A 72,089-nucleotide genomic window follows, 5' to 3' on the forward strand; every position below is an offset into this window, starting at 1 on the left:
GTTTTATGACAATTCCAACCTGCTTGTTGTCTATTTGTTTATACTTGATGATTGCTGCAACATTACATCATTCATGATAAAAATTTACATTATGCGTGATGTTTTTTCTAACATGCTTCATGAGAGTTCCAACATGCTTGTTCTCTATCGGTTATACTTGATGATTGTTGCAACATGCTTGGTGACTATCCAATGTTTGTGTGTTCATTGTTCCTGAAACCAGTCATAATCGGTTTTGCCACTAAGCGTCATTAACAACGGCAATTAGCAACAGGCAGTAAGCAGAATGCAACTATGCAGAATACAAGTAACTAAATTATGACAACAGTTGGCGCGCATTTTTTTTTACCGTATGTTGAATAAATTACTTTTCAGAAAAAAGCGAAAACATTTGAATCACTTTAATTTGTAAACTGAATAAGCTGAATTAGTTCCGTTTGTTATATAATCTCCATTAAACTAAATACGTTTACTATTGCCATGAAGACCAGTAGGCTTACACAAACGAATTGACTGCCGTGAATGTTTTTGATATGTGTAAGATGCAATTGGCACTCAAGAAATTATACATGTAATTTATTCAGGACATAACGGGGCTGATGTGTTGGAAGTGTGGCACTTCCCTAGTCGGAATTTTCTCTTAACTTTGGAATTATTATCGTAACACGGCGACGCTTTCATTCAGCAAGCGCACGGATAACGGAGCAGTCAAAATTATTAAAACGCTCTGCGGACTAGATTTCACAGTTAAATAAAGAGTCTGACCATATAATTGACGAAGACATACATGCGTTTTCAATCTGACATAATTCGTCGCTCATTGTGCATGTATTTGTAAAGCGTCTGTACTTTCAGTTTCTATTAGGAACAGAACAGAACAGAACATAAGTTTTATTTTGACTTGCACAATGTACATCGTCAGTATAACAAAAAAAAATCATGATTTAGATTCATGTCACGTTACTCATATAATACATAGTTTTAGTACATACGGTATACAATAAAGTACATTACTTCATATAATATATTATTTCAGCACATACGGTGTGTAGCAAAGTACATACGGTATACCTGGTCTTTACTATAAAAATATAACATTTGAATATTTTAATCAAATAAATTGTGTTAGTTCAGAATTTTTAAGTTTCATTATTTAAGAGGATGAACTTACATTTAACAATGTGTTTCTTTTATTTAATGCGTATTTAATAAAAATAGAAATTTTAATTAATTTAGTCTTGTTATCAATGCCCAACATTTCCGAAAATTTAAACATCCATGGGCGTTTGTAATAGTACTTTGGTACATATTTTTTGCGAATCTCATCTAAGAATGGACATATAAGCATGAAATGATATTCACCTTCAATATCTTGTGAATTTCAAAATAAACAGTAACGCTGATCCCTATCAATTCTATTTCTACCATATCTACTCGTTTGTATTCTCAAAGACCTATAGATAACACAAATTGGAAACTGTCCTCTTCGCGATAGCGATATGCGATAATATCTAACGGCGGACGCGGGTCACGTGACATTGATTTTGGAGATGCCGGTGTACCTGTAGATTCTTCCCTGTTCCAGCTACTGTCTGCCATTTTGTTATACAGCAATCAATTATTCTTCGTAATTAGTCGTTAATCTTTGTTGTCGTAGGGTATTCTGAGCATGATCTGGTAGTTTATATTATATTGATATTGTTATTAACAATCTTAATGTGTTAATTAGTGTTTTAGCGCTCGGTTGTCAGTTTGCAGAGCAATGAATGTCTGAAAGCGCAACGTTACGAACTTCACGTAGTGAGCAAAGCCGGTCGCCGAAAAAAGACATATTGAATATTTTGTGTGTGAATAAATATAAGTATTTATTTTCTGTGTTGATAATTCTTTAGGTTTTGGTAGTTATTATTCTAATTAATTATTAATTTATCGGAATTCGAAATGTAACACTGGATTCGTTCATTTTCGATAATTTTTGAAAAATTGAAAGGCCCGAAGCATTTTTTTTTAAAACATCTTCATTAAGCATCACATATTGATAACGTAAGATTTGTATGCCGGGTGAGATGTTCATCTATGTATGATTTATAAAAAGTAGACGAAAATGAGGTATTTTAAATGATTTTGCCTTTGTACAATTTGTACTATTTTATACTGTTATTCCATTCAATCATTTTTCACACCTGTCGCCAAAGTGGGTTGTTTCTTTTTGACAAACTTTTCTACAAAGATGGTACAATTCTAAGCTCTTTTACCCTATTATACACACATGTCGTCAAAGGTGCTTTGGTTCATTGTGAAAAACTTTGGTTCATTGTGAAAAACTTCGTCATTATTCACCTCAAATCGAAGAAATAAGATTTTTATTCTGGGTAATATGTTTATCTTGGTATGAATAAAAAACAAGATGAAAGTACAATGTATGGGTTTAAATTCTCATTTAATATCTTTTATTTGTATTACCAGTTTTCCTGTCAATGTTACACATGCAAGTTAATACACAAACATATTTTAACAGATAGCAGTGAGATTACTAGTAAAACACAAACAAAAGCTGTGAGATGACTATAATTCGCCGGCCGCGGCCACTGATCACACAATTAAAATCAATCAACAGCGCAAACTGATAATTGAAATTAGGATCCCTTCTTTTAATTAATTCTCAAGAATAAAGAAAAAACACACACAGCATCTTCTTCGCTAATTGATCCGACGATTAACACGCGCGTGAAATGTTGTTGTTTTTTCTTTTCGAGAAATCCTAGCCCACGATACTGAAAGCTTAATTTAATTACCAAAAGAAAAAAAACTGGATTACAAACAAAACTTTAATAACCTATAACTCATGAATAAGATCTAAATAAAAAGAGAATTAAACAATTGAAAAAATATACACAATCAATATTGAAATAAGTCTAACTGAAACCGTTTTTGGATCGAACGATCATAGCATTTATTATACTTTAATGTTGTTTTAATCAGAGACCTCGATCTATGTGTCCACATATATCTATCCGTTTTGAAATAATAATATTTTATAAGGTTTTAACTGTTTGAATATACCAAATTATACAAGAATATTTTATCAGTTAAAGCCTTTCAAATAAACTATTCAACAGCATTCTCGCCGCGATTTAGAAGTTCTTAGCGCTTTTTCTTCAACGATCGCGGCATTATAAATTCTTATTGTAGGTAAATAAAATCGAGATTTAAAAAAAACAAACATAATTACTCATGTCTCTATGAAACTTTATTTTATAAAAATCGGATCATTATTGACCAAGTTACAACCGCCTTTCATAGCGCCGTAACATTTTCGCATAACTTTGCTCGATAATCGTAGCCGTTGCTACTGACGCGTCGCTATCTTATCGCAATCGTTATACACCGGCTATCTCCGGACTACTCCGATTGATTCGTGGAATAAATCGTCTGCTGATCCTCAGTGTACTTATCGGTTTCTCGACCACGTGACCCCGCCGAGAGATAGCCCGATAAGGCGCGAAGTTTCCAATCTGTGTTATCTATAGGTCTTTTGTATTCTGAGGGGTGGACCGACAGTCTTAGTCTACAAAAGAACATTCTAAGGCTGCTTGGTAGTAAATCTAGGTATGATTCGTAGTTGAAAATGTTTTTAAAGAGGACATAATTAGTAAGAACATGTTTGTCTGCATGTTCTGGGACCATTTCTGAATGAAATTGTCTATGACACGTTGTTTGAAAATGATGATAAAAGATTTAAAATCGACATTGTCAGCATCTTCGAAGATCTAAGAGAAACCATAATTATTCAGCAATAACTTTACATTAGAAACCCAATTTGTAAAACCATTGTTACAATCTTCCTTGGCTTGCTCATAAACCTTTTTAATAATAATATTATCCGTATGTATAATTTTACTCCAGTATTTAATAATTTTTAGATACCTAGAAATGAACAGAGGGTACCGACCTAATTCCCCATATACGCCCGCATTAGATGTATTAGTTTTAAGTTTTAAAATACGTTTGCAAAATTTAAGGTGAATTCTCTCTAGTTCTTTTGATTGTTTAAATCCCCATACCTCTGCTGAATAGTTAAGTATAGAACCAACAAATGAATCAAAGAGTTGGCACAATATCTTTGGCATCAGTTCGTACTTTTTACAATGTTGCAGTAGTATATTCAATGCCTTAATAGCTTTAACTGCTAGATATTCTTGATTCAGCTTAAAATTCCCAGTGTAGTTGAAAACAGTACCAAGATAATTAAAATCGTCTACAACCACCAATTCTTTCCCATCGAAGCTCCATTTTTCATTTGCTAACAGTCTGCCCAAAGACATCAATATCTTTGGTCTGCCCCTCTTTCTGAAAACCATAATTTTTGTTTTGTCTGTGTTTACAATAAGTCCCCATGTTTTACAATATGAGTGCAAAAGATTTATATTGGTTTGTAATTCCTCAGGCGATTTTGCAAAAATTGCCATATCATCTGCAAAAAGTAAAACATTAACACAATATCGTCTATTAATACACCTGAATTAGGTTCATTTTGTAAATAAAGTTCAAGGTCATTAACAAAGAATGAAAACAAAATCGACGAGAGTACCTCACCTTGCCTCAGGCCAACTGCATATTCAAAAAAATCGGAATAGGTGCTACATGATTTTACACAAGATTTTACTTTCTGATACATATCTGGTATGATTCTTAACAATTTACCTTGAATTCCGGATTTGTACATTTTTAACCAAACGGCATTCCGGTAGATTGAGTCAAAGCATTTAAACATATCGACAAAAATAACATAAAGACGTTTATTTTGGTTAAGATATTTTTGAATGACCGACAAGAGTATAAAAACGGCATCAACTGTTGATCTTCCCTTCCGAAATCCGAACTGAGCGTCCGAAATACTATTATTTTCGTTACAAAAAGATTCAACGCGCTTGTTTATTACAGTTGTAAATAATTTAGCCAAACAGCTTACAAGTGTTACACCTCGGTAGTTACTAGCATTTTCCGTATCCCCCTTTTTTATGTATAGGTACAATTACCCCCTCGGTCCACTTATCGGGAAAATACCCAGAGTTTATAAAAGCATTAAATATATCACACAAATGTGATCCTATGATATCAACGCTTTCCATGAAATACTCGTTAAGCAAATTATCATATCCACATGATTTGCGCGATTTCAAAAACATAACGGCATTTACAATTTCGTCAGTGGTGATTGGTTTATCAAGTTCCGGAAACGGGACATCACAGTTATTAAAATCATTTGTGCGACAAAATTGCTCAGTCTCGTCATTTGAGCATTGCGAAATATCATTACTTAGTGTAGAGAAATATTTGAAGAAATCATCATTAGAAATGTTGTTACTCTTTCTACTCTTATTGTTTTTAAAATGCTTCCAAAACTCTCGAGGTTTAGCGTGCTTTAATTTCTCTAACTCGCAAAGCTTATTATTTTAAACAACCGTTTCTTTTTATTTATTAAAGATTTATAATTTGCTTTTTGTGCGCAAAGTAAATGCCTACTCTCTGTTGTTTTGCAGACATTAAAATTTCGCAGCGCTTGTAAATATATATTTTTAGCTTGAACACATTCATTATCGAACCAGTCAACATGCTTAACATGTGCTGCATCATTATAAGAAACATTTTTATGCGAGGAATGGTTTAAAAACAACGGATCGGCTACTTCACGTATAATTATTGTAAAAGAGTTATGCATGGTATTTATATACTACCTGTTTTGTAGATTACTACTATGACTACATGTCAAGTTATTAAGTTCGGTTAGTCGACTAATTATAGCACTTCTGAATTTATCCCGTTAAGATACATCCCATTGTATTTTCACATAATTTTCACTTATCCCTTCCGGATAATCAAAATTGGCATGTAGCGAAAAACTAATTGGTGTATGGTCGCTATAAACGTTAAGATCTTCAACCGTAAAACTATTGATTCATGAAAAATTGCTTTCTTTTGTGAGCAGATAATCAATTAGCGACGCGCCTTTTTGCGTTATAAATGTAAACTTGTCAGTGTCGGGCAATCTTCCGTTAAGAATGCGTAAATTGACAAAGATCAATAAGTTTAACACCATGACTGTTTACAATATTATATCGGGTGAGCCCCGGTACAGTGGTTCATCTGGAATATAATCGTAATCATCAATGCAATCAGTCATTCTATCATGCATAATATAATCACATTTAGAGCCTACACGACTATTAAAATCTCCAACTATATAAACATATCCCAATGAGTCGTATAAATTAATATCTGATTCTAAAACGTCAAATATATCAACATAAAAAATATTGTACGCTGGGGAATCTTCACCCCATACGTAAACACCACAAACATAAGCATCTTTGTCCATATGAAAAACATTTTTATCCAATTTAATCCATATAACAGTGTCCAAATAGTTACGAATAATTTCCACTCCATTAGAAATAGATCCTTTTATATAGATAACAGTTCCACCACTCGCGCGCTTCGCGTTTCGATGCTAGAATTTTCTGTAGAAATTAAAAGATTTAAAGCCGGGTATATCAACGACACTAGAGTCGGTAGTCCACGTTTCGTATAGAAAAATTATGTCATGCTTAGCAACAATATTAATAAAATCAACGCTGTCTCGTTTCAAAGCAGTAAGTCCATGTACGTTCCATGATAGTACGCGCAGCTCATCCCCGACGCACTCCTAGTCCCGAACTGGTTTCCCGTCGACAAACAGTGTGTCGTACGCAATCCATGCCTTTTTACCTTGGCTGCGGGCTTCCTTCATTCGTGGCACCAACTTTCTGCGTTTGTCGGACACTTCCTTTGGGAACTGCTCGTTCACGTAGAACGGGGTACCCTTGAGCTCGCTCCCCTGGTGTCGTACAAGCTCTCTCTCCTTAAACAGAGTAAACTTTGCCACAATACTCCTGGGTCTACTTTCACCTTCACCCTTAGGCCCCATTCTGTGCACTCTCTCCAATATTAGGTCACAGTGACCAATTTCTGGTCACAAGTGGAACGCCGCGGCTATATAAAGTGACCAAATTTTGGTCTAAAAAAGTAAGATTAACATTAACAATAGTAACTTTGGTATTGAACCATTGAATTTTGAGACATAAGTAATAGCTTATACTAAGTTCTTTTAAATATGGAGTAATTGAACTATTAAATCTAACGTTAACTACCGTATTACGTTTAGAGGAGCATCATTGAATTTTTAACATCCATTGTTTTCTGTTATTTGACTACGCTACTTTGTCAAGACTGTTAAATCCGATGAATATTAAGTTTTATTTAATGTATCGGAAGTATGCATTTTGTTTATCAGTACCCAGTTATAACCGTTTATTGTGAATAAACCCGTTGAACATTTCGTATCGGAATTGCGTTGTGAATTTATAGTACCACGGAACGCACAATACTACAAAAACGAAAGAAGAGCTAAATGTCTAAAAAAAACTAAATTAATTAATTGCGGAAATTATTTGTGGATGCGGTGCCGTTTGATATAAAAATACACGGTTAACTAGAAGCCGATTCTTATCATCCAGGGATGACTAGAATCCGATTCATGTCACCCTGGGGTGACATAAACTTGATAAAGCCGATTCTAGTCACAAAGGGTGACTACCGTCGGCTTGAAGTCACCGCAGGGTGACATGAATCGGCTTTTAGTCACCCCCGGTTGTCTTGTGGGCCTTTTCAGGTCGACAATGACACAATGAGCTCTAATTACATACATTCAATAACTGATACATGGGTTTCGCTGTTTTGATATATTCTGTTCTAAAATTTTGATACTTCACTGTCAATGGAAAACATCTTTTTGTGTACATCATTGATTGGTTGTGAAATCATCAATTTTTTCTTCCTTTTTCACCAGTAAACAATCTAGTTTATATCAATGTGGTACGTCGGCATTATTATTTATAAATCCGCAGTGAAATCTTTGTTTGATATATGATACATATGCCATTATTATTTGTGACCGGGTCGACTTTCTCCCGATTTGTTTAGTGCTTTATAACCCGTACTTATTATTTTAACATGATATTTTTGTGAGTGTAGTAACATGATCAAGGTCATAATAGGGCTCGCCGTCATAATACACCAAATAGTTTTCCTATATAATTCAATGTAAAAGCGACAACTTTGAGCGAAAATAAATGCAACATTTTGCACATAGAGACCCCCATAACCATACCTTTTCTTAAAGGCCATTCTAAGCGGAATCGATTTATGCAATAAAAAGATATGTCATGTACAATGCAAGAAAGAACTTGACACAAATCAAAATCGACTGTTTTTGCAACTTTTTTTTTCGGCCGTTTCTTAGTGGAATGTAACCTTTTCTAGTGCAATGGTTTACTATAGTCTTCAAGTGTATCATATTTCAGAGATTCAGTAGTGAACACCTATTCATGCCCTACCATTATCTCCGCAAGATAACACCCGAATGATGGTAAAAAGTGTAAAACATGCCTTCCTGTCAACTATGATATTTTTTTAGAGAGTACAGCCCTACATGAAGCGATCATTTAGTGTATTGTAACCTCAAATCGGAGGGAAAAGCTGGCAGCCATTTGCCTGTTCTCTAAAAAAAACGAGTCCAAGTTCACTCTAGTGGTCAGTATTGGTTCTTGTGTTTGGATTTTATTGTATGTAATTGAAAACGGTTGCAATGCATTGTCTTCTTTGTATATCGTTTGAGGTTTGAACCATAGGCGCTCGATGTCAATGACAATGTTTTGTTAAGGTTCATGTAAACAGTAAAGTGTAAAGGGTGCTGGAGGTTTCGGTAAATGACAAGTTCGGTAAATTGATTTATATAGTAAAAGCCGTGGAGGTTTCGGTAAATTGATTTTATAGAGGAGGTATACCTACAACGAGGTGTTAATGACACCTATTATCGGCTTACAATAACATTAGAGGCATTTATTTGCAAACTGTGGATTAATTTTGAGTTGAGTAATTAATGCTATGCCTAAGGTAAAGAATTAAGGGAAATGAATGAGCTACCTCTGAAAAACGAATTCTGTTAGGAAATTTTTGGTTTATTTTACGATTTAAATAACGCAATACTGTTGTTTTTTTAATTGGTGCTTTTATTTAAATAACATAATAGTAACATAATAGTAATAAGAAGTAATGATTTATGGCGGAATCAATGTAAGCTCTTCAATTAAGTTTAATGCTATTTTAAAAAGTTTCTTGTAAAATATGATTTAATAAAAATGATTTCATGTTGAATTTTATATTTATTTATATGTTTTATTATTTCTTTCTGGTTGAGAAAAACACAAGAAAAAAAAACAATATATAAAATTTAATACGTGTACGTAATTAATAAAAAGTAATATAATGATACGCGTTATGTTTTATAATTATGTTAAGTGCGCGTGCCATTGAACGTTGAGTTAAGCGAAGAGATACACATAATTGAAAACTGATAAAAATGACATCTAACACAACGCCAGCAGAATGAATACACTGTGTAATAGCAAGCTGCTGTGATGATCATTATCTTATCAACTTAATACACAGGCACCTGGCTACTGTACTGGAACAATGGGTTTTACGGCCAAAATAACTGATATCATTTTTTGCCTAAACAAATCGGTTCAATAAAAAATAATAACTGATTTACTTTGTAAACCGTTTTATTTAGCAACAAGTATAACATGGATGCAATATATATATTTGAATATTTCATGTCATTTAAAACAATAATGAGGGAGTAATCACATATTAATAAGATACATTTTTGACACACTACAATATTAATACGACACATTATTATCATTCAGATTTTCCGCATGCTGATTTAATTTAATTACATTTCTAATACAAATGAGATACATGTACGACACAATTCAATTTAATGTTACATTTCAACCATATCAGTCGTTCATCGTTCAAGACTCGTCGTCGTCGAGCATGTGGTGGACCGCTGTGGATGGTCCCAGGGCATTGATGTGGCTGATGATCATTTCTTATTTGACAATGACCATTATAATTTTATAATTACCCAATTACATAATAATGTTATTTTTACCACAAATAAACATCCTTTGATGTCACCACCAGTATTTTTGGTAAACATGATTAAAGAAGGAAAACGTTTGTTTATTTCACAGTTTGAAAGTTACTGGTCGTGTATGTAAAAACTCGGCCACCAGTGTTAAAGCATGTTCACGATCTAAACATACATATCTAGATTATTTTAAGAATAATACCTTATGTGCTGACCTGATTGTAGGAAAAAGAAGCAACAAATTTATTTATATAAGAAACAAACATATTTGATCTTAGTATTTTAAACCACCGAAACTTAACCATTATATAAACATGAGGTAGTTTGCTAACATAATGAATATGTTGCCCAGCTCTTGCCAAGTGGAGGCCACCTCTTGTAAGAGCCACATTATTATATTTTTTTTAACTGACACGCTTTAATTAAGGTTTTTATCAACTAATTGTTTAAAAACATATATAAAATGCAAAACGATCATGACCTAAAGATAAACTTTTAATATATAATTTACCTCCATCGATTAGAATATCAATAGGTTGCAAGCCTGGATAATTAATAATAACACTTTGCAAACATAAAATCAAGTCCGTACATTTAAACAGATAAATTAATTAGTGCCAAAGAACTCAATTAATGTACATCAAAATTAATCCACAGTTTGCAAATAAATGCCCCTAATGTTATTGTAAGCCGATAATAGGTGTCATTAACACCTCGTTGTAGGTATACCTCCTCTATAAAATCAATTTACCGAAACCTCCACGGCTTTTACTATATAAATCAATTTACCGAACTTGTCATTTACCGAAACCTCCATAACCCAGTGTAAAAAGGCTCATTTTTCACATAGGAATATTTCAATAAATATTATGGCAAATACTTCAATTTATATGTCAATAGGGTTGTAAATACTTGTAGAACAGATCAGTAAATGCTAATAAAAAAATATTATGCAAAATGTTGCTTTTGAAGAAATATACAGCGCATGCATGAAATTATCAAAATAACAAACGGAGTTAAATTGAACAAATTCCTTTGGTCAAAATATTGTATACACTTAATGTTAGGTACTTCAAATGAAAAGTCCACACAACACACACCAACAATCCCAAAATATCCAAAAGAAAAACATCAAAGAATGTAAAAAGTTAACAAAATAATTGGGAAACTACTTTTAGTATGGTGGACTTTCCAGTGAACCTTTATTGTCAAATTTACTTATTTACTCGCAATACAGTACTCATTATAGTGACGAAATGACACTAATACAAAAAATAAACTGTATTACCAAAAGGCATAAGCGTGTATTGTTAATTTGAAATATATAAGACTCGGAAAGACCATTCCATACAATAACCGAAAAGCACCGAATAGCACCGAAAAGCACTCAATTTCTCTCTCTATATATATATGCAATATATCGTTTTTAGTGTGTGTTAACGAGTTTAATTAGTAATAAATGGTTATTTGATTGTATGTTTATACTACATTGTGCCCAAAATGGTAAATATTGGCAATTACCAACCGAAAAGCACTTTATGTGAAGACCAAAAGGCACTCAATTTCTCGCTATATATATATGAATATTTGCGTTTCTATTGTGTCAGGGGTTTTTTTTACTAAGAAAGTGACGCCGATATTCGGCGTCTTCCCCTACCAGAATTTTTCCCCTCAAAATACAATTTTCCCCTCAAAAATATCATTTTTCACCAAAATATAATATTTTCTCTCAAAGAAATGTTTATTTTTCCTTTGGGCATTCGACAATTATCCAATTTGCACCATGAACAACGATCTCGCTCTCTCTCCAGACGAAAGCAAAAAATCTGAGAATCCCAGTTATTCTAAATATAGCTCTTATATTACGTCATGTAAACTGGGCAACTAATCATAATAATCATGTGACTGTTTTAATGGATACCGGTCTTGCGAGAGAAGGGTGTTTCGTCAATTAATTACCAGAAACCAGTCGAATTTTCATCCGGGCTATATGCAAGCCAAGATATAAACGTGAAAACAGAAAAAAATGTCTCACAATTGGCGTTCATACACAAACAAAATAAAACATTCGGACTCAGAAGATACTGAACGCATCGAGGCATTTTTTAAGAAAGAATCATCGAAAACTGTTATAACCCAGCAGGATTCTGAGGTAATCAACATCGAACATTGTGAAAGTGAAAGTAGACAAGCGGCAGCTGCCGCTCCTTTCCCTTCCAATACTGTAGCAGATCAAGATCGTCAACCCATTCATCATGAAATTGAAATCACAAAATTGACATCGTCCCCCGGCCCCAGTACAGAAATATAGTTAAAACATTTCCCATTATTAGAATCTAATTTAGATCTACACCTGCAACTTTAATAAGGACTTTGACATTAATACGTGTTAAATGTGTTTATGAACAAAAAGGACAGAGACAAGCCTCTTTTGATGAGTTATAGACATTGAAATGAACAGTTTTTATTTTTTCCCCTAATATGTCTCTTTCGCACTCTTTTTTCCCCTTTCACCCAGCGTCCAGAGTCTTCCCCTTTCTCTAGAAAAAAACCCCTGTGTGTGTAAACGGATTAAATTAGTTATAAATGGTTATATTTCATGCATATTTATACTACCTTGGGTTTATTATGAGGTATTAATGCCCAAAATTGGATAAATATCGGCAGGACCCATGTGCGGTCCATACAATAACCGAAAAGCACCGAATAGCACCGAAAAGCACTCAATTTCTCTATATATATATGCAATATATCGTTTTTAGTGTGTGTTAACGAGTTATTTAGTAATAAATGGTTATATGATTGTATGTTTATACTACATTGTGCCCAAAATGGTAAATATCGGCAATTACCGACCGAAAAGCACTTTATGTGAAGACCGAAAAGCACTCGATTTCTCGCTATATATATGAATATTTGCGTTTCTATTGTGTGTAAACGGATTAAATTAGTTATAAATGGTTATATTTCATGCATATTTATACTACCTTGGGTTTATTATGAGGTATTAATGCCCAAAATTGGATAAATATCGGCAATATACCGACCGAAAAGCACTTCATGTGAAGACCGAAAAGCACTCAATTTCTCGCTATATATATAATTTTTGCGTTCCTATTGTGTGTTAACGGTTAAAATTAGTTATAAATGGTCATATTTCATGCATATTTATGCTACCTTGTGTTTATAATGAGGTATTAATGCCCAAAATTGTTTAAATATCGGCAATATACCGACCGAAAAGCACTTCATTTGAAGACCGAAAAGCACTCAATTTCTCGCTATATATATAATATTTGCGTTCCTATTGTGTGTAAACGGTTTAAATTAGTTATAAATGGTCATATTTAATGCATATTTATACTACCTTGTGTTTATAATGAGGTATTAATGCCCAAAATTGGATAAATATCGTCAATATACCGACCGAAAAGCACTTCATGTGAAGACCGAAAAGCACTCAATTTCTCGCTATATATATATGAATATTTGCGTTTCTATTGTGTGTAAACGGATTAAATTAGTTATAAATGGTTATATTTCATGCATATTTATACAACCTTGTGTTCATTATGAGGTATTAATGCCCAAAATTGGATAAATATCGGTAAAGTACCGACTGTAAAGCACTTCATGTGAAGACCGAAAAGCACTCAATTTCTCGCTATATATATATAATATTTGCGTTCCTATGTGTGTAAACGGATTAAATTAGTTATAAATGTTTATATTTCATGCATATTTATACTACCTTGTGTTTATTATGAGGTATTAATGCCCAAAATTGGATAAATATCGGTAATATACCGACCGAAAAGCACTCACGCGACAGCAGAGAATCACCGAAAAGCACTCAAGTTCTCTATATATACATGAAAGTTAACTATAAGGGCCGATTTTAATGGATTGAAAAGATGTACATATTTATTTAGTCAATGTCTGTTCATATTAAAACTTAATTTTAAGGTCTGAAGTCATCATTAACAACTTGTGAACGAACGGCCGGTATGCTTCTTTAATCAGCACAAAGCAGTTTGGAAATAGATTTTCGCACCTTCAATTAATTATATTCCAGATAATTATGACAAGTTGTGTTATGATCGGCGCCTTTCATACATGTCCGAACAGTGCGGCTCGTGTAAATTAATGTACAGTTTTGTTGAATTACATGTTCTCAATTAATTATTCGATGTACGATGTGAATCTAATCTTAGTTTTTAGTTCAGATTCGTTCATACGACACAAAGACACTATTTTATTTTACAGATCATTTCGGTTTAGAGGACTGAGACAGTCATGTTAAATATCGAATATAATATATATTTTTTATAAAAAACTGGTAGCAAGTTATAAATATATCCGCAATGTACCAACCGAAAAGCACTTTATGGTGTTTATCATCTTATACGTAAATTGATGTATATGTTTTAAGTATTTTTAATTGACATGAAACTCTTAAATAGAAATTGCAGCATGACTTTTAGTTAATGTGCTTTGTATTAATAATAGAGATTGTAATCGTTCCATTAAAACCATTCATTGCGCGAGTATCGAGTGTGCGCTGGTAACTTAACACGCATTTTATTATGACTATTAATTTACAGCTCAAACACAAATTTAAAAAGGCGCGTGTGCGTTAAATCAATTACAATGGATTATTGAAGATACAAAAAAAATCAACATGTACACTTGAAACTCAATAGTGCAGAAAAAACAACGTGTCAACGTGAAACCCGTATATTTCCCCTCCCTTACCTACCTGAATTAATATTGCAAAAAACAACGTGTCAGCAATGCTTCTCGTATAACAATCCTCCCCCAATTAATGCAATAAAAACAACGTGTCAATATGGGACCCCAAAAACGCACATGGTTGCCGGGTTATGACCCCCTTTTCTCGCAGAAATGCAGGAAGAACCAAGTGTAAGCGTATAACACACAAGTTCCCCCAATTATTGCAGCAAAAACAACATGTCAACGCGTTCACATCTGGTCGGCGCCTGAGTATGGGGCCAGACCCTTATACGCAATGTATATATATATACCCATTTTTTAACATGTCTTCACCACTTGATATTGTAAATTGTGTTGTTTCGGTCAGGATAGCTTACAAAATGTCAGAATTTCCGTGCATTGAATGCACGTTAGAGTGCAATGAGGATACTATTCAGTGTAGTAATTGCAAAAATTGGCTTCATCGCCAGTGTACTAATTTAAATACTGAAGAATATAAATCTTGGTCAGACAGAAATTTGAATTATTTGTGTAAATGTTGTGCATTCAGAGGAACAGATTATGATGCAGAAGGGTCGCTGACAAGGTAAGTGCATTAGAACGATAAGTTGTAAATTCCTATTATTGTTTTCAAAAAACAAAAAATAAAATAAGACAATGTGTTAGATCCAAGATTTATTACATGTTATAATAAAAAAATAATAATACATTTATCACCAATATATCATAAACAAAATTGTAATGGAATTTAGCGTTTGACACTACATATGAGTCTTTGTAGTCGACACTGATACTTGCGCATGCCGTTGTTTCCCGGGGTACGGCTCTCCAAATGAACCAGATCTTTGGCATAGTCGGCAGAGAATTTCATTATTCAAAATTATAAAATCAGGAAATTTTAGAAAATTGTTCTTAAATGTTTTGGCTAGGCACTTGTTTATTTTCATTCTCTGTCTATCGAAGACTATTTTCTGCAAGCCCGGACATTTTGAGAAATTTCCACGTGTCAGTATTTCTGTGATGTACACGTGCTCACATCCATTTCGTGATATGTCATTAACGATTTCGGTGATTCTTCTCACAATCTCTTTGGGTTGTGATGTAGGGGTAATGTCATTACCGCCGACAGCTACGATGACGATGTCCCCTCAGGGGACAAAAATATTTATAAATGGCACTCGACCTGCAGGATAAGTGCATTAAAATGTTCACTCGTCCTGCAAACACATGCACTTGTCCTTCAAATATGTGTGAAAGAAAGATTGCAAAGGACTGATATGACTAACAATGTTTCCTAAATCACTGCTAAAATGCTGCTTACTAAGTTATTCATGCCAGCTGATCACAGAAGAAATGTTAACTTACTTTATTTATGAGGAACACAAAATAAATAAATGAAGACAAATTTGTTTTTTCCTTTTTCTAATGCTTGCGTGCTTTCCATTTAGGATAGTTGAACATCGCTCCTGCCCCCTTTAAAGAGCGCTCGTATGTCAGACATTTTTCAGATGAAATTCAGACTGGTTTAAAACCGTACTTCGCAGTAAAATAATTCTTTAAAAAAATCAATACGTACAGTGAATGAAGGCAGATGGTTCCCTGTCAACATAGACGCGCAAAGTTTACACCAAAAAGCCAATATTTACTCTGGACACAGTCTCGCATAACAACGCGCACCTGCTGTATGAAATTTACAATTACGATTTCCGGTTCATTCGCGTTCTACTTTCGGAATAGATATGCTTAAAGAAATGATATTATTTAATGAAAAAGAGTCCTACTGGTCAGAAAATACATATTTTAACATCAGTTTTTTTTCACTCGTCCTGTAGGACGAGAGCTTTAGGGAAATTCACTCGTCCTTTCAAGATTTCACTCGTCAATACGAGCGGACGAGTGGAATTTTTGTCCCCTGCCCCTTTTTCCTTTAACATCTTGCCGTACAGATCTGTGTTCATTCTGTCTGTTCTCAAACCGCATTGGCCGTACCATTTTACACTATAAGGCACGTGTAGTCCTTTTCTCTCGTCGCAAAAGAAACACAGACGTTTGATGTAACTATCGCCGAACAATACTACTTTAGCCATTGTAGAAAAATTTTCTGCCAGTTAGATTGTGCTGTTCTTATTTATATTAGTTGATACTGTTGAGTTAAAGATGTCAGCACAATTCAAGCTGACATAATAATATCAGTTTGTAAGATTTAATTCACACCTCTCGCTTATGCAGTTTTCACTCAACGTGCTGGCACAATAGTATCTGTTTTTATTTATGTGTAATTGCATTCGCACCTCTCGCTTAACTCAACGTTCAAAGGCACGGGCACATTCACACTTTATTAGCGCCGTCTTTAAACCCTTTTAATCTCTAAAGAACAGATTAATTTGAACTTAATTAACAAAATTATTTTAACTAATGCAAGTTAGAATTAATATGTGACTAAAATGGATCTTATTTAATTGTGGTTCTTTCTTTGAACTTATGTTGTCCGCCGACTTTTAGAATAGCTAGTGCCAGTAATAAATGTATTGCTTTAGATTCACATGTTGTTGTTTTTTAAGATAATTATGAAAGATGCAAATGTGTCTTACTTATATTGTTTTCTGGTCTTTAATCTATCTTATATATATATGTGACTACGTGCTAATTTTTTGGAGAAATTAAAGATTCAAATGTGTCTTATTGATATTTTATTGATATTTTATCCATGTATCATGTGTATTCAGTGTCATGCGAAAATAGATCTTATTTCTTAATTTCCACATTCACACTTGATTAGCGCCGACTCAGTAAATTAATTAATTTAATAAAAAAAGTGCAACGGTGAGGTGGATCAATCGTTAGTGCACACCACTTCAGCAATAAATGAAAGTTATTTTGGCTGTAAATCCGATATTTCCAGTACAGTAGCCATGTTCCTGTGTATTGAGATGATAAGATAAGATCACCACAGCAGGTTGCTAATACACAGTGTAGACTGAAATGAAAACAGTTATTTTGGCTGTAAATCCAATTCCAGTACAGTAGCCATGTTCCTGAGTATTGAACTGATAAGATCACCACAGCAGGTTGCTAATACACAGTGTAGACTTTCCCTGTTTTATTAAAGTAATTGTTATTTACCTGCTTGGAATAAATGGTGTATTCATTCGGGTCTGATGGCGATACAATTTCATGAAACAATGGATATATTGGCGTGATGGAACATGATTTATAAATCAAGCTGACAGAATAGTATCAGCTTTTAATTATGTGTAATTTAATACGCATCTCCCCCGTAACTCAACGTTCAATGGCACGCGCACTTAACAAAATTATAAAATATCATGTGCATCATTATTTTTCTTTTTTATAAATTATGTACAAATATTATATGTTATACATGTTGTTTCGTGGTTTTTTTTTACTCGACCAGAAAGAAGTAATATAACATTGTTATATTTAAGTCTCGTTAATTTTGCAAAATTCTACATTAAATAAAGAAATATCTTTTTTTTTTTTAAGTGTACGTGCTTGATTTATTTATATAAAATAACATTTTTTTCTAATACACTCGGAATTTGACATTCAATTTGATGCATTCCACATTTTTTTTAAAGCGGCCAATTCTGCGCTCGGCCGCTGATGGTGTATTGTAATACATATAATTCTGATAAGAAACAGTAGCACACAACAGGAATTTGGTTGATTAAAAGAACTGATGTATTTATTGAAAGTGAATAACAACACCAACTAAAAATGTTTTGAAAATATAAATTTGCCCAGAATAGTGTATAAAAATTATTCATCTAGCGGCCAAGTGCATTAATCCCGATCGCTGTTGGGTATTTTACTGTTTAGTAACACCTTTATACCATCATTTTTAAACTGATAGCGGAAATAAAGAAATATCTTTTTATTTTTTTTTGTTAAGTATACGTGCTTGAATTAATGTTGCATCTTTTATTGGAGATACATTGCGGCAGAGTTCTAGTTCGCAGCGTAATCAAGCTCCGTGTAATCGGTATCCTACTTAAAATAAGTTTTTAATTATGTGTAATTTAACTTGCTTAACTCAACGTTCAATGGCACGCGCACTTCACAAAATTTTAAAACATCATTATTGTTAAGTGTACATGCTTGATATATTCATAAAATATCAGTTTTTTAAAAAACAATCAGACTTAAACCTTTAATTTGATGCAAATGAAAATAAGAACTGATGTATTTATTTAACGTGAATATTTCTAGGTGTTGATAAAACTTACAATTTATGTGACATGCATATCACGGTTACCTGTTACAAGCAACTAAGTGTCACCCGACAACAGACAGACGTTCATCCAATATTCATAGGTCCAATCTATATTCATGATAATAGTGACTTTGAGTCGTACTGCCACTTCTTTAATACCCTGAAAATGAAATTATGCAGCTCATCTCTTAACTACCTCATGTATATATGAGTCGTGTTCTGGGAAGAAAAAGGGGCTTAATGCATGTTCGTAATATGTCATCCCAGATTAGCCTACGCAGTCCGCACAGGCTAATCAGGGACAACACTTTCCACTTTTATGGTATTTTTAGTTTCAAGGAAGTCACTCCTCACCGAAAATCATATTTGGGCGAAAAGTGTCGTCCCTGATTAGCAGTGCGAACTGCACAGGCTAATCAGTGACGACACTTTACGCACATGCATTAAGCCCATTTTCTCAGAACGCGCCTCATATATATAGTCATTATTGACTAAATAAATATGTACATCTTTTCAATCCATTATAAACGGCACTTATAGCTTAGTTTCGTTTATATATAGAGAACTTGAGTGCTTTTCGGTGATTCTCTGCTGTCGCGGGAGTGCTTTTCGGTCTTCACATGAAGTGCTTTTCGGTCTGTATATTGCCGATATTTATCCAATTTTGGGCATTAATACCTCATAATAAACCCAAGGTAGTATAAATATGCATGAAATATAACCATTTATAACTAATTTAAACCGTTTACACACAATAGGAATGCAAATGTAATATATATATATATAGCGAGAAATTGAGTGCTTTTCGGTCTTCACATTAAGTGCTTTTCGGTCGGTATATTGCCGATATTTATCCAATTTTGGGCATTAATACCTCATAATAAACCCAAGGTAGTATAAATATGCATGAAATATAACCATTTATAACTAATTTAATCCGTTTACACACAATAGAAACGCAAAAATTCATATATATAGCGAGACATGAGTGCTTTTCGGTCTTCACATGAAGTGCTTTTTGGTCGGTATTTTACCGATATTTATCCAATTTTGGGCATTAATACCTCATTATAAATACAAGGTAGTATAAATATGCATTAAATATGACCATTTATAACTAATTTAAACCGTTAACACACAATAGGAACGCAAATATTATATATATAGCGAGAAATTGAGTGCTTTTCGGTCTTCACATGAAGTGCTTTTAGGTTGGTATATTGCCGATATTTATCCAATTTTGGGCATTAATACCTCATAATAAACCCAAGGTAGTATAAATATGCATGAAATATAACCATTTATAACTAATTTAATCCGTTTACACACAATAGAAACGCAAATATTCATATATATATATAGCGAGAAATTGAGTGCTTTTCGGTCTTCACATAAAGTGCTTTTCGGTCGGTAAATGCCGATATTTACCATTTTGGGCACAATGTAGTATAAACATACAATCATATAACCATTTATTACTAATTAAACTGGTTAACACGCACTAAAAACGATATATTGCATATATATATATATAGAGAAATTGAGTGCTTTTCGGTGCTTTTCGGTTATTGTATGGACCCTGGAAAGACGACTAACTTGCTACCTTAAAACAAATTACTACATGTTTATGTCACTGCTCGAACACCATACCTGTTCGTCAAACATGTGGAGCATAAAACATCCGGTTTAAAGGAAGTCGACATAACAATATTTTAATTAACGATCTAGGCATAATATTTATGGGATCGAAAAATTAATTATACAAATGTTGGGCACACATTACTCCTATAATTATGAGGTTGATTTACATCGACCTCATATCGTTTAACGTTATTTTGCAATAGCATCGTTCCGACATGAATTCATGTCGGAAGCTTTAACGTCATCAAATTCATATAACAGCACAGAATAACAGTGCTCCAGCTAGGATTTGGAAAGGGCAGGGGGGCTTTTTTGTCAAAAGGGCACTTTGGACGCGCAGTATATTGTCAAAAGGGCACTTTCGACGCGCAGTATTTTGTGAAAAGGGCACGTTCGAGCGCGCGGGTGTTTCTGGAATGCTTCCTATTGCATGTTAATGTATATGTAATAAATAATTGTATTATTCCCATTATTATTAAACCATTCAAATATAATGTATACAATGGGGATTAAAATAATTACAATGAAATAAGAGATTTATGAATTATCATATGTAAAAAAAAAAAAAAAAAAAAATAGAGGGGGGGGGGGGGGCAGGGCGGGGGTTCGGGGGGGGGGGGGGGGGGGGGGGGGGGGGCAGGGCGGAGGTTCGGGAGGGCAGGGCGCGGCGCCCTTCGATTTAGGCCTAGCTGGAGCACTGGAATAATCATGCAATAAATTATTAAACATAAAATATAAACATTATTTTACTAATTGCATTAGAAGAATGTTTATACAAACTTACAAGTAATGATAGTTCAGACCTTAAAACACTACCACTGTTCTAATTCCAGGGATTTCAATAGACGCAGAATCCTGCGTTTTCGACGCGAGCAATTTGAAAATGACTCGTTTTTAACCCGACCATTTTTTCTGCCGTGCCTCATTTTGACGCACCGAAAATTTGACCCGTGCGTCAGTCAGTTTACATCTGACCATATTTCAATGATATAAATCCCGTTATGCTCCTAATTGACATTCATGCCCCATAATTGGAAACTCGGGTCAATACATAAAGTGGATACGGTCCAGTGTTCTCCGTAAAAAACGGAGTAGCCAGCGATAGTAACAGAGTAGCCGGCGATAATGCACACGGCATGCCGTGTTCACAAGCCGCGAAGCGGCGAGCGGGGTAGGTTCGGGAAGGGTATCCCCTCCGTTCAGGGGGGTATGGGGAAAAAATGAATTAATGGAGTGAAATGGCGATCTGGCGCATTTTAGGGTGTTTTTTTTATGAAAGTAATAAAGCATTTGTCATAGAAAATGAAATATTTATTTGAAATCTCTAAAATTTTAAAAATGCATTTTAATTGCAACTTTTTTTATTTCAACAATCTGAATCAGAGTTAAAGTCAGAGTCATGCGCTAGGTCAAGGGCTTGGTGTGCACGCTTATATTCAAATTCATAACTATTCTTTATACAAAGGCGTGTACAATTATCCATTGCTAATACACAGTATTAATTTGAAAAAAAAGCACGTTATATATCAAACGTGTCCGACACAAGTATCTCATACAATCATCTTTATAAATATGACCGATTTTGTACTGGTATAAACAAAGCAACTCCACGTAGCAGCCGTTAATAAATGCAGAAGAACATTACAAAGTCTACCGATTACATGCAAGGTGCTGAGTTATAAATGATTTCTGCTGAGTTATAAATGATTTCTCACATCAACTAATAAGTTTTGATTGTATATATAATGGGTCTATTTATGGATTTTTCATTCTACCTTGAATTCGCCTACAAAAATCTGCGAGGGTTCTTTGACTTGTGTCTACTTGGCACTGTGTAAGTCTTTTTTTAGGTGGAGGCATCGTGACGTCTGCTTCTAAACAACTATTTTTAACAAACGCTTTAAATACAGCGCATTAATTGGAAAATGACCGGTCGAAGGTTAAATTAGCCAGCCGTAAACTTACCGTAGTTAGCTAAAAATACCTCTGCGTTCGTAAATATCTGCCATAAACGAGCGTGCAATAAAGCGGTGAAAAACTGTTACTTAAAGATACGAACTATCGATCGTTTATCCGTGCTTGTCTCTGCGCGAAAATAATGTGCATTAGAATATTAACTTCGAGCTAGTTTGTTTAAACACAAAAGCGAAAGTATGGCGTCAAAATTTGTATAAACACAGGCGTTTTTGTGGCGTTTCGAATGTATATTTTTGAGAAAAGTAGCCGGCGCCTAGATTGTTAGTAACCGGCGAAATCGCCGGCCGCCGGTGCTTCCGGAGAACACTGGATTCATGTGAAAAGTGACAACTGATTTGGGAAAAACTAATTTAACTCTTTATGATAATTCAAAATCATTATAATATTATATTTATATACTTTGTAAGTTGTTTATGAAAAAAAATATGAGATATATGTATCATAAGACAGTTCTTTCTGAAAAAAAAATAATTTTTTTTTTGTTTTTTTAAAACTTCTGGAGGAGATTTTTTCTACAAAATAGGGGGAAAATATATAACTTTTTTAGCTCATCTATTTTTTGAAAAAAAATTATGAGCTATTGTCATCACCTTGGCGTCGGCGTCGGCGTCGGCGTTGGCGTTGGCGTTGGCGTCGGCGTCCGGTTAAGTTTTGCGTTTAGGTCCACTTTTCTCAGAAAGTATCAATGCTATTGCATTCAAACTTGGTACACTTACTTACTATCATGAGGGGACTGGGCAGGCAAAGTTAGATAACTCTGGCGTGCATTTTGACACAATTATGTGCCCTTTTTATACTTAAAAAATTGAAAATTTTGGTTAAGTTTTGCGTTTAGTTCCACTTTTCTCAGTGAGTATCAATGCTATTGCATTCAAACTTGGTACACTTACTTACTATCATGAGGGGACTGGGCAGGCAAAGTTAGATAACTCTGGCATGCATTTTGACAGAATTATGTGCCCTTTTTATACTTAGAAAATTGACAATTTTGGTTAAGTTTTGTGTTTAGGTCCATTTTATTCCTTAAGCATCAAAGCTATTGCTTTCATACTTGCAACACTTACTAACTATCATAAGGGGACTGTGCAGGCAAAGTAATGTAACTCTGACTGGCATTTTGACAGAATTATGTGCCCTTTTTATACTTAGAAAATTGAAAATTTGATTAAGTTTTGTGTTTAGGTCCACTTTATTCCTACAGTATCAAAGCTATTGCTTTCATACTTGCAAGATTTATGAACTATCATAAGGGGACGGTGCAGGCAAAGTTATGTAGCTCTGACTGGCATTTGGACGGAATTATGGGCCCTTTATACTTAGAAAATTTAAAATTTGGTTAAGATTTATGTTTTGGTCCACTTTACCCCTAAAGTATCATAGATATTGCTTTCATACTTGGAACACTCACAAACTATCATAAGGGTACAGTAAAAGGACAAGTTGCATAACTCTGGTTGTCATTGTTATGGAATTATGGCCCTTTTTTGACTTAGTAACTTTTAATATATGGTTAAATTTTGTGTTTCGATCCACTGGAAGTATCAAGGCTATTGCTTTCAAACTTCAAATACTTACATGCTATCATGAGGTTACTGTACCTGGCAACTTGAATTTTACTTTGACCTTTGAATGACCTTGACTCTCAAGGTCAAATTATTAAATTTTGCTAAAATTGCCATAACTTCTTTATTTATGATTAGATTTGATTGATACTTTGATGAAACTACTCTTACCTGACATACCACAATAGACTTCACCCAAACCATCCCCCGTGCCCTCCCCCCCCTCCCCCTCCCCCCCCTATTTTTTTTTTTTTTTTTTGTTTTTTTTTAAGATCATCTCACAAATGACCACCACACCCTCACACTATACCCCCCCCACCCCCCCCCCCCCACCCCCCCCCCCCAATTTTTTTTTTTGATTTTTTTTTTTTTTTTTTTTTTTTTTAAGATCATCTCACAAATTATCACCACACCCTCACACTATCCCCCCCCCATTTTTTTTTTAAAACGGTTATGTTTGAAATACCATCCAACCATCGCACCCAAAACCCCCCCCCCCCCCCCCCCCCGATTTTTTTTTTTTTTTTTTTTTTTCGCTTTTTTGGAAGATAATGTAATAAATGTCCACAACCCCACACTATACACCCTTCTTCACTCCACTCCTCCCTCCTTTGTGATTGAAAATGAGAGTCCCTTCACCTTTAAAAAGAAAATAGATGAGCGGTCTGCACCCGCAAGGCGGTGCTCTTGTTTTTTAGGGGAATGGGGCCGAATATCGGCCCCGAAATTGCCATAAAAAACACTGGCATTATATTAAACAACGGGTAGCTAAACAACAAATAAATTTAAAAAAACAAAAAACATTGTCATTGACATCCAGCGCCTATGGTTTGAAAATTTTTAATGTTCAAATCACGTGATTTCGCGAATGGCAGCAAATTAATAAATTCACGTTAAGAAAGCAACTTATACACTCAGTTGAAACTGTATCTGTTTGCATGCTCGAATTTACAGCACCGGCAGGTTAAAAGAGGAGAGACTGAAGTGAAAGAGACAGGGACTCGATTCCATAAATTGGTAAGAATTGTAGACATTGTATCAATGTGTTGAATGATATATTTTTATGCCCTCCTTCGAAGAAGAGGGGATATATTGCTTTGCACATGTCGGTCGGTCCGTCCACCAGGAGGTTTCCGGATGATAACTCAAGAACGCTTGGGCCTAGGATCATGAAACTTGATAGGTAGATTGATCATGACTTACAGATGACCCCTATAGATTTTCAGGTCACTAAGTCAAAGGTCAAGGTCACAGTGACAAAAAACATATTCACACAATGGCTGTCACTACAACGGAGAGCCCATATGGGGGGCATGCATGTTTTACAAACAGCCCTTGTTCTGATAGCGTTTGCTGTTGTGCGACATGGTGGAATAAGTACGGTTTGCGGTAGATGTCGTAAAGCGAAAGTCGTGATAGTTAACTACATACTGTTTGCGGTAAAGGAGTAAAGGCTAAAAGAAAGTAAACACGCGGATGTGGCAGTTCAGGAAAATTATAGTAAATAAATAAAATTCGTAACGAAAGACGTATTTAAATGAGGTAGTGATTAAATTTAATAACACTTCCGAGAGGGGAATTTTTCCAATATTTGGGGGAAAAATATATACTCTAGAGATGGGGGAATGGGGCCGAATAACGCCGAATATTTCATAAAAAAAAACACTGCCTAGGGTCATGAAACTTCATAGATACATTGATCATGACTCTTAAATGACCCCTATTGATTTTCAGGTCACTAGGTCAAAGGTCAAGGTGACAGTGCCAAAGAACGTATTCACACTATGGCTGCCACTACAACTGACAGCCCGTATAGGGGGAAATGCATGTTTTACAAACAGCCCTTGTTTTTAAGATTTTTTGATGCTGCGTTTTGTGTAATAATTCTTACACATGTATTGTTGTCATTGTTGTACCTAAATCTTATATGCGTGGTTGAGTCATATAAACAAATGTTAAGGCCACTTGAACAGAACTGTTGTTTTATTGTTTAGTATTTTATTGTTTTATATATTTCAGATCCTGATTTGTACTGAAGGATTAGCTGCTATTTGAATTCTCGTCTGTATGTACATTTTATTTCATTATGGACTGAAAAGCATTCCTACATTATTAAATGAAGTGAACTGTGAACTATCTTATTTATGATGTCTTGTTTATTGGGATACAACACAGCCGTAGCCATCCAGGTTACAGTATTATACATGTAGACTATTTTAACAGAATTATACTTTTACTACATGTACTTTAACATGTAAAACTTCATACACTAGAGTATCAAAATTGGCGACAGGTTCATTGTCTAATGTTGTGAAACGTTGGCCTTTGGTTGAAAAGTTTTATTGTACATCTTGTGTTTGAATTTATCCGTGTTTCAGTGTTAATTTTAACTTCTAAGGTTGATAAACTTTTGGAACTAGCTTTATTGTTTTCATATTTCACAAGAAATATACTTGAACGATATGAACAAATAGGTTTCAGCATTATAAACAGTAACAAAATGGCAACAGGTTCATTGTCTTCGGTTCCAAAACGTTTGCGTATGGTTGAAGACTTTTCTTGCACATGTTGTTTAGAGCAGAATCTTACGGAATCTGCAGACATTTATTGTGAACAATGTTTAAGGTTTTATTGTAAAAAATGTGTTATCCTGCATAGTCAGTTGTTTACAAAACATATGACATGTGGAAGGGAGGATATTAAGAAATGGCCAGTTTCTAAGGCGGTGGAAGATTTTCTCAGGAAGTGTGAGGTGCATGCGGATGAATCACTGACACAGTTTTGCCATGACCACGGTCAGCTGTGCTGCTCTGCATGTGTTGGAACAATTCACAGGTATCTCACACATTTATATTTCTTTAGTTATTAATAATTATGCCCCCCTTCGAAGAAGAGGGGGTATATTGCTTTGCTCATGTCGGTCGGTCGGTCCGTCCACCAGGTGGTTTCCGGATGATAACTCAAGAACGCATACGCCTAGGATCATGAAACTTCATAGGTAGATTGATCATGACTCGCAGATGACCCCTATTGATTTTAAGTTCACTAGGTCAAAGGTCAAGGTCACGGTGACCCGAAATAGTAAATTGGTTTCCGGATGATAACTCAAGAACGCATACGCCTAGGATCATGAAACTTCATGGGTAGATTGATCATGACTTGCAGATGACCCCTATTGATTTTGAGGTCACTAGGTCAAAGGTCAAGGTCACGGTGACCCGAAATAGTAAAATGGTTTCCGGATGATAACTCAAGAATGCATGAACTTCATGGGTAGATTGATCATGACTCGCAGATGACCCCAGATGACGCACTGTTTATTTGACGCTAGAATTTGTTAATGTAGCATTAGCATTAAAATTCAGAAGTGTGTTGCGGATTACAAATTTAAGAAAGCTCATTTCAGAATCAAACGAAACATTAACATTGTGCGTAATTTATTCAACGATAATTTGTTAAAGCGCACTTAGTGCCATATCGCTTATTAAAACGTGAAAATGATTAATATGAAAGTAGCATAAATCTAGGTTTCTAAGCTACACAAATGTACATGTAGGTGTATATCTTTTCTCTCAATCTGCCGCGTATGTATGCGGCGGATTTACTCCGTGAAAGTAGGCAAGGTTAAAACAGACTGCGTCATTGCGCAGATCGATGCCAAGTGCCTCAGCAATACGCCTGTGAACACTCGACACGCCCGCCGCAAACTAAATTTTGGGCCGTGGCGTACATGTAGCCGCGTATTATGTTTGTTCCGCGTTGGCTGTAATGTAGATCAAGCATCTAAAAAAAATGAAACCACTTCTGTCATATTAACATAGTATAATTTAAAAACTGTAAACTGTAAGGGGGTGCTCAACACTACACTTCTACAGACAAATATTGTATGAAATAAATATTATTTATGACCAAAATAGTTTTTTTTTAGAGTTGGTCAATGTTAATTTGGAGTAGACAGATAATACTAATAGTAGTACTATACACAAATTGGTTTCATACATTAAAACAATTGTTTCACAAAGTACATAGCATAAAGGGATATGCTATATGGTTTTCAACACATGTCAATTGTTTAAGGATAATATTTTTTCGGGTCAGGTAAAAAAAGCCTTCAAAGTGCTAACTGTAAAAGTTGTATGGCCATAATTGGTATATAAGTTGCGATTGAAATTTTGCTGATGACAAGTGTTATTGTGTATTATGTTTGAATGCTTTTACAAACATATTACACTACGCGTCCCGCGATTTTTGCCTAAATCACCAACACTCGGTGGTCATTATTTATTTTGGGTTAAAAATTATCGCGATCTCGCGCGTTTCATCACGCTAGGTCGAGCATGATCACCGTGTATGCATAAATATTTCCACGGTGATTCACCGCGATTCACCCCGTTCGCGGTCAACGCAGTGAAGAACGATTTTCCTACGTTACATGTACATGTCTAATCTTCACAAAGATTATAGCAATATGGGATTATTAGCATTGTTGGCAGATACAGTACACTCCACGCGTTTTCCCCAATTTCCCTCCATACTCCGCGGGTTTCGACCTGGAGGGAGATTAAGAAAATCCCGCTATACGCGGCGTTTGCATGATTTTGGACGCGGCGGTTAACGATCGGCAAAACTGATAAACCGACGCGGCGGCCCTCGGCGTTGGCAACGCGGGGGAAACTCCGCGTTTTACGAGATAACGATCAATTTAATTTTGTTTGACTGCCTGATTTTCAAATAAAATTACATTTATTACAAGTACATACATGTACATGTAGTATAATATTTACAATTAAAAAAAACAACCAAGATAGATCGATCCCGACGTGGTTGTAGAAGTAGTTGTGGTTGTATAGAAAACTCGTTGATTTACGACACACAAACGTCGTCTTTTAACTAATACTTACCAATTAATATAAACACAGTTTGCAACATTGTTTTTATTTTGATAATTTAATCCAAAGTTTTCATGTTAGCAGGTGATTTTCTATAATGAACATGTATACAAATGACCAAGGACCCTAAAAATCTCGCAAATCTGTGTGAATTGACAGTTTGACGTAATCAAAGAAAAGCCGCTTCCTGTCTAAAGGCATAACTTACTCAAGTAAACACGTTCAACGAATGCATAAGGAATGGTTTTAATTGTCGGAACAAAGTATATTCTCTGCTCGCTAATGCATTGATTTTCTCTTTGTTTGTAGGTTATTCCATTGATTGCTAAAAGGTGGTAACTATTGAGTTGATAATTGCATTTAATATTCACAGTTGTATTCTTGTTGCGTCGACATTCTAAACAATGTTTACCAGTAATTATGGACCAAATCGGCAGAGTGACATTCACACATGTTAATCCCTTTTGTCAAAACACCGAATACAGCAGTCTACACAATAGGTCAGTAGACAAGCTTTGCGTGTTTTCATAACGTCAAACACTTAAAATCCAGTTCCGCCCAGATGTCTTCTGTAATCAGTTTACAGTACAATTAGTGTTAAAATAATTACTCTACTAAAATACCGTAACGATAAAGATTCGGCGTGTTCGATTTGAAATTATTTTAGAGGAAATATCAACTTATTCGCGATATAATTTCGTTAATAAATACCAAAGAAACTTTTAACCGAAATCAACAATGTTCTCTGCGCTACAAAGTTTGTATAAAAAAAAATCAATACACGCACGCTTTGCAGGAGTATACATTGTACCTTTACCTTGTACATTGCAGCATAATTTTCGCGCGCTTTTGTCGGGAAATATACATGACTGTATATTGGAAGCATTTGTAAACGTCGTGTTAACAATTAAAAATCGTAGTGTGTTTCGGATTACTAATTATTATTCTCATTTGGAAATTTTACGGAACATTTATTCTTGTGTCGTATGTGTTATGATTTAAATATTAATTTGTCAAATGTATTATATTAGACTAATTCATATTGTAGACGTACCTGTGAATTAAAAAACATAATTTTTATACGTATTAATTTTCTATACAATTATCTTTTTATACATGTACTACAGTATTTAAACAATTTATTATAACAATGTTTTTATTTTTTGGCATGCCCAGTAGCACACTGCTAACGCGGCGTTGCGCGGCGATCACTGATAAGAACGGAAAGTGTCTGCATTTACCGACTAGCCTAAAGTAATACACGCCGCGGGAATTAGCGAACGCGGCGTAACGCCGAGCGTTTTATCGAGTTCACCTCGCTCTTCCAACGCCGCGTGAACACTCGCTAGCAGAAAAAACCCGCGGAGGGAGCGCGTTTTTTGGGGAAAACGCGTGGAGTGTACTGTATAAGAGAGTAGCCTTTTAAAAATTTCAACATGTATCTCACGCCCATGTCCCCGACAGGTTATTTTTTACTTTTTAAATGCTGCGTATAAAACAAAACAGTGTTCATACCTAGCTGTATGATGCTGCAACTGGAGGAGTGATAATTGCGTTATTGGTTATGCAATTAACAGTTTGAAGCCATGGAGAACTCATAACTGATTGTAATGTAATCGTCGTATTTTCTCCGAGTCTCTCGATTCCCCGATACATACGTTTCAACAGTCTCAATCACATTCATGCAACTTCTTTCGTCTTTATCCATTGCTCGATAATCCCCCATATGCCCTATTTCCATTTTAAAAGCGAATTCTGGTTAATATTGATGATAAGAGTCCTAAAGAATGTCATACACGCTGTATTGTAACCATTGCGCTGTTTCAGTTCCTTCATTATTGAAACAATTATTGTATTGTATACTGACTACACACTTAAGTGTCATGTTCAGTTCATGATCTTCTTCAACGACCAATAAACAACTTAATTTATATTTGGATTAAATGCAACATGTACACATCATTTTCTGGGAATCAAGAAAGTGAGTTTATTTTGTGAAAATAAACCAATATCTGTTTATTGAATTTGTCAAACTTTTATATATATATATATATATATATATATATTAGCAAATTAGAAAATAAATATCGTTATTTTAAATGTTTTAAGCAATTTAAATTTTAAAAAAGAAAAGTCTTTCTCTGAGAGCATATATGGGTAACAGCTATACAATCATTGTTTTGACAGACAACGCATGCTTATCTTAAGTTTGTTTCTGGTAATACACCGGATATTGGATGTTTGGGGCTTGATTGGATAATAAAACAAAGATGCAGTCGGCGGTTTTCAGTAGAACTTTTGTACAAACCAACCAGGGCTCAACATTAACCTAAAAACCAACTTGCCCTGCTGGGCAAGAACTTAAAAAATCTACTTGCCCTGAACGTAAAGCCACTTGCCCAAACAGGAAATATCACATTAACTTTAAACCTCATATTTTTTAATAAAGATCAAAATGATACACCACAAAACCTTTTTTATTTTTGAACATTTAACAAAATGATTAGAGCAATTAAAGTGTAATTAAAGTCTAAATTAAATGCTCTTTGTTCTTTTATGCACTTGCCCAGGCGGACAACTAGATTATAAAATAACTTGCCCGGACCCAACTTTTACTTGCCAGGGGCAATAGGACAACCATTAATGTTGAGCCCTGCCAACTTAATCAACAGTGCACATGCTTATCTAACATTTAAGGATCATTCAACACGGGTCCAAGCAACTTGCATGGACCATAATACACAGTCCTATGGTTACATTTAGTAGCACACGTGGTCAGAAACTAACAAGTTCGAGTAATAAAGCAAAGAGATTATGATCTGAAAAATTGCATGGGGTCGGAAATGAAACAGAATGCCACCAAATCAAACAATTCACCGCCTAATTTTAAGTGTAACAAACTATGTTTGAAACATTTAAAATAACGATAATTCCGAATGATCACAGCTTCCATTTTCAAAAGTATAGGCTGTTCAACATTGCTCAAGAAATTGTAAAGACAAACGATTAGTAATGTTTCATTAAATGATTTTATTCAAATGGTCAACATTATTTATATATATGTGTCATCTGTGTATTTGAGCAATTCTCAAGCAAATAGATATCGTTTATTTCGACGTTTAAAGCAAGTCTTGTTTCCGATTTTAAACTATAAAAATTTCCTCGGTATGGTTACTGACCTACACAATCATTGACAGATGACATCCGATGGTAATTGTATGAAGTATGCAGAGAAGCTGACGAAATGTTAAAACAATCGCGTAGAAGTAAAAATATCAGGTTATTATCTGTACCTGTTTCTTTCGAAGTGAATACTCGTTGTGGCTGCGGAGAAACTTCGAGAACAAAAGAATCTGTAGCCGCGAACTTTGTTGGTTTTGCGTGAGCCGTACTGTACAATTGTTATTTCAACAAATAAAGATAGTGTTTGTAAATCAGGATTTGACATTCAGCAAGTACGGTGTTTACTTTCATATTGGAATACATTTTCGCGATCTAATGTGATCGTCAATAGTGATGACATTAGTTAATAAGTTGAAATTTAAATCTAGTTGTCACCGCGAATCAAGGCGATTTGCGGTGTTTTCGCAATGATTCTACAGCTGATCTTTATCGCCAGATGGTCGCCGTGAAATCACCTTGAATCAACCACAGAGTGGATTCACCGCAATTTGCGGCGTCACTGCGATTTGCCATGTCGGCCCTAAAGCGGTGGTCGGTGATATAGGCAAAAATCGCGGGGCGCGTAGTGTACGCTTATATCTTGCTTATTTTGTGAAAACTTTCAAAATATTCTTGTCCTTAACTCTAGGATCTAGGGCTACCACATTTCGTATGTAGTGAGATACAGTTGTCCTCTACAAAGTTTGCTCAAATTATGCCCCTGGAGTTAAATTTGACCTAGCCCAGGGGGTCACAAAAGTGTACATTTGCTTAAATAGGGCCTATATTTAAGTATTTGCACACGCCAAGAATATTTTCAGCCTTTTTCAGCAGTAGAGCAATACAGGGCCATCATGGCCCTCTTGTACTTGTTTGTTAACTTGCAGAAAATGCACTTCTTGAAAAAAAAAAGAATGAATTTGCCTTTCTTTTTGGAAATTTTCAGACAGCAATTTGGAATTTCGTAGTTTTTCTTCAATTGGGAAAGTTTACCTTTTATAGGTACTTTATAAAGAAGAAGAAAAATCGCTGGATTGCATTTGATAAGACGCTTATCACAGGCTAGAATGATAATACTCGGACTATATTTAGAAATAGAGGACCCTTTTGTAAGAAGCAGGGTCATTTTGCTTTGCATCTGTTCTTTAGTCCGTTGGTCCGTAGACCAATTGTGTTCTACAATATATCTAAGGAATGCTTTGACCTACAGCCAGGCAACATGTTTTATGTTTACATTGAGAAAAATTAAGAGGTCAATCCGTTTTAAGGTCAATAGGTCAAAGGTCACAGAAGATTATAACATGAAATTATAAAGATTTAGTAGTCAGTTTTAGTTCCTGTTATACCCATAATAATATTATAAGCAGATTTTCAATTATGATAAAAGTTATATTACAGTACTGCCATTATTAAATGCATTTAATCATTGAATATTAACCCATTTAAGACAACTGCATTAATGTCAAAAAATTATGAAGAAACATGGAGTTGCACGAGTTTACCTGACAATTAAAATGTCACGGTGACTCAACTTAGAAAAATGGTTTTCGGATGATAACTCAAGAATGCTTACGCCTAGGATCATGAAACTTCATAGGTACATTGATCATCACTGGCAGATGACCCCTATTGATTTTCAGGTAACTAGGTCAAAGGTCAAGGTCACAGTGACTCTAAACAGTAAAATGTTTTCCTGATGATAACTCAAGAATAATTAGGAACATTTTGAACAAACATATTGTTTGCACACGCTAACCTGACCATTCAAACATTTAACAATGGCGTCTTTACTTTTCCACAAATAGATCACATGACAACAACAAAAGCAAAATAATCACAAGAGGTTAAATAACAACAACAAATATTGGGAGATAGTAGACCAGGTTGCATGTGATAAGTCGCTCATCACAGGCTAGACTGGACATACTGAGTTTGGGAATAGACATTAAATATACGTCATGCTAGTTTTTTTGTGGGATGGAAGAGCATTAATGATCTTTTCTTGCATGTGTTATTATGGATAGTGTGGTCAAGGTGTACAATGATACTAAAACTGAAAACAATATTAACTACTAGAAATGTATTCTTAGTACATGGATACCTCTACAATCCAATTTGTCCCACAACTGCACAAATCTCTTTAAATTATGAACAAACATGGAGTTGCACAAGTTAACCTGACAATTACTATGTTACTGTAGAAGTATCCCTCTATTTGAGTAACGCTTCTCACATTGAACAAATATTGTTTGGTTAAAGGGATTGTCACATAACTCTTCTTATGTAAAATAAAAAAAAATATCAAGGTGCATAATTTCACACGGTGGGTAATGCTTTAAGATTAGTTCATCCCTCTATCAGCTGTACAGATATATCAAACTATGCATGTGGGTAAAATTACACAATGATAAATATTTATGTAAAGTGTTAGTCCTCTTGTAGCAAGCAATACTGATTATTTTACACTCTACACATATTTTAAAATGTCATTTATGTATAAATATGAGACATTACTACAATTATGATGAAAACAACAGAAACAACATATAGAGGTGTGCATTAGCTCACATGCCTGGTTACTGTACTTTAAAGTTGCAGGAATACATGTTGAGTTATATAAGCCAGAAAAGTCACGCAGATGGATGGAAAAGTGCAAATCTATATACCTCCATATTAACCCTTTGAATGCTGGGAAATTTGTCGTCTGCTAAAATGTCGTCTGCTGAATTTGTAAAATAAGCATTTTCTTCATTTTTTTCAAAGAATACTATCAGAATAGCAAACAGTTTGGATCCTGATGAGACGCCACGTTCTGTGGCGTCTCATCTGGATCCAAACTGTTTGCAAAGGCCTTTAAAATTCAGCTCCAGCGCTTTAAGGGTTAAGCCCAAGAAGCGTTAATTTATTGTCCATGTATGTTTTTATTTGACACTTTATGCTTGTTTGAAGCATTACATAATATCACTTACTATTCCTTAGTATGTACATGTATTAATTGTTTATTTCAGCCAGTGCAGTAAAGTGACCCAGATTTCGGAGCTGACCAACTCGCAGCCCACAGGCCTAGAGGGGCTGTCAGTGGAGCTGGAAACTGTCCTGGGGGAAATTAAAACCCTGCAAATCAGTCAGAAGGCCAGCATTCAGTCATTGCAGAGAACATACAAGGAACATAGTGCAGTTATGATAGAGCAAATGCTTGGCAATTTAAATACTTATATAGATGAATGTGATAATAATTCTGTGGGTACATCAGGCGGAAATGAGCAATATTTAAAAGAAGAGATGTGTAGGAGTGTTCTCTCTATCGTGAATGAATTTGATAATATTACTACGAAGGAACTTAACGAGATGAAAGATGAAGTTTTAAGTATTAAAGAGTCAGTTACAAGTTCTATTCATAAATGCACCACTCTTCACAATGACTTGTCACAATTCCATGAACTTGTTCAGAAAATTGGAGATAATAAGGAGCTCTGTCTTCTAGCCAGCATAAAATGTAAGCATATAATACAGCAAGCATTGACTCTGCTAGGAAAGTCAGGCAAGGCGTTTAACGTCCAGCGGAAGTCTGTGCACAATGTGAGAATACCAAGTGATTCATATGAATGTAGTATTGCAGGCATATGTGTTCTGACTGATGGGCAGGTGCTGGTCGCAGACTCGAAGAATAAGAGGATCAAGCTGCTGAACCAGCAGTACCAGGTGGTGAATCACTGGGATGTGACTGCTGGGCCATGGGACATATGTTTGATCACATCCAGTGAGGTTGCAGTGGCTGTGAATGACCATGATAGCAAGATACATGAGGTCCAGTTTATCACTGTCAACCAGGGAAAGCTTGTTTCTGGCAGGAAGTTTCAGTTACAACATGAATGTACATGTATTACCCATCACCAAGGAGACCTTTTTGTCACCTCTGGTAAAGAATTGTACAAATACTCACTGAATGGCAAACTGATCTGCAGTCTCTATGGAGATAGATCAGGTGAGAATCATGGTGAATCCATCCTGATAACATGTGTATTATGTACAGGGATTTGTCTAGCCATTGTGGACAAAGGAGTCTAGTCAAATTGTGTTATTTTAAATTCATACAATGACAAATTTGGGAATTTTTATTGACTAAATGAACCGATTTGGGATTTATTTTTTTAATCAACAAATATTGACCCATTAGGCCTTTATCTTGTTATTTTGAAAAAATAATATAAATTATAGTTACATACTTTGTGAGATGATAATAAAATAAAATTCAGATGTAATAGCAAAAAACCCGCTGATGTATTATAAAAAAATTGTTCTTTAATTCATATGTGCCCTTTGAATGCTACAGTGCATTGTAGCCAAAACAAGATTCAGAAATATTGATTTATAAACATGAGTAATGAAGTATTTTGACTGTCACTACATGGCATGTCTATAAATAGAAACTGTGTTCCTGGGAGAGAGACACTTTCTGACCCTGTCTTAATTTTGTGTTTGTTAAATGATTGTACATGAACAATATGTTTACCTGTTGATAGAACTGTTCAATTGTTTCAGTATGTGGAATTGTTTTCATCTGTGTAATTGTTTTACTTCAATTCATATCTTACTCAACAGTCGCATTTCAACATGTCAAACGTTAACTAAATAGCTCTGCTACTGAAGTTTATTGTCACGCTTAACTATTGAATTATTGAAATGTATGCATGTATTTTAGATGTGTAAAGGCCTCTTTATAGCAACATATGCGTAATACAATATCACTGCAGTATGTTTAATAAGATTATTTAACATTGACAGTAATTCAATATCTTGATGTTACTCTGTTTTGCAGTATACAAGTGTGCTGTGAGTCCCACAGGAGACAGGCTGTACATCTCCAGCTTAAAGCAGCACACGCTTCTCACCCTGGCCAGGGATGGCACACTCCTGGCTACATACTCAGATCCAGCACTAGGGTGGCCAGATGGTCTACATGTGACCCCTGCAGGCCAGGTGCTGGTCTGTGGATACCGGTCCCAAACTGTACTACAGGTGGGCTGGGAGGGAGAGAGTAAGCTGGCTACTCTTGCTACTCAGGAGGATGGAGTGTGGTACCCATCGTCAGTCTGCTACAGCAGCACCACATCATCCATCATTGTGGGACAGTACTTGGACGGCAACATCCTGGTGTTCAGAGTGGAATAGTGTGTACATGTATGTATTAGTTGTTGTAATTAGTGATTAGTATTTCAATGACAATGTGTTGTTTAGCATACGAACATAGTAGTGTGTGATGTTACAATACAACATTAAGTGTGTAGTTAAAGATACAAATAATTTATGTACACATATTGTTATCTGATTATACAATGTGAGGGTTTTTGTTAGAACATTAGATCTAATGCATATTATGTTATGTTGTCATAACATTTGTGTCATTATGGTCCTAACATTTAGTTCTTGTAAACTAAAGTTCTTGAATGGAAAAACAAAGCATTTCAACTGAAAATTTAATATTTCTACATAGATGCACATGTACATAGCAACTGAGGCTATTTTTAGACTTTCATTTCTATAAACACCATGCCATGTAAGAAATGTATATGGATGAATACTTTTTTTATAAAATATGAAATTGTTTAAGCAATCTTTGGAGGAGCATATATTGATATTGTACGCATTGTTTACAGAAATGTAACACTTGATGTGAGATTTATTAATTTGCCATGTTTTATGCTGTTGAAAATTTGTTATTGATTTTCATTACATTTATATAAACGTGTGTGTGTTAATTACATTTTTTATAAATTTGTTTGATTCCTAAATATACATACAAGAAATACATCAAGCTATTCTGCTGCTACAGTCGCTGCTGAGTCAGAACAAGGATGCTGAGGATGTGGTGGACAAGGATGACATGACTACGCAGAAGGTAACATAGACCCGTTGTCAGACCTTTTCTTTGTCATTTTGGGGAAAAATGCCATTGTGGTTTCGGAATATTTTCCTGTGAAAAGTCAATTGATTTGGGAAAAAACTAATTTAATATCATTCTTTTTAATATATCAAATTATACGAATAAAATCATTTTACGATAGTTATATACTGTTATAAATCTAAGTGAAATTTGATTGAGATATAATAATTACAATGCATAAAAACAGGAACATCACGTCAGACAATTTACGCGTGTTTAGTGGAAAAAAACGCCCCGATTGGACGTTTTTTATCACATCTTTACACAGTTACATATATGCCAAAATTTGACAACAAATGGTGAATGTTTGTGTTTATTGGAAATTTTGAGCACTTTTATCGTAAATATTTATCAGAATGTCCTTTTAATAATGGAATATACGAGAGTATCGGGCAATGAGTAGCAACGATAAAAGTAGTAAGTTGGCAGTAATAGATGAAAAGTATGGTTTCATATGGATGTATTAAGGAATCAATCGAGACGGGATTATGCGTATCTATGCAGAAAAGGGTTAAAACAATTTTTGTTAAATCTTGTTGTTAATGACTATATTTCTGTTTTTATGCCCCCCTTCGAAGAAGAGGGGGTATATTGCTTTGCTCAGGTCGGTCGGTCTGTCTGTCGGTCGGTCCATCTACCAGGTGATTTCCGGATGATAACTCAAGAACGCTTGGGCCTAGGATCATGAAACTTCAAAGGTACATTGATCATGACTCGCAAATGACCCCTATTGATTTTGAGGTCAAAGGTCAAGGTCATGGTTACCTTAAATAGTAAAATGGTTTCCGGATGATAACTCAAGAACGCATACGCCTAGGATCATGAAACTTCATAGGTAGATTGATCATGACTTGCAGATGACCCCTATTGATTTTGAGGTCACTAGGTCAAAGGTCACGGTAACCGGTATAGTAAAATGGTTTCCCGATGATAACTCAAGAACGCATACGCCTAGGATCATGAAACTTCATCATTAGATAGATCATGACTTGCAGATGATACCTATTGATTTTGAGGTCACGAGGTCAAGGTCACGGTGACCCGAAAAAGTAGAATGGTTTTTGGATGATAACTCAAGAACTCATATGCCTAGGATCATGAAACTTCATGGGTAGATTGATCATGACTCGCAGATTACCCCTTTTGATTTTGAGGTCACTAGGTCAAAGGTCAAGGTCACAGTGACAAAAAACGTATTCAAACAATGGCTGCCACTACAACGGACAGCCCATATGGGGGACATGCATGTTTTACAAACAGCCCTTGTTTCTTGAAGAGTCATAACGCACTGTCATAACGTCATTTCACTCTGTAAAAAAAAAAATCCACATATGTAGGGTGCAGCCCTCCCCCCCCCATGGCCCGGGGGGGCCTGAATAAATTCTTGTTGAAAGCACTGTAATTTTAATACATGTAAGCAGGCTTTTTCCGCTCCATTTTGGGAATACGCCACACTGGAATTTTAGGAATTTGGCGTCGTGAAAACCCCCATTTTGGGAAAAAAATATTTGCAAAATTGGCTCAATTGGGAAAAATTATCGCATGTAAATAATGTTTCTTATATTTCAAAGAACTGTTAACTGGTAAATAACGACTATTTTGATAACTTATTATTAAAATTTTACAAAGTATTATGAAAATGTGAGAAAAGTGCAGGTTTTTTAATCTGAATTTGGGGAAAAGGCCTGGCCTTTTTTGAGGTGAAAAAAATCGTGCGAAGCGCCGGATTTTGAGGAAAATTAGGAAAGTCTTAAATAATCATTAACATATTTTACAGTTTTTAAAATAAATTCAATGAAACAGATAATTTAATTATGCAACACTTCCTATTTTCTACACCGGATCAGGTAAACTTATATATTTTAAGGTAAAAAAATAAAAAATAAAAATTTTCTTTTTTTTTTTTTTTTTGGAATTGGGAAAAAAAAAATCAATTGGGAAAAAAACGACCAGATTTGCATTGGGAATGGGGCCGAATTTCGGACCCGTGGCATAGGGCGGAAAAAGCCTGGTTAGGCACTTATTTAAAAACAAATAAAATGCTTCGGGTATGGGTCCGTTTTACAGATCCATAAATACACCAGGAATGCGCCGTCTTGTGTATTTCCTGTTTATTAAGGATGCAAAAAGATGAGGTGGTAAAGAACATAATGAATTTACATAAGGTTAATTAGCCTCTTAAATTGTTTGTATATTGTACATATGGTAAAATATCCTCTTAAATTGTTTGTATATTACATTTGGTAAAATACCCTTTTAAATTGTTTGTATATTGCAAATTCTCCCACGTCACGTGACTTGTTTTCTATATACAAAGAAGAAAAACTACTGTTGGTTATGACCCCGATATGCCAACGGTTGTTTAAAGTGACGTCACTTTGATTGTCCGCGCACATTTTATGAATGAAGACGACGTCATTTGATTGTAATTGTTGTGGTGACGTCATGTTTCGCGGAAAAGTGGAGGACGTTCGGTTAATATAATTCTCATCTATAACCTTTAAATCGCGGATAACTTATTAATGAAAACGTGTTAGAATCGAAATAATCCACGGGTAATGTCGTTCCGATGCATGTTATCAAACCACTCGGGCTACGCCCTCGTGGTTTAATTCCTACGCATCGGAACTCCATACCGTTCATTATTACTGCAATAACCAACGGTTACCCGTGGATTATTTCTTAGATCATTGATATTCCTCCTCATCAAATTTTGGTGATTACAAAAGTATTTCATGGACATATTATTAGTTAATATGTGGATTACTCAGTTTGGAAAAATAAATGAGGAATTTGTGTCAGTTCATTTCCCGTGTGTTTGTGATAAATTTGTGGATCGGTAAAACCTTAAAATCAACAAAAAATAGCCCCAAACGCATTATAATGGTTTTACAGTGTTACCTCTGTATTAAAAATGCTAAATATGAAGTGGACAAGAATATGATATGATTTCATAGAAGTTAAAATTGTGTCTTTTCTTTTATGTATCATGTTTACAGTGTTGAGTTTGTATGAAGTTGTGAGATATTTAGTTAAGCTTTGAATGCCTTGGTTCTATAGAGCCTGTTTGCAAGGAGCTGTTACATTCTTTATGTGTATACTGTGTTATCGTTTTTTTTTTGTCAATTATAGGGGCCAAAATAAGCCCCATATCAAATGCTGGAACTATGTATTTTTCCCAAACAACTTTCTAAAATTCCCAATTGAAGGTAAAGTAAAAGAAATTTGTCTAGCGGAAAGTGTTGTCCCTGATAAGCCTGTGTGGCTGTAAAGGCTTATCTGGGCAGACACTTAGTGCACAATTTATAAAGCCCTGTTTTCTCGGAATGAGGCTCAAAGTAAATCCGCCTACTGTCTGTTGTACAAGATGATACCAGGTGAGCCTTGTTATGGGAAAAGGGTGCTTAATGCATGTTATGTACCATCCACAGATTAGCCTGTGCAGTGCGCACTCAGAATTATCAGGGATAATGCTTTCCATTTTTGAGGAAATTTTCGCTTTAAAGAAATTATTTCTAAACAAAAATCATGTCTTGGTGGAAAGTGTAGTCTCAAGTTAGCCTGTGTGGACTGCACAGGCAAATGTGGTCCTATACATATCCATTAAGCCCAGTTGTCCGGAATATGGCTCAAGTTCAGTCTGCTTCCAGTCTGTTGGTATTTGTAAATTCTGATTAGAACAAATATGGTATAAAACCACTATGATTAAAAACTGGTAATTGAGACATCGGTGTACATATAAATGCAAATTTAACATACATATTGAGCAATTCTAATAGTAGCTCACAATTTCCCAATTTAACATAGTTTGCCATTTTAAGAGTTGGCTACTCATTTTTTCACAAAATTGAAAATTTTGAGCTGTATTTTGTTCACAAAATATCATATCAAACACAGTTAATGTTTAAAATAACTTGGACAAAATATTGTTTTGTTATTGGTAACTTTGAAAATATAGATTTATAGGCGTCAACAAAGTACAGGCAAACTAGTATTGTAATATGATAGTTATTAAGGGCAAATGGCCTGTAACATAATTTTTACTTCAAGGTGTATGTGAAAAAAAGCCTTTTCTTTCCATCTTTATAAAGTACACATAATAGGCACTTCCTTATATGCAAGTGGACTAATAAAATGAGCACTGAAACTGAACATTTCAACAAAAACGCATGTCAAAGAATATATTTTGATTGGATTTTTGCTATTAAGTTCCATGCATTTAAAAAGACCTATAATTCCCAAATTAAAAGATAGAATTTTCCCGATGTTTGATATTATTACGCTAATTTTCCTCATTGGTGTGGTACAGATACTTTTTTCAATTTGGCAAAAAAATTGCTGGTGTATTAATAATTTACTATTTCAAAAGACTTCATATTGGTTTTCTCAATGTTACAGCAACTGCTAAGCACAGAAGACAACGGAGTAGTGAAAGGCTCAGCCAAATCAAAGTCCAGCGATGTGAGGGTGACACAGCCTTTCCATGTCCTTGTATTGCAACATGAAGGACATTTTAGCTGAAACTAACAAGGGAGAGAACTGTAGATCTGCACCAGCAGTGAGTTGTTGCCCTTCAGTTGTTTAATGTTATATTTATTATTTTATGTCTTACAACTTACATGTTGATTGACTTTAAAACTGTTTTCTAGTGTGAATTTAAACATATTTTAACCATCAAAGATCTGTAAAGGCATGGTAAAATAAAATGTGTGTGTGTGTTTTTTGCAACGTTGGTGAGACATTAATATTATTTTTAAATATTAATATTAATTAATATTATAGGTCGCTGTGGTGTAATGGATATGGTGTCCGCCTAGCGACCGGGAGGTCACGGGTTCGATCCCCACCGTGGGAGCGTTCTTTAGATCTTCCCCAAAGACACCAAGTACTGGTTCTAGGCCCAGGAAACGGACTCGAGAGCGTTTATATAAGCCTTAGGCTTTCGATGCAATCGAGCTAAAATAAATAGGTTTAAACCAAATATTAATATTGTTGCCTCTCATTTATTGAAATATATATTAACAATAAAACATATCTAATGGCATTTTAAAAGTAATGTGATAAATAGAATAAGTACAATTAAAAAATATAAAATTTTAAACCAGATGGTTTTCCTTCTTTTTGTTATGCAGCAAAAAAATTGGCTAATAGATAAATAAGCTGTGATGTGGAAAAATGGGGCCTAATGCATGTGCTTAAATTGTTGTCACAGATTAGCCTGTGCAGTCCACACAGGCTAATCATGGACAACACTTTCCTCTTAAAGGTATTTTTCATTGAACAAATAATCCTCTTTATGAAAATCCAGTCTAGTCAGAAAGTACCCTCCCTTATTAGCTTATGTGAATTTCACATGCTAATCTGGGACGACACTTTCTGACATTAGTGATCCGCATATTGGCTTATGAAAATACATCTCTGAAAATGGAGTAAAGATAATAGATATAAATGTACAGATAAGTAAAGCATTAGCCAACACTTTTCTTGTTTTAGTACAAAATGACTTAATTGTATTTATTTTCATGCTATTAAAAACAAGGAACCAATAAAATGCCAGATTAGAAATTCATGTTGTTGAAAACCTTCACAACCTGTCAAGAGGCATAGTTTGTTATAGATATAGATAATAATATAATTTGTTACAAGTTCCTATCACCCACTGTGTTGTTGTTGTTTTCAGCAGAGCACCAGCATTGATATCGAGTTGGCCCAGCAACCGCACGAGTCCCGCCTGCAGGAGCCCCAGTCCAGAACGACCCTTCCCCTCCCCTGACTTCTAACTCCTCCCCCTTGACCTCCTGACTCAAAAAGTCAGCATCGTTGAACAACTCCGTTCTGCAGAAAATTCTGAGCATGATTCTGGTCTGAACAAACACAATGCCCACGTCAAGTTGTCCACACATAAGCCTGGGTAGTTCTGTTAAGCTAGAGTTCCGCGTGGGCCTGAGAGGGACGAGTTTTACAAACACGAAAAGTTATAGCTGTAGTTATGGTAACGCTAACAGTCAGTTGTTGCTGTTGGACATCACAACAAATATCCTGAAGAATAAAAAGTTCAATAACTTGTTCCAATCTTTATGGGACAAACAGAAATTGGACGGGAGAAAATCAAGGAACAATAAAAGCGTAAGCTTTCCTAGTGGGATGCTTCTGCTGTTGATAGTTTGGACGACAATAGGGTTACGGACTGCCCCAGATTGTCCTCTCAGCGGCCAAAATATCATAATAGAACGGACTTTTGGCAATGTTACCGACAAAGAAAGGCAGTAATGACTTGGTTGTGAATACCCAGAGCACGATACATCCATGCTGACACAAAAAGGCAGTTATGACTTGGTGGTGAAAACCCAGAGCACGCTACATCCTTGCTGACCAAGAAATGCAGTAATGACTTGGTTGTGAATACCCAGAGCATGCTACATCCATGCTGACACAGAAAGGCAGTAATGACTATGCTGTGAACACCCAGAGCAAGATATATCCATGCTGACACAGAAAGGAAGTAATGACTATGCTGTGAACACCCAGAGCAAGATATATCCATGCTGACACAGAAAGGCAGTAATGACTATGCTGTGAACACCCAGAGCAAGATATATCAATGCTGACACAGAAAGGAAGTAATGACTATGCTGTGAACACCCAGAGCAAGATATATCCATGCTGACACAAAAAGGCAGTAATGACTATGCTGTGAACACCCAGAGCAAGCTACATCCATGCTGACACAGAAAGGAAGTTATGACTATGATGTAAACACCCAGAGCACAATACATCCATGCTGACACAGAAAGGCAGTAATGACTATGCTGTGAACACCCAGAGCACGCTACATCCATGCTGACACAGAAAGGAAGTAATGACTTTGCTGTGAACACCCAGAGCAAGATATATCCATGCTGACACAGAAAGGCAGTAATGATTATGCTGTGAACTCCCAGAGCAAGATAAATCCATGCTGACACAGAAAGGCAGTAATGACTACGCTGTGAACACCCAGAGCACAATACATCCATGCTGACACAGAAAGGCAGTAATGACTTGGTTGTAAACACCCAGAGCACAATACATCAATGTTGACTCAGAAAGGCAGTAATGACTTGGTTGTGAACACAGAACACGATACACCCATGCTGACACAGAAAGGCAGTAATTACTTGGCTGTGAACACAGAGCACAATACATCCATGCGGAAACAGAAAGGCAGTCATGACTATGCTGTGAACACCCAGAGCACGATAAATCCATGCTGACACAGAAAGACAGTAAAGACTTGGTTGTAAACACCCAGAGCACAATACATCCATGATGACACAGAAAGGCAGTAAAGACCTTGTTGTAAACACTAAGAGATCCATACATCCATGGGGTGTGCCACAGCCCGAATTACGCCCACTATTGTGAACAAGGTGCTTAAAGTGAACATGTCTGGTTTTGGTATGAGGACTTAGCACTCCAAGCCTAAAAGGCCTCGCATTGAATTGATGCAAGAGAAGGATTTGAAAAATAACAGCAGTTTTGTTGTGTGGTCCAGTACGCCCTTCGACTCTCAACCTGAAGAAAGCAGAACTCAAACTCGGCTCTTATCAATATCAGCAAGGCCAGCATGTCATATCAGCTTCTTGAGCTTCAGGTGAGACCTTACGTGTTAATTATTTTGTTGAAATAGGGGCCGAAATTCAGCCCAATTCTCATCTCAAAAAGTCTATATCCATGATTACTGGCTTAAGTTCTCAATTCATGGTTTCCTGGAAGAAAAAGAATGTTTTGATAGGTTGCAACATTGAATTAATCAGAACTCAAATTCAGCCTTTGGCAATATCCCGAGGCCAGCATATCAGCTCAGCTTCTTGAGCTTCAGGTAAGATCATACAGTGTTATTCATTTTGTCGAAATTGGGGCCAAAATTGAGTCCCATTCCTAATCTTAAACAGTTTATTTTTTCCATAATTACTGGCTAAAGTTCTCAATTCAAGATTTGACCCCAAACAATGTTTTAATAGGTTACAAATTGAGTTTGTTTCCTTATGCAGCTCTATAAGTTGAACCTTTGTGCAATTATCTTGATAGCACTTATTCTATTTTTTTAAATTATGTTTAGCAAAATCTACAACCATTTTCCCAATTAAATTCAAAACACTATGATTTTTTACGAATTGTCCCAATCCAAAAATGGTTAAAATAAACTCTGCACAAAGCTAGTCCCTAGTTATAGCACATATAAAAGTTTTTTATCAGAATAACAGGCGAAGTTTAGGGGGGAATATAGGAGTGAACTTGTCTGTCGGTCTTTCGGCCTGTCTGTCGGTCCGTATTAAGTGTCCGCTCTCTAATTCAAATAGTTTTCATCCGATCTTCACCAAACTTGGTCAGAAGTTGTATCTACATGATGTCTAGGCCAAGTTCGAACATGGGCCTTGTCGGGTTAAAAACTAGGGCACGGGGTCACTTGGTGCGTTTTTAACATTCTGCATGTTGTCCGCTCTCTAATTCAAGTAGTTTTCATCCAATCCTCACCAAACTTGGTCACAAGTTTTTTCTAAATGATCTCTAGGACAAGTTTGAACATGGGCCATTCCGGGCCTTAAAAACTAGGTCACCGGGTCACTTTGTGCATTTTTAACATTCAGCATGTTGTCCGCTCTCTAATTCAAGTAGTTTACATCCGATCTTCACCAAACTTGGTCTGAAGTTTTATGGAGATGATCTTAAGGCCAAGTTAGAACATGGGCCTTTCTGGGTGAAAAACTAGGTCAAGGGGTCACTTAGTGCATTTTAAAAATTGAGCATGGTGCCCGCTGTTTTTGTGAAGACGACATGCAAAATAATATGTATCAATGGGGCTTGTGGGGGTATTCGTCACATCTGTGACAAAGCTCTAGTTTGCTTATTTCACTAAGTTTAATTACTATTTTGAACTCACATCTATTGTTTCTTATTAAATGCCATACAGTTGTATCGTCACACATTTAAAGTTGTTAAGTCTCAGGTATAAGTCATAAACTGTCACATTTAAAGGTGTGCAGACTCACACTTAAATACTAGTACGTAGATTGTAACATTTAAAGTTGTGTTGTCTCACATTTTAAATTGCTGAGTATCACATTTAAAATTATGTAGTCTCAAATTTAAAGTTCTATAGTCACACAATTAAAGGTGTACTATCTCACATTCTAAATTGCTCAAGTTTTCCCTTTTTTTGATTTACAAAAAATAAATACACAACACATGTATAACACCTTGCTACAAAACCAAAAATTCCAATTTCAAGTTGGTGCGCGTAAAAATTGATTCTACGTTATTAAGAAATTCAGCACGAAGACATCTTGCGTCAGACTACCAAGCCTCCTATCAATATCTCCTCCCATGTTGGCTTCATCAACACTTCCAACAGAGCCTTGGTGAGTTCGACTTCCATCTCAGCATCGATGTCGCTTAGCAACAATTGGATGATGGGCGTCGACAAATTAGGCCGGACAAGTCGCTCAAACTGAAACGATCTGATCCAACAGGTAGAGCAGGCATTGCGTGACACGTCCGTTAATGTGACTGACCTCATTATGTTGTTCTCGAATAATGTGAACCTTAGGCCTGGAGAGCAGTTTGCGATTGACGCCATTCAACAACAGTTGTTGTTGGCAATTCTCGGGTTTGGGGTGGCGACTTCGGCGTCAGGACTCGCTCCATCTCTGTCCATGGCCCAGTCGCAGCAGCAGCAACAAGAAAAATAAGTAGTATCTTAGCGGTGTTCTGGGATATGGGGCTTCATGTATGTGCTTAAAGTGTCATCCCAGATTAGCCTGTGCAGACTGCACATACATAAAGTCCTATTAAAGTGTCATAGTCTTATTAAAGTGTCATCTCAGATTAGCCTGTGCAGACTGCACATACATTAAGCCCTATTTTCCCAGAATGAGACTCGTATACTTCACTTTACATCAGTATTTTATGTGCCTGAAAAGTTCCTAGCATAAAATGGGAATTATGTGCTTTTACATTGATCACACTTAGTAAATAAAATGCAAATAGCACTTGATCTGATATCAATTTTAATCATAGAAGGTAAGGGCATTAAGTTTTGTATAATTTCGACCAAAATTAAGCCCCTGAACCAAAAGTTTATCCTTGCATAAAAATCTGCTTTAATAGAATTGTTAAATTATATTTAATTTTAGTAAAATAATTATGTAAAAGCCTTCAGCTCATTTTAAAAGTCTTTTCGTCATTTATTTTCAACGTTTATTTAAATTCTTGGATTTTGTTTTAAGAGCCTGTTCCTACAGGAACCTATGCAATCATAGATCGGTACCTAGCTGAACAACAGGCTGTATGGTCAGCTGGTCCCAGACGCCCAGTGACACTTCCTGGCCCAGGACCTTGGGGCAAATGCTCAACTATACCTACCCGCAGAGTGGAGCCACTCTGAACCTGGGGCTCCATACTTTCTTGGCCAGGGGCCAAGTTTACCTTGTCAATAAGGTACATGTAGGTTGGTAATGTACATGTAATTAACTATTTATAACATGCAGTGTTTCACTCCAAATTTTAATTCAAACAGTTTGTGTTAAATATTGATAAAACTCTATCCTGGCTGCTAACTTAAACAAATCATTTATGTAAGTGTTAAATATTTATAATAGCCGCCATTTGTATTGCCTTGAAAGGGCTCAGTGGGGGGGAGGCGTACACATGTGTACTTGTCTGCAATTCTACTCGTCCTTACTTTCATCCTTATGTCCGTCCCACCTTTCTAGTGTTGCACATAACTTATTATAATAATAAATATTAGTTCCAGAGGGACACAAAATGTTTGTATCAAGTGTACAATATATAGAAGGCTATGTTTGTATCAAGTGTTTAGTTTAAAGCCCATTTGTTTCAAGATCCTTCAAACATACTTTATTTCTTAAATATTGTTATCACTCAAACGACATTGATTTACTTCTTATATAACTGATGCCATTTCAGAATGCAATTAAATTATTTTGTTTACAGGGACACATTCCTTGGATGCCCTAAGGTTTCTCTATCTGTTCACAAAGGCTTTATACTCACAAGTTCAAGCCCAGTGAGCGATGTTCACATTATCAACTTCTGCATATCAATAGGTAAGTCACCTTGCCATTGCAAAAGGGGCCACTGTGCAAAGCATTCAGGAGACCCAGTTGTAATAGCCTAAACCTTTTGCTTTCACAAATACCCAATAGGTAAAACCCATACAAACTGGGTTTCTGCTCTTCAATAAATTGACCAGTTTATCTAATCTAAGTTTAAGGGTTCAGCCACAAACTACTTTATCTTATAAAGAAATGTAAAGACAGTGCACAAGTTCAAAGCTAAACCCTCAAATTTGCATTTAAAATTTAACATCTAGAGTTATATTAAACTCAAAACCACAACAACAACAACAGCAAACAATTTCTCAGCAGGTACCAACATATCTGACTCTTTCACTCTTTACAAAATCATGTTCCATATGAACTGTAAATATGGTTCTTAAACTAACATTGAATTACAAAGAGGGATCAGTGCTGTTTGTACCTTTTAGTTTAGGGGGGTATACAGGAGTGTACTTGTCGGTCTGTTTGTCGGTCTGTCCGTATTAAGTGTCCGCTCTCTAATACAAGTTGTTGTCATCCAATCTTCACCAAACTTGGTCAAAAGTTGTATCTAGATGATCTCTAGGCCAAGTTTGAACATGGGCCATGAGGGCAAAAAACAAGGTCACGGGGTCACTTAGTGCGTTTTACACATTCAGTTTGGTGTCCGCTCTCTATTTCGATTACTTATCATCCGCTTTTCACCACACTTGGTCAGGCTTTTTATATAGATAATCTCTAGGCCATGATCGAACATGGACCATGATGGTCCAAAAACTAGGTCATGGGGTCACTTAATGCGTTTTACACTTTCAGTTTGGTCTCTGCTCTCCATTTCAAGCACTTATCATCCCCTCTTCAAAAAACTTGGGCAGAAGTTTTATTTAGATGATCTGTAGGTCATGTTCGAACATGGGCCATGCCGTGCGAAAAACTAGGTCACGGGGTCATGGGTGCGTTTTACACATTCAGCATGGTGTTCCCTATTTCAAGTTATTTTCATCCGCTATTCAGGTGGGGGAGTTCATCACCTCTGTGTCAAAGCTCTAGTTTTTTTAAAGTTAATATCTTTTTGAATGAGTATTGTGTTGCCAGGGTTGAACCCGCATTTTGATACTTGATAATTTTTATGAAATGCTAGTTAATTCTTGAAAATAGTTGTCTTAATTGACACATGACATACTTAATTGCAGAATCCCGGATATCAAAGCATTGAGCTTGTTCTTGAAGCATTTGCACCAGCAACAGTCATCATCTCGAGTCACTGGCATCTCTTTGGTGTGGAACCCTCTGTCTATGAACATCATAACAGCACATGAACCAGTGGCAGTCTTCATCTCAAGATTCTGGTATATCCATGGTGCAGGACCCTCGGTCTGTAAAGATCATGCAGAGCGAACCTCAGGTGAGTGTTCAAGTCGTGTGCATGTTTTTAGCATGCCCCCAAGTCCACAGATGTGTAGATTCATGTAGATTTACCTGTGTCCGTCCATACGTGCATCCAGTTGTTGAATTTGTATGTCAAGTCTAAACTGGAAAAGTATTGCTTCTAGTGTGATTAAAACAAAGATATTTGCCAACCTGTAAACTTGCCTACTTTTGTATTTTGGTTCTTTTTCTTTTACATAAGTGGAATTTTGAGACAAAAGTAAAATGTGGGTGCATGGTGGCAAACCCTTTTTTACTACTCAAAAGATATTTGAGTCCAATGGCAAAATGTATCTTCATCAAATCCTAATCCAAATTGTTTGGTAATAAAATGGTCATACTTCAATATAAATATGTATTTTGTATTTCATAAATAGTCTCAGGACCATCATTTCCTCTATGGATTCAAATCAGATTAGTTGTTAAACCTTGAAATACCAAATTCATGTGCTTGTTCCTGTTTTTTTTTTCATCGGTATCAAAAATAAAATGAAATACTGACATTTACAGTAACAAGTATTTCTTGTTTTCAGATGCCATTAGATGTAATCAAACCATCCAATCAGAAACACAGCCTGTTGCAGCAGTTGTAACCATTTTGACCCCAGTCAAACCTAAGAAGCACTTACTGGTTGAATTTTATGATGGGTGAAAATGAATGACCTTGTTCAGTTCGAAATGGCAAAATGACAGATTACAACAATTCAAGTGGAAAGCCAGAAAGTCATGTCAACAGTCACATTTTGTATGTGTAACAGCCAAGTTGTTTTTAAAGAAAAACAATAGTTTATGTTTTATTTTTTATGTGACCAATGTTTCATGCGCTGTCAGTCTCTTTATGTTGAAAGTTTTGGTTAAACATGATAGCATGTTAAGTTTTTTTAAAGCACACATATTGCATTTATATCCAATGTCTTTTTCTGTATAATGAATTTTTCACTACTTATTTTGATCCTTATAATGGTAAATGTATGGGAAAAACAATTTTATCAAAGATATTCTAAGATTGTCAATATAAAGAAGTGAAACTCCAGCTGCTGGAGCAGTATTGAATTTTCATTAAAAACAATTAGTAGGTCCTTTATTTAAGGCAAGTGACCGATTGCCCAAACAGTACAAAACAGCACAATACAGCACAATACAAACCAACATAAACACAAAATATGAATAAAGCTGTGGTCACCAGTCTGTTTAAATGATGCTGGTAACTTTGACAAGATTGAAAAGAATGAGTATTTTCAGTTTTCTTTTTTTTTTGTTTTTTGTTTTTATTCAATATCATACATATAATGTGAACATGTATATGATCATACAACAAAGTGATTGTACAAAGCAATAAAGTTCAGACATTGTATACAAGATATGCTAATATATATATATATTTATAGAGAGAAAAGAAAAGAGCAACAGAGGGATAGTTATGAAAAATGATGAGTTGTATAAAGTCGGAAGAAAGCATACTGGACTTGTGTGTTTTGTTGTATATTCACAATGATCTTGTCAGATTGAGAAAAAAATAAAATAAACATAACTATTTTAGATAGATAAACTAACATTAGAGTGAAATGTATATAAGTGGACAAAACATTATGAGAATTTAATCCGATTCCATTTTTGTTCAAAGATTTGTAATGTGTCATTACTGAGGGCTATTTCTTTCTCAATCTGGATTTTTAGTTTAAGACTATGGACAAAACAGTTAAAATTTGGAACTTGTTTTTTGTACTTCATGTTTAAGATAAAATATTTCATCAATATAACCATAAAATTCACAATATTATTACAGTCTATTGATTTCAATGAGTTAATTCCGAAACTTACATTTAAGAAAGATAGTTTAACGTTTAGTTGATGTTGTTCAAGAAAAGATATTAATTGATTCCAAATAGGCTGGATGTGTTTGCACTCCCAAAAAAGATGTTCTATAGTTTCAATGTTTTCACTGCAGAAGTCACACAGTTTTCTGTTTTTACCCGTAATATAGATAAGCTAATTTAATGAATTGTTCACAAAGGTTTATAACTTTTAAGCTTCAGCATTTTTCTGTCTTTTAATCCTTCCGAAAAACAATACTAGTCAATTTGCTCATTGCCATGGGGTCGGTATTCGATCATGAATCTTGTTTAGTAGCATACTATTTCATTGGAATAATAATACATTCTGGGGAAAACTATTTAATCTTCCTAAAATTATTGATTCTGTAAATACCACTTTGTTGATTTCAATGGATATTGTTTGTAAAATTAATATAGTATGACTATTGGGTGTTTGGGAAAGCTTTTAATGAAACTGAGAATTAAAAAAACAAAAAAAACAAATACAGAGTTTTATGAAAATTGTCAAAACTTACTATTACTAATTTGTGTTGTTAGATCATAGATGTGTATGCTCACAATTGTTAACCCTTATAGCGCTGGAACCGAATTTTAAAGGCCTTTGAAAACAGTTTGGATCCAGATGAGACGCCACAGAACGTGGCGTCTCATCAGGATCCAAACTGTTTGCTATTCTGATAGTATTCTTTGAAAAAAATCGAACAAAATGCTAATTTTAGAAATTCAGCAGACGACACTTTAGCAGAAGACAAATTACCCAGCATGCAAAGGGTTAAGCTTTGTCTTTGGACACAATAGTTTATTATGCTTTATGTTTGTTTATGCACATGAAGACGACAAGAGTGTATCCTCTTTAATAAGTGAGTAACTTAATCAAGATTTATTGATCACTGTATATATTCTGTAGGTATATTTTGCCATTTATACATAAAGCAACTGTAGAACAATTGTATTTTAAATGTAAATTAGTCTTGTATTGTTGCCATTTGTATAATATAAACTAACTGTTTACCTTAGTTTGTAAAAACCTTTGTAAAAAAACATTTCCTGTGTGAATGCTCATATATATATTAAACTGTTAAAATAATGCACAGTACCAGAAAAAATAATCAATTACACATTAAAGGAAAGTGTTGTCATATGCTAACAATTGTAAAAAATTGCAATTGTCTCTATTTGTAATAATAGAGAGCAATATTATTTGCTTAAAAAAGAAAAAGATGTCTGCTTTGTAAATTAATAATTGTGTTTACATCTCAACATAACACGTAAATACATTAAAGTCTAAAAGGATTTTTTGGAATAAACACTTAAATAAATATATGTGCGTATATACGATGATAATAAAATTTCACATTTCATTTTGTTTTGTAACAGTGCCTTTGACCTTTCACGTTGACCATCCCACACTTGCTGTCAGTGCAGTGCCTTCGTTAGGGTCATTTTTATGCCCCCGGTAGGGTGGCATATAGCAGTTGAACTGTCCGTCAGTATGTCAGCCTGTCCGTTTGTCCGAAAAAAACCTTTAACATTGGCCATAACTTTTCAATATTGAAGAAAGCAACTTGATATTTGGCATGCATGTGCATCTCATGGACCTGCACTTTTTGAGTGGTGAAAGGTGAAGGTCAAGGTCATCCTTCAAGGTCAAATGTCAAATATATAGCATCTGTCCGTCCGTCCGAAAACTTTAACATTGGCCATAACTTTTTCAATATTGAAGGTAGCAACTTGATATTTGGCATGCATGTGCATCTCACGGAGCTGCACATTTTGAGTGGTGAGAGGTGAAGGTCAAGGTCATCCTTTAAAGTCAAATGTCAAATATATGGCGTCTGTCCGTCCGTCAGAAAATTTTAACATTGGCCATAACTTTTTCAATATTGAAGATAGCAACTTGATATTTCACATCCATGTGTATCTCATGGAGCTGAACATTTTGAGTGGTAAAAAGTGAAGGTCAAGTTCATCCTTCAAGGTCAAAGAAAAAAGTTCAAAGCGGCGTTCCCATGAAGCTGCACATTGTGAGTGGTGGAAGTTCAAGGTCAAGTTCATCCTTCAAGGTCAAAGGTAAAAAAATAATTAAAGCGGCATTCTCATGAAGCTGCACATTGTGAGTGGTGGAAGGTCAAGGTCATCCGTCAAGGTCATCCTTCAAGGTCAAAGGTCAAAAAAATAATAAATTCAAAGGTGCGTTCTCATGAAGCTGCACATTTTGAGTGGTGGAAGTTCAAGATCAAGGTCATCCTTCAATGTCAAAGGTCAAAAAAAAAATTAAAAATTCAAAGCGGCGCTATAGGGGGCATACTGTGTTTCTAACAAACACATCTCTTGTTTGTAAATATCCCACTGTTCAAGTTCAGCAAATGTTTTAAGACCAGATTTCCTTAAACTTTGGGTTGTTATTATTTTACTTTTATTGAATGCATGAAACATGTGTGTTCTGTTGTTGAATACCTAAACATAGCGTGATGTTTGTAAAATGTGTGACAAATGTTGATCAAATTGATACATAGAAAATAACACAATCTTAGTAAACTTCTATGTGTTAATTACCAATCACAAATATAAGTATTTGGTAACAATATAACTATTGTGCTTTATTCGAAATACAGTATGAAATGCAATTTTAAAAGCATGCCTTTATATGTTCCTCTTCTCCAAATAAGCATTTTGAATAAGCAAATATAATATCTCTATGGAAAGTATCCGTAGGCCCCATGCAATCGCTTGTGTACCTCATATTGATCAGGGTCTTTCTAAATTATTTCCTGATTGTTTATCCCTGTCTGAATTGTGTAAATAGCTTCAACATCGTGAGGTAACTGTTAAGAGGATTTCAATATTAAACGTTAAAATAGTATCTTAACACTGTAACCGTACATCTGTTGCATTTATTTTAACATGTTTATATGTTCTGGCTCCCTGAGTTTTATTTGTCTATTATCTTGCGTACTTTAACTGTGTTTTTTAAGACAAACATCATTATATTGATTATGTTGTTTTTGTCCAACATTTCTATATATACAAGTTGTATGTAAATAATTAAATATTGTTATGTTGATGTAGTGTATTTCCCGATCTATGTTTGATGTTGAACTCTCAATAAACGACATGTTTTGCCAATTAAATCCCGAATGATTGTCTTGTCACTTATATATATAACTTTCCTCTATTGAACCTGGGGAGCTCATTTGTTTTATTTTGACTGTCATTCCGTCCGTTTGTCCTCCAGCACACTTTTATCTCATGCATAATTTACCAAATCATTCATTGACAACAATACAAAATATAAAATCTCCATAGAAATAATGAAACTCCGGAGGCGGTATCCGAAAAAAAACAGTACTTACACCCGCTTATCTCTTACCTAAGACAAGCGAATAATTGCCTATACGAACCAGAGCAATTCCAACGACATACCATGAACCATTAACATAATTAATACTAAAACACGGTCTTGGAAATGTCTATATCAATGTGGGATTTCCATTGTTTTTAAGTTTATTCATGTAACTACATGTAAAATATAACAGTAAACAAATGAGGAATGTATGGGAAAACACTGTCATGCCAAGATGTAAGCTTTCAGTATATAAATACCTTAATGCTGCTTAATATATGCTTTTTATTGTACTTTTGGTGAAATAACTCGCTTAATAATGGTTATTAAATGAATATGTTAAATTAGTAGGAACGTACTTAAAACTATACTCATTCAATTCTAATAATATTTGATTTAATACTGTCTATAGTACACTTGCTATACAGGTAAAACTAAATAAGTTAACAACGTTGAAAATTAAGAGGGCAGCTACCACAACTTACGAATATCTTAAAAAAAATCTAATTACAAGGATTATTATTGTTCAACAAAAAGGTCTGTTTAGGCTGTATTATACATTTTCTAACACGGTTTTATGCTATTTGTATATGACCCGAAACCTACCCGCAAATACATAACATCAATGTAAACTGCCTTATTTATTTTCAAGTGTAAGCACACAAACTAAATATATTCTAAATTGAATTCATTTTAATAACCCACTTAAAATGAACATGGCCCGTGTTTCAGACTGCACCAATTTGTATTTTGCATTGACAAAACACACATGCAAAATCTCCTAATCTCACGTAGAGCCATCAGATATAACTTTGAGGAGACTTAAGATAGCAAAACATTGACACCAGTTGCAGAAAAATAAGCATAATATGTCGAACTGACTTCTTACAACACAACATCTGTATTGACTTTGGCAGTTTGTATAGGACCATATGATCACTTCCGGATGAAATAATGGGCTTAATAATGTTGAATATAGGCTCATCGAACTTCATGTATAGCGATTTTGTATTTAAAGGGACTTTTACAACTTTGTGGTATACATGTAGGTTGAAACATATTTAACCCTTTCCCACTCAGAGCCAAAGTGGAAATGGCTACGTGCAAACGGCATAAAACCAGAAAAGTCTGCGAGTAACTCGCGTTCTGTTCAGGTTTTATGCTATTTGCTGCTCATAAGTATTTAAGGTTTGGAGATGAAGCTTTAAAAACTTGAATTTAGTGAGAAAGGTCTTAAATTAAATGTAACTTTCTAAAGGATTAAAAATGCGTGAAAATACGTTTCTAAGGGGTAAAGGGTTAAAAGGACACTGTAAATCAGATAGCGCAATAACACAATAGACACATGATCATAATGAACAAACATATGCGTGTATGAGAAATAATAATAATAAATTGATAAAACAAGAAAGAGTAACACGGCAAAGTATTTGGAAATTTTGAAAGGCTTCTGTTTGTTTATGTAATGAATACAATGTTTGATTTTTTGTAAAAATTCGGATGAACAAGCTCTTACAGTGACAGTCTGTTTTAATCCAAAGGTAAGGGGCTCAAGCCCAGGTAGGGATACCGATTGTGTCTGTGTTTTTGTTAAATTTAAATTTGTTGTTTTTTAGCTCCACTGGCGAATGCCCAGAGGGGCTTATGTCATGGTCGTGTGTCCGTCATGCGTGCGTCCGTGCGTTAACTTTTCCTTTAAACATCTCCTAAACTACTGGTCCAATTCTGATGAAATTTCTCAGGAATGTTCCTGGGATGAACCTCTATAAAATTTGTTCAAATTATGCCCCTGAGGTCAAATTTTACCCTGCCCCGGGGGTCAAAAAATTGAAAATTTGCTTTTATAAGGCCTATTTTGTGAAAACTTTCAAATCTTTCGTCCATAACCATTGGGCTTAGGGCTCTCAAATTTGGTATGTAGAGACATCTTATAGTCCTCTACTTAATTTGTTCAAATTATGCCCATGGGGTCAAATTTGACCCTGCCCCGGGGGTTTTAAAATTAAACATATGCTTATATTGGGTCTATTTTGTGAAAACTTTGCACATCTTATCGTCCATAACCATTGGGCCTAGGGCTATCAAATTTGATGTGTAGTGACATCATATAGTCCTCTACCAAGTTTGTTCAAATTATGCCCCTTGGGTCAAGTTTGATTCTGCCCCGAGGGTCACAAAATTGAACATATGCTAATATAAGGCCTATTTTGTGAAAACTTTAAAAATCTTCTTGTTCATAACCGTATGGCATAGAGCTACCAAATCTGGTATGTAGTGATATGTTATAGTTCTCTTCTTAGTTTGTTCAAATTATGCCCCTGGGGTAAAATTTGAAACTGCCCCGGGAGTCACAAAATTAAATATATGCTTATATTAAGGGCTTATTTTGTGAAAACTTTAAAATTCTTGTCCATAACCATTGGGCCTAGGGCTACCAGATTTGGTATGTAGTGACATCTTATAGTCCTCTACCAAGTTTGTTCAAATTATGCCCTTGGGGTTAAATATGACCCTGCCCTTGGGGTCACAAAATTGAACATATGCTTATATGGGGCCTATTTTGTGAAAACTTTAAAAATCTTTCTGTCCATATCCATTGGGCCTAGGGCTATCAAGTTAGGTATGTAGTGACATCTAATAGTCATCTACAAAAAAAATCAAATTTTATTCCTGGGGTCAAATTTGACCCTGCCCCGGGGGGGTCACAAAATTGAACATATGCCTATATAAGGCCTATTTTGTGAAAATTTCAAAACTTCTTGTCCATAACCATCCGGCCTAGGGCTATAAAATTTGGTATGTAGTGACATTGTATAGTCCTCTACTTAGTTTGTTCAAATATACCCCAGGGGTCAAATTTTACCCTGCCCTGGGGGCCACAAAATCTTCTTGTGAAACTTCAAAAACTTCTGTCCTTAGCCATAAGGCATAGGGCTACCAAATTTGGAATGTAGTGAAATCTAATAGTTGTCTACCAAGTTTGTTCGAATTATGCCCCTTCGGTAAAATTTGACCCTGCCCTGGGTCACCAAATTGAAAATTTGCTAATATAAGGCCTATTTTGTGAAAACTTTAAAAACTTCTTGTCCATAACCATTAGGCCTAGGGCTACCAAATTTGATATGTAGTTACATCTTATAAACCTCTTCCAAATTTTTCAAATAATGCTTCTGGGATCAAGTTTGACCCTGCCCCGGGGGGTCATAAAATTGAATAAACGCTTATAAAACGCCTATTTTGTGAAATCTTTAAAAATCTTATTGTCGAAAACCATTCGGACAATGGCTACCAAATTTGGTATGCAGTAACATCTTATAGTTCTCTACCAAGTTTGTTCAAATTATTCTCTTTGGGTCAAATTTGACACTAACCTGCGGGTCAAAAATCGAACATTATAGTACCTAGGGCTACCACATGTTGTATGTAATGAGGTATAGTAGTCCTTTACAAAGTTTGCTCAAATTATGCCCCTGGGGTTAAATTTGACTCAGCCCAGGGGGTCACAAAAGTGTACATGTTCTTAAATAGGGCCTATTTTTAAGTATTTGCACATGCCGAGAATATTTGTTTCAGCCTTTTTTCAGTAGTGGAGCGATACAGGGCCATCATGGCCCTCTTGTTTATCATTGTAAAGCTTTAAAAGCAATTCACGCCAAATATAAAAAATGCAAAATCTATAAACACGCCCGTTTATATTCAAGCATTACAGTTGTCTGCAATATCGTTGTACAAATTGCATGTTTATCTCGTTCTTCATAGAAATGTGCATTTGTCAATATCTTCAAAATCGCAACATTCCTCTTAGGTTAATGTTAAGTATGTATATTTTGCTATATAAATTAATCGTTATCATATACGTTTCAGTTTTTCCAACATGTTTTTACTGTAAATGTAATTTAATTGAATATTTTCTATAGTATTTCGTACAAAAACTGCCATATTTTTTTAAGCCAGCGCACATTATACTAATTTTAGGATAGGGTCAACCACTACTGTAATCATTGTTTGTTTGTAGATGTATATAATGATACTGTGTCTATATATATGTACACATGTTGAATCAAGTGTTTTATTCCATTATCGTAAATGAACACGGCTATCCCTGAAGTTCAAATATTGTTGTACGTTGACTATTTGTTACCAGCACAATACAAAAAATATGTTTCATGTTCTTATTTCTATATTATAGTTGTTTACTAAAAATCCCCCCCCCCCCCACTAAATTCCGAGACGCATACATTTTGTTCGTATGTCAGACAGTTCGCTATCATACTTTAATTCAGTTTAAAATCATGAGAATCATTAGTTACAGAGCTTTCATATATCATATGGTGGTGTGTCTGTATGGGAACAAGACCATGGTTGTTTTGTGCTCAGTAAGTCAATGTCACAAGGGTCACCTTTTTTAGACTTAAATGAAACTTATATACGAACTTTTAGATGGTATTAACGCATCAAGGTGACACGTTGATATGACTTCATATGATTGTTCAGCACCATCAGGCAATGTCTTGCGTGAAATATTCCAAAACTTAGTCTGTGGGAGAGTCATTGTATGCTTTCTTTCAGAAGAGTTTGAATCTGTATGAATGTTTTCTAACTTATGGTGACTTCAGTTCTTCCCATGCAAGTTTTAGGAGGACGAATGGGCATGTTGATGTGTATATTAGTCCGTCCGAGCGTCAGATTATTGTGTTGCAGGTAACTTTAAACGTATATTTGCTTAAGTGATGAAATAGTACATACATATTTATCAGCTTTTAATGGTTTTGGGACATACAATTAGTTAAGGCCATCAGTCAACAAAAAAACAAAACAACATTTTGGTCATTTTGTTTTAAAATAAGCGGGGTTATGGACATAATTAAGCAAATAAAATTGCCTTTGAACTGTTCATGCATAAGTCAAACATAATTGCTGCTAAAGTGATATAACTTTATAAACATGTTGACCAGCATGTGAACTTATTGCGTTCCAATGTATTGTGTTCACTATTATCGGAGTGAAAACCCAATTAAGCAAAGAGCGCTTTGAACTTGACTCGAAAAGTATAACTTCTTGCGTGAATAAACACAATATTCGTTTTAAAGACTTATTAGTAAACAGTGAAATAAAACAAGGAGGTTATGTGCGTGTTCATTTACTAATATGAGCAAGCATACGTGATCTCGCATTTTTGGCAGTTAACCCTGCCCTCTATGCCACTGAGCCGATCTGATCTACCCCTGGATGCTCCGCTTAAGTATACCAAATAATTCACATAACTCAGAAAGTATTGAGTGAATTCACATACTCTAGTAACTCAGAAAGTATTGACTGGATTCACATAACTCAGAAAGTATTGACTGGATTCACATAACTCAGAAAGTATTGACTGGATTTACATAACTCAGAAAGTACTGACTGGATTCACATAATTTAGAAAGTATTGACTGGATTCCCATAACTCAGAAAGTATTGACTGGTGAAATTCACATAACTCATAAAGTATTGACTGGATTCACATAACTCAGAAAGTATTGACTGGATTCACATAACTCAGAAAGTATTGACTCGATTCACATAACTCAGAAAGTATTGACTGGATTCACATAACTCAGAAAGTATTGACTGGATTCCCATAACTCAGAAAGTATTGACTGGATTCACATAACTCAAAAAGTATTGACTGGATTCACATAACTCAGAAAGTATTGACTGGATTCACATAACTCATAAAGTATTGACTGGATTCACATAACTCAGAAAGTATTGACTGGATTCACATAACTCAGAAAGTATTGACTGGATTAAAAAAACTCAGAAAGTACTGACTGGATTCAAATACAATTACATCATGAACCTCTCTCTGTGAAAACTGGGTTTAATGCATGTCCGTTAAATTCGACTTCATGGATTTTTTTTTAAAGGAACTTTTTTTAAATCCAGAAAGGCCGTCTGTGGTTAAACTGTGCAGACTGCACAGACTTATCTTGGACGACAATGTACGCACATGCATTAAACGTCGTTTTCCCAGAGCGTCATATGACAAGCACTAAATTTTCCAAATTTGGACAGTTTCCCCCGGCGCACCGCCTGTCAAATCGGTCCAACATAGGGAAATGTAGTTTCCGATACGAATTATATAAATTAAATCACGATGTAAAAATGTTTTTTGCATGTGTTACTCCATGTTAAGTGAAAACATATTATCTCTTATGTTTGTTATAATTGTTGTGAAATCAAAGTTCGTCTTTTTGTTTTGACAAACGATATGGGACATATAAAACTACCACTGGGTCCTTATGTTTGGGACGGTGGTTTGAATTAATGGCCGGTTATAATTAGCGGTCGTACCAGACTTACACTTTCTTATTTTCTGTTCGTGATTGCATATGTTTGTTTTGCTGTTTTTATACTCGACGCTCAACGCTTGTCCGCCATTGCCTTCGGGAATTTGGTTTTGAGGTTCCGACACAAACATTCAATTTTACGAACATGGTTCTGTTAAAGCGTAATATAATTGACCAAAAACATAATTTGCAAAAATGTAAATATATAGTGCATCCTTGTATTCCTGTGTTGCGCGCAATTATGCAGATTTCAATATACATATTAACAAGGGAAACCACTTCGCATCAGTGACTTCGTAAGCACACCACGATAGCCTTCCTTACATCAAATGTTCGCTTTTTACAAACATAAATTGTTCACGAAAAACCGGATAGAGGTAAATTTTTGCAAGAATTCGTTGTAACTTTTTCAGATTATATACATTGTTTAATGTTATTTTTTTACCAAAATGTTTTAAACAAAAACAATTACACAACCAGGTAAAACATCAATAACACAGACTGAAAACTCGACCCTAACTCGTCTTAAGCCCTTAGGGGCCTTGACTCAACCACTACCACCACCATCACTAAAACAGCAACAACACACTGCAACTATACCACAACGGCCACCAGCAACACTATAGCATCACCATTATAACCACAACAACCATCATCTACACCACCCCCACCTGCCCACAGCTAGAACCGCCACAAACTCAATTACCTCCCCCGCTACTGATATCACCGCAACAACTACCACCGTATCTCAACAGCCACCACAACGACGTCCACAACAACAACGTCCACCGCTATCACTAAAAACCACCGCGACCATTAACAACGCCACTACCACCACCCTCAATAAACACCAGCACAACCATCACCCCCTGTTTTTTATCCAAACCACCTCCAGTTTCAATGTTACCACTACAGCAAAAACCACCACGACCGCCCCCCCCTCCCCTCCCCACCACCACGAACACCCCACCAACAACTACTTCGCGCTTTCTAGCATTGCCATAATTAAATGCATTTCTTATGAAATAAATAGTGTTCCCTATGATTTAAACTGATGCTCTTTTCAAACGATTAAATGTAATCTCTGAAACATTGGCTCTTTAACGAGTTACGACTAAGACCACCAATCGTCGCTATGTTCTATTTATTGCGAATTGCCTCGAAAACATTATTTTAACAACTCGTATATGTTTTCATTATTCAATACTCATTTATCAGTCTTTAGAAATGCCCGAATGTGATCTGTGACAGATAGCGTAATGCCAACCCAGGACAGAGGTTGACAAAAGTTTCCATGGAAACTGATAGCAACACCATAATTAGTGGTACATGATTGATGTGCGTCAATGTGCCCTCTTTCACATACCGGTAATCATGGACTTTGCTTCAACCAGAAACCTTAAAAAATCTCTGACGATTATAACGGAAAAGCGTGATTGAGAACTGTCATTGTTTTGTCAAAATTCAAACCCGACCGTCTTGATAAAGTTAAGCTCGATTCTCCAGAAATTAAATTTGTGGCGGATCTACTTGCCGGAAACTCATGGTCGTCATGTTAATTAGGGCACCCGTCACGTTAATAAGGGCTCCCGTCACGTTAATAAGGGCTCCCGTCAAGTGAGCGGAAGCAAATTTTTATATATTCGAGAAAACGAAACAATGTGTGTCCACAAATAAAGACAAAGAATAATTTCCACGAGTAAAAAACTCTGTCAACCGATCGAAAGTAAATGTTGGATTGGCAAATATTGTTCCTGATGGTATGATATACATGTAGAATAAAATCATGTTGTTATTGGTCAGTTAACTAGAATATCACTTACCTTATTTTTTATTTATCAGACATATTTAAAAATGTTTCTTTTAGTCTTGTGTTTGTAAGCATTCAAACATATTTTAACATCTAATTTTAAAGGGGCCGTCCAACAGATTTTGGCATGTATTGAATCTTGTTATTAAATGTTTTAAATGCTTTATATTGATAAATTTAAACATTTGAACTTTAAATATCCAGTAAAAGACATTACAATTTTAAAAAAAGGACAAAAGTAACCCTCAACAGTGTCCTGGAGTAAAAAAAACTCTCGCCTAGACCACTCGACCATTAATACTCGTTCTTAAAACGGGTGAATTTTGTAGCTATATAAGCAATCCTCGTAGTTTCCACAAATATCGTTTCGCGTCGCACGACGCTGTATCTGTTGGACGGCCCCTTTAAGGGCACTTGTTCACGTTTTTGTAAAATGAAGAAATTTTTGTCATGATTCAAAAAAGAACACATACATAATATTTAAACAAGCGAAAGAATACTGATGTCTTAGAAAACTGTTTAATATAGTGTTTCATTATACTCGTGATTCGAAATAAAATAATAAATCGCTTGTAACGCTTTTACTCGATTATTTAAAGAATGCGTGTAGTCCTAAAGTACGGTTTATAATTCGGTAATGAATATAAAAGCCAGCGTATCTCAGTGGTAGCGTATTATCTTTTGCTTACACTGGGCTCGGATTCGAATCCCGGGACAGGAATATTTTATTTGCTCTTTGTACTTGCTGTTGTAATTAGTTATGACTATTAAAAACAGTGTGGTGTTCTAAGTACATGTTTAGTTATTGTAAACATATTACATGCCCATTTTCTAAAAGTTGTACTGTGTAACTCAAAACATTGTATCAACTGTACACGAACAAACCATATTCATTCAATTGAAAGATATTTCTCTGGCGGTCCTCCTCCCATGTGTCGGCGTAGAAATCCCTCAACGAAATTCGCAACTACTGTTTGCTGCATCAATTATTCTAGACTCGTTCCATGCGAAATACCAAATTATTCTCAGCATTAATATCGCTGTCTTCAGGTCGAATGGACAACTGACATATATATAATATCCGTTATACACTAATTTAACCTTGGGACGGATTTCGTTAAGCTCTTTCGCAGACACTTAAGCCCGGCGATTGTATTCAATCACGATGCGATTAAGCCTCGTTCTGGAAAAACGGGGCTTACTGCATGGGCTTAAAGTTTTGTTGAAGTTTAATCTGTGCAGTTCGCACTTTTTTCCTATACGGGATTTTCGTGTAAAAGAGATTCCTTTCAACTAAAGTTTCCATAAATGCGTAAAGTGGCCTCCCTGGTTTGCTTGTACGAACTAAACAGGTTAATCTGGGACGAAACTTTGCGCACATGCATTAAGCCCCATTTTCTCAGATCGCGGCTCAATTATACTTGTATACTAAACAGAACTGCTAACTTGATACATAAAGTATGCATTTCATACTGGTGTATTTTCGGAAAATGTCAAACCTTGCAAATAACTTACAATCGCACTTGTCCGACTACCGGGTATATATTTTTAACAACATGGGATAATGAATTCGCGAACAGAATCAATATACTTTATATCAGTAAAACAAATATATTCGCAAACATTACAATATTGCTATAAAAGCCAAATTTTAAATATAAAACAGTCAACACAATTAAACTATAACTTCGTTTGCGTGTATATTTGTACTGTAAAATAAACAAGTTATGATTGAGCCGCATTCAGTGAAAAACGGAATTTAATGAATGTGCGTAAAGTGTCGTCACATAAAAACCTGTGTTATCCGAAACGGCTTATCAGAGGCGACACTTTGCGCTTTAAAGTATTTTGCATTTAAAGTAAGTCTCCTGCTAGTGAAAATGCAATTTATGCGGAATATTAATACGAGTCTGCTTCCAGCATTTTTCTCTTGCGCGTTTCAGCCGAATATGTCAATGTCTGGCTCGTGTCATTCAAATGGAAAACGAAGTTATTTGGGTTTATTATTTTAAAGCAAAGTGGTTACAACTGAGTGGCTATAATTTATGACGACACTTTTGCAAATTGAGATTTATCAAAATGTAGTTATGCTTAAAACGCTACGTTATTTTGCGAAAATTACCACACTTTTTGTATGTACTTTAACTGTTGGGGCAATTGCACTTTACCGGTACGTAAAAAAGAACGGAAAAGCGTACCCTAATTCTTACCCGCAACACCTAACATCTAACACCAAACGCAACAGCTAATAATCCTTTTTATCCTATATATTTCCTTACAGTAGTATCGGGGGCTACCGCCCCCAAACTCCCGCTTTGTCGATAATGGTAAACAACTGCGTACCGGTAAAGTGCAATCTAGCCTTAACTGTTATATACTACCATATAATAATCAGAATATGCTTCACATAAATTAAATGCAAATAGATAAATTGTCGCTCATCCTAATGTTTGAAGAAAAAAAGTAATTCGTTGTTTATTAACAAGTAAAACGTCGGATTTTTCCGTATTTTATTTGGTTACATGCAACTATACTATGATGCAATCTTGTTCAAAGCAACTTGATATTGTCGCTGAAGGTTACCTTTAATACAATTGCGTGAAATATCGTCCCAAATTTCGTATTTTATGGAATGTTTCGTTTAGAGGAAGTCTCTTATTATCTAAAAGCAGTTTATGCGGAAAGTTCCGGCTTCACTGACTATACTGCGGACTGCACAGGCTAATCTGGAACGACACTATACGCCCACGCATTAAGCCCGGTTTTCCCAGAACGAGGATCATTCCTTAATCGATATGTAATTACAACCTCTAATATTCTTGGTAGGAGGCAGTATGGTGCCAACATTAGTATTTAACAAACAGATATTGACCGTGTATGTATTTTCTGCGCGCGATTTTGTCAGTGAGCACATTAATCAAAGGGGCAAAATTGAATATTAATTAATTAACTCGCCTTTTCCTATGATTTTCTAGATAAATCGATTCTAGCGTTTAGATAATTATTGACGCGATACGTAATGCTTAAAGAACCCGATTAAGGAATCTTATAGTATGAGTGAAATCAATAGATGTCGAGGGATATTAAATTGAATTTAACTTTGCATTATAATATATATGGACCGTGATCTGTGAAAAGGGAGTTGAATGAAAGTGCTTAAAGTGTCGTCCCAGATCAGCCCGTGCAGACCGCACAGGCTAATCAGGAACGACACTTTCCGCTTTTATAACATTTTTCGTTTACAGGACAAAACTTTCCGCCTAAACTGGATTTTCGCTCACAAGAGACTTTCTTTAAACAAGAAATACAATTACAGTGGAACTAGTTGTCTCCTTTCAGCCTGTGCGGACTTCACAGGATTATTTGGGACGTTACGTTAAGTACATCTTCTATCAGCCTGTGCGGACTTCACAGGCTAATCTGGGACGGTACGTTAAGTACATCTTCTATCAGCCTGTGCGGACTTCACAGGCTAATCTGGGACGGTACGTTAAGTACATCTTCTATCAGCCTGTGCGGACTTCACAGGCTAATCTGGGACGGTGCGTTAAGCACATCTTCTATCAGCCTGTGCGGACTTCACAGGCTAATCTGGGACGGTACGTTAAGCACATCTTCTATCAGCCTGTGCGGACTTCACAGGCTAATCTGGGACGGTACGTTAAGCACATCTTCTATCAGCCTGTGCGGACTTCACAGGCTAATCTGGGACGGTACGTTAAGCACATCTTCTATCAGCCTGTGCGGACTTCACAGGCTAATCTGGGACGGTACGTTAAGCACATCTTCTATCAGCCTGTGCGGACTTCACAGGCTAATCTGGGACGGTACGTTAAGCACATCTTCTATCAGCCTGTGCGGACTTCACAGGCTAATCTGGGACGGTACGTTAAGCACATCTTCTATCAGCCTGTGCGGACTTCACAGGCTAATCTGGGACGGTACGTTAAGTACATCTTCTATCAGCCTGTGCGGACTTCACAGTCTAATCTGGGACGGTACGTTAAGTACATCTTCTATCAGCCTGTGCGGATTTCACAGGCTAATCTGGGACGGTGCGTTAAGCACATCTTCTATCAGCCTGTGCGGACTTCACAGGCTAATCTGGAACGGTACGTTAAGCACATCTTCTATCAGCCAGTGCGGACTTCACAGGCTAATCTGGGACGGTACGTTAAGCACATCTTCTATCAGCCTGTGCGGACTTCACAGGCTAATCTGGGACGGTACGTTAAGTACATCTTCTATCAGCCAGTGCGGACTTCACAGGCTAATCTGGGACGGTACGTTAAGTACATCTTCTATCAGCCTGTGCGGACTTCACAGGATTATCTTGGACGGTACGTTAAGCACATCTCCTATCAGCCTGTGCGGACTTCACAGGCTAATCTGGGACGGTACGTTAAGCACATCTCCTATCAGCCTCTGCGGACTTCACTGATTAATCTGGGACGGTGCGTTAAGCACATGCATTAAAACCGTTCGCTCAGAGCGTGGATCAAATGTGTCTTGTTTTGTAAAAACTGGGCATAATGCATGTGCGTAAAGTGTCGTCCCAGATTAGCCTGTGCAGTCCGCACAGGCTAATCAGGGACGACACTTTCCGCTTAAACTTCGGTCAAAAGAGACTTCCTTTAAACAAAAAATGCCATTAAAGCGGAAAGTGTCGTCCCTGATTAGTCTGTGCGGACTGTCTTTCTTTGGAAAATTTGCGGTTTCTCTGATTAAGTACATGTTATTGTCCGTGAACATGTTTCGGTCGCTCTCACATTTGCGGTTTGTCGCAGGTTGGCTAGAAAAGCTTGCGACCAATATCCACGAGCCGTACGTCACTGACAGCGGCCCCAGCGTCAAGACGTTCTACATAACGGCGCTGTACTTTACGTTCACCTCCCTCACCAGTATAGGGATCGGCAACGTCTCCCAAACACCAACGTCGAGAAGATGTTCTCCATTTTTGCTATGTTGCTTGGCTGTAAGATTCTATTTGATCCATATTTACCTTTGAGCCTCGTTCTGGGAATATGGGGCTTAATGGAATTTGACTGCACAGGCTGATCTGGTAACTTTTAACGCTTTCATGGCATTTTCGCTTTTAAAGGAACTGTCTTGTTAGCGAACACCCAGTTAAGTAGGACAGCGCGAATTCACTAAACCCCGTTTTCGCAGAGCCTACCTCATTTTTAATACAGAGCTATTTTATTTCGCATTATATCTGAAAAAAATATCATATTTTGTCACAGAATGGTTCATACATTTAGAGATCATTTTATTATTATATGATATACAATAGAACATTACATTAACTAATGTGACGTCATCTTTGTATATTGCTTTAATTCAAACCGGCTAACGTATATGTTAAAAAACAAACTCGTTGAATCACATATTTGTTACATGCCATCAACAATAGAATTGTGTAATTAACAAGTCATAAATTATACACATATTGTGTCATAATTGTCTTCAATTTTACCATTTGTTCAAAATCAACAGAATGCTAAAACTTTAAGCGTGCGTTCCGCGGCGGCCAAATTTACTTAATGACTACATCATTTTCAGTTTTAGTGCTTTTTGTAATGTATTTTGATTTAACAAAATAAAAGTTCTTTTGTTAGGCACGTGTTAATCTTATTTTTATATTTTGCCCTATACGATGCCTATCTGAATCAGAACCTGCACAAATATTAAGTGGCTTAGCTCCTTAGAAACACTATTTCTCGGAACACTATTTAAAAAAAAAATCTTTGAAATACTATATTTGGAAATGATATTTTTTATAAACACTATTTTCGCCTCTCATAAGAGCTCTTTTAAGCGCCGCTATCTTTGGCAACGGTAGCTCGATTATGATGAGAGTGTATCTGGGATCGGACGAATACCATGATAAAACCCAGATCATCAAAGAGTCTATCAACTTTCACCATCTGCCCAAAAACCTCGCTTCGCGTCTACAAGAGAGCTTTAAGCATACGTCGGCGTATACCAATGAAATCGACATGAACACAGTATGGCGAGCTTAATATTTTTAAAAAGAAATGATTTATAAGTGCAGAAAGGTCGTTTAGTTGTGTGGGGATTAGAGGGCGGAGTATTTACAATTCACCTCCGCCCACTCCGAAAAAGATGTCTTAACGTGCGAATTTTAAAACCGCCCACCCCATAATGATAATTTAAAACTTCGAGTAAGCGGTGGTGATGTTCCTTTAAATGTCCTCATATAGGATGTCCAACCCTTATAGCCGGACGTGGTATTAACCCCTCTAAATTTGCCTCATATGTATTCTTTAGTTCTTAGTGGTCCGTTTCGGCGCATTTATCTCTAAAATTGTTAAATAGTTTTGAGGATCAGGAAAATAAATGAGAATTTTAAAATTGCACTTGCAGATTGTTAAATCCTATTTACTTATATCTTAATTGGTTGATAAGCAACGTTATGTCTAAAATTTATTGCAATATGTATCTTTACTTACAGTAAGCGTGTTAAAATTCTGAACATATGTTTTTTTTTTATAAAATATTAATTTTCGAATAACAAACAGGCAAACATATGGTTCTGTTCATGCAGGTTTCAAAGAGTTTTCCGGAGTCTGCATGTGGATATCTGCCTTCATCTCAATCGGAATCTGCTTAACAACTGCCCCGCCTTCCAGAGAGTCTCGGCAGGTATACATGGCGTTCTTATTCCAAGAATATAGCCAACTTTACATTCCCAAGGGTTTGCGGTTACATACCATATTGGTTACAAACTCTCCGCAGCGGTTACCCCCTTTTACGCTTTAAAATTTCCTCTATTGGTTTATTCCTCCTAATTGTTCCCGGACATGTATTGAAAACTCACTTAATGTGTTACCCACTCCTCTCAAAGCTTTCTTATCACAATTTGAATCCTTGCATGATGATGGTGATGATGATGATGGTGGTGGTGATGATGACACATTAAGCAACACACTTGCATCTAATTTATACTGTGTCCGTTTTCTTATGGCTTAAATAGTGAAAAACATTGGTGCCAAAAACTATATAATCTCAATGTTAACTAGAAATCAGTCAAAGACCAACACCTTTTACTTTGAGCAGACTATAGCAGATTTTTGGCAGATCATTTAAGAAATAAAGTGCGTAACATAACTTAATTAAAAAGTAAGTATTTAATGCTTAAATATGTAATGAACAAATAAAAACACTTTTTAAACTTTGAGTATAACTGCCCAAATCTGATACCTAATTTATATTGTGTAATACCCGGAAGTTCATATAAAATATGTCATGATCAGTTAATAAAATAACTATATGATCAGTTCTTGAGAACTGTGATCTGATTTCAGTAGAACTCCGATATGATCCAGAACAGGATACAGAAAATAGTACTTGTTGTTCTTGGACGACGAAACACTCAAATTTATCCGTCAGAAGAGACCGCACATGCAATCGAAAGGCAGACGCCATGTCTATGACGCCGGTGAGTTGATTAACTAGTTTTGCATCCTTAAAAATGCCATTATTTGTTGTTTTTGATTTTGTGTCTTTTGTGCTGGTATATTTGTATGGCAGTAAATCACTTTCCACAAGATAAATGACCCCACGGTGTATTAACTGTTTTCCTAAGTGCCAGTTGGTCTATATTTATTTGTCACACTTTTGTTCTTTTTTATAGTCGTCTATTTCTATAAATGTCTCAATTTATTGTTTGTGACACACACAAAACCAAAAAAAAATGTTGTACATAAATAAAAGTAATATATGACCAAGGTCTTATTAGGCAAACAACCAATTCTTATTTAATTGTTTCTACCACTACCGGAAACAAAACCGTGCATATTATTTGTCAAGCTATTCAGACCTCACGACCGGTAGATCCGGCTTCCGTAGAAAAGTTCGCCATAAGACGGCGCCTCCGTCGTCTGACCCAGATGACGACCAAGAGTCTCGGGCGATCGAGATTTCACCGGAACAAGCGTCTAGTGATATCGACGTAGAGTTCGTGGATAGAAGCAACTAAGGTTGGGAAAGTTCCCTTATAAAAGATCACAAAAAGTTACCAGCCTCGCTGTCGAAAA

At 35.6% G+C, this 72,089-nt stretch overlaps 1 protein-coding gene and 1 long non-coding RNA gene across 6 annotated transcripts; both read left to right on the top strand.

Annotated features, from left to right (window-relative positions):
- The first annotated feature begins 8,559 nt into the window (after positions 1 to 8,559).
- LOC127865072 (uncharacterized) lies at positions 8,560 to 37,280 on the top strand. Its single transcript, XM_052404950.1, has 6 exons — positions 8,560 to 8,631; positions 25,142 to 25,204; positions 26,207 to 27,022; positions 35,247 to 36,235; positions 37,085 to 37,213; positions 37,258 to 37,280. Exons 3-6 carry the CDS (start codon positions 26,688 to 26,690, stop codon positions 37,278 to 37,280), a joined length of 1,476 nt encoding a protein of 491 aa, XP_052260910.1. The 5' UTR covers positions 8,560 to 8,631; positions 25,142 to 25,204; positions 26,207 to 26,687.
- Positions 37,281 to 37,290: 10 nt separating this feature from the next.
- Positions 37,291 to 49,290, top strand: LOC127864242 (uncharacterized). 5 transcript variants are annotated; one of them, XR_008041621.1, is made up of 8 exons: positions 37,291 to 37,419; positions 38,072 to 38,137; positions 40,250 to 40,347; positions 42,581 to 42,740; positions 43,863 to 45,815; positions 47,489 to 47,913; positions 48,451 to 48,671; positions 49,178 to 49,272. It is a non-coding gene; the product is annotated as an uncharacterized LOC127864242 (long non-coding RNA). The 5 variants fall into 5 exon arrangements; XR_008041620.1 differs by lacking the exon at positions 40,250 to 40,347 and having other exon boundaries at positions 37,293 to 37,419; positions 48,451 to 48,661; positions 49,178 to 49,290; XR_008041618.1 differs by lacking the exon at positions 40,250 to 40,347 and having other exon boundaries at positions 37,293 to 37,419.
- The last annotated feature ends 22,799 nt before the right edge of the window (positions 49,291 to 72,089 follow it).

Source organism: Dreissena polymorpha, chromosome 1, assembly GCF_020536995.1.
Source record: "Dreissena polymorpha isolate Duluth1 chromosome 1, UMN_Dpol_1.0, whole genome shotgun sequence".
Classification (NCBI taxonomy): Eukaryota; Metazoa; Mollusca; class Bivalvia; order Myida; family Dreissenidae; genus Dreissena; species Dreissena polymorpha.

Coding starts and splice junctions, on each gene's coding strand:
- LOC127865072 (XM_052404950.1), top strand. CDS start 26,688: ATGGCAACAGGTTCATTGTCTTCGGTTCCAAAACGTTTGCGTATGGTT. Junction 27,023..35,246: donor TGTGTTGGAACAATTCACAG/GTATCTCACACA, acceptor TGTTTATTTCAG/CCAGTGCAGTAAAGTGACCC. Junction 36,236..37,084: donor TAGATCAGGTGAGAATCATG/GTGAATCCATCC, acceptor TGAGTCCCACAG/GAGACAGGCTGTACATCTCC.